Raw genomic sequence first — 71667 nt, 5'->3', positions numbered from 1 at the left:
GCTTTCTTTTTAAGACCACTCCACTTAAAATCACCGTTCCTTTCTTAACAAATGGAAAACGCTCTTTATAATTTATTGGAAAACAGAATAAGAATTGACACGCATTATTACTACAGACTTGACCCGGTGCTGTTACTGATGATCTGCGACTTTCACGTTTCCCATAAATCAATTTGTTTTCCCATCAAATTTTGCATAAGGATTGTTTTCAATTTCTCTTGGGGCCAGTAATGGTCCCTTGAGAAAACGAAAAGAAAACCTACGCAAAATGTTGTAGGAAAAACAAATTGCATTTTGGGGTACGTGAAAGTCGAAGATACGCAGTAATTTTCAGTAGTCATGCCTCAAACACCGTCATTCCATGGAATTAGATGGCAATTGTACTTAACAAAACATGGTCGGGTTACGCAAGGCAAACGTTTGAAACTTATTCATCTGTTATTCATTAAGCAAAACTTATTCATCTGTCGAGCGCCCAAGCAGTGCAGAATCTACTGCAAAGACGAATGTCACACGCTCCATCGTGTTCGGAAAAATAGTCTTAGGAATACTGCAATAATTTTTTTTGACTCGGTATTTAACACACGTTAGCAGTCTCAAACCCAAGAAAAAAGTCGAAACCCAACTGCTTTTAATTTATCTCCCGCCATCATAAGGCGAACGCAAGCGAACGTCGCGTCGCGTCAGTAACGAAGTCACGAACTGTCCTTTTTGATAGAAACGATGATCAGCGGGGGTTAATTTATCATGACCTAGGGGTCGGCGAAATTGTAGGAGCTGTGGGTAGGTGATCTGGGGAAGCCAGGTAAAGGGGTTATTATTTACTTTTTAGGAAGGCTCACTGGGTTGAATAAATTATGAGTGAAACCAAAGGGTGAGGTGTAAATTTTCGCAACTACCCTTCCTGGCACATAATAAATTAAAACCACCTTAACTGTTTGGCTCAAAGACCACAGAATGAAGAGTCATTATCGCCACATTACGTCAGGGATGAATCAAATCCTATCCCACCGAAAAGACGCCGGAGTTATCCTTGTTCCTTTGTTTCCGTTGTGAATTTTGTACGCATGCGCTTCATACTATACAGCCGCTGTCTCCGCCGCTACCCACCCGGGTCATCATGAGCATTTGCTCTAGTTCACAAATCCTGGCGTACAAAACACGCTGCTCGTCTTCAGCCTTTGCTCGCCACCACTTTTCCACCTCTTGGATCTGTCTCTGGTGTTGAACCTGTTGAAACGAAAATTAGTTCCAAGAGTGTTCAAATAGTAACTTCCCGTATGTCCTCGAATAAGCGCCCAGGAACATATGTAAGATCTCGGCTAAAGGGAGGGGGGCTTATTAGAAGGGGTGGGAGCGCTTATTACCTTTTCCTTTAAGAGAAATATAACTTTACTTTGGCTATATCTTTGATGGAAAAACAAAAACTACAGCTACTCTGAAGATGACTACTCCACAGGTTGTCGAAACATCAGTCAGTGTAAACAACAGTCATATTCAGGACTACGATCAGCCGGACGATCATGCTAAACCTACTTAAGAAATGACTCCTGGGTTCAAAGCTCTCACAAAAACTACAACATTATCCACGTAAACGTTAAGTCAATATTAATGTCTTTCATTGATTAAAACAGTGGTTGGTAATTAATCGTACGGTAGTTCCACTGTATCGGTATTGTATTGTTCCATGTATTGGCTCTCTCCTTCGCAGAGGCTCCCGTGGGTACCCCAGTAAAAACAGTAGTAAGCGCGGGGAGGACGATGGGAAGAGAGAAAAGGTTTCCCCATCCCATCATTCCCTGAGCGCTTTTGTTTTTTTCCTCTCCCCAGTCTCCCTGCGACACAAAGAGGCCTCTGCGGAGGAGAGAGGTGTATCGGTATGCATATTTATAACAAAAGGTAATCATATCATCGTCGAGTTCATCTTCGTCAATGATTAGCAGATCGTCGCATTCCGTAATCTAAACCATTCCTTTCAAAACTCACTTGTTGCCAACACAAAAAAGGCACAGGCTAAACGCAGGCTAAAATTGGCGTCGAGACTCATTCCGTCTACTGCAACTATGTCAACATAAACTCTAATCAAATGCTCTAACCCGAAGGTTTATTTTCACCATCAGACATGCAACGGCTTCTTTCAGTGCACAGTTCCCTATAAAGTGTCTGTATTAGCGGGCTTAACTTTCCATGTGAATCTAGCTGTTAATCGGACAAAAAAGTGTCCGTCGTCAAAATGAGCCATTTTCGAGTTCGGAAAACCCTCACTTTCAAAACGAAACTAAGCGAAACCTTTCCTGTGATAATGAGGCCATTTGCATGAGAATAAAAATTCATTTTAATATCAGCGGCTTCGCACTTACCCTCGCTTTGAAACAGAGGCTGGTGGCAACTCGGAAATGGCGTATTAACAGCTGTCTGTATTAATCCCTCAGGTAAGCATTAAGCGAGTTAAATTTAAAGAAAATGCAAGAGCTTTCCCCTAGCAAATAAAAAACCTGTATGTGGCCGCAAAACGGGGCTAGACACTGAAGGAGCTGTGAAATAACCGAAAAGAAATTGAAAACCGTGATCAATTGAGGTTTCTGGCTAAGTGACCACCTACCCCTCCCCCAAGTCACAATTTGCCCTAACTGAGAAGTAAGCGTTACTGTTGACTTAGGAGAGGGGTAGGTGGTTCCGAAAACCGTACCTGCGCGGCGGCATAAGTGTCCTTCACATTGTAAACGCTCTCTTCCACTACCGGCTGAGCCTCCAATATTGTTTCCGGTACTTTAAGGGCTTCTTCCTCAGACACAGGACGAGCTTCTATGACTGTTTCCATTGAGCCCGTATCACTTGCGAGGGCATGAGAACTAACGCGAGAACTGACGAGGGAATCAGTTCCACTTGTCAATGAACGGCTAACACTAAGCGGGGTGTTTAGAGCTGTGCAGAAAAATAAAACACAATTATTATCTAACATAGAAATACAAACTGGAATGAGGGTGCAAAACATCACTGTCATAATCATCAATGCCCATAAGGTAAGGATCGTCTTCCACCCCTTTTCGTCAATAGGTCTTAACAAACGAAAAACAACAAAGACAAAAAACAAAGCCAAAAATCTAGACAAATAGAAAAGCCAGTTACGGTTAACAGAAAAGTTAAAAATTAACTTCTTTTGTTTCAAAAAGTTAAATATTGATTAACCTGTCTTTTTTGCATCTTTAAATCAAAATAAAGGTCTTAGGATCATCTCGGGATGAGACAAGCTATTCTTTTGAAAAATTTTAAGATTTGATAGATCATACTTTTTATAAAGTATTTCACTTCTAATATTATTTTACACATAGAAATGTCAATAGTCAAATTAAAAATAATCTTTGTGAGAAAGCAAAAGCGGACACGCGAAGGCCCAACTCAAGGCCGAGGCGCGACATTCATTATAACCTATGGCCGTTTTCACACTAGAGACGGATTCGTGTGAGACGGGTTATCCGTTTGATGATTCGTGTCAGATAGTTAATACTTCTTAATTTGAAAATGGAATAATTTTAATTTTGAATGAACAATCCGTCTGACTTTATCCGTCAATTATTTCGACGGACAGTTTGATGACGGGATTATCCGTTCCAGCTAGCCTGTGTACAGCCGCCCCCTCCCCTCAGAAAAAAATCGGAGAAGGGGTGTCTGTGAGGGGGGGGGGGGGGGGGGGCGCGACTGTACACGGGCTAGCCTCAGACGGATAATCCATTTCTAGCTCTAGCGTGAAAACGGTTAATAACAAAATTCCCGTGTCCAGTGTTTTTAATGATTGCGAAGGACTGTACGGAACGACTGTCTCCCGTTGCCTTGTCCGTAGGCCTCATTATTCCGCGCAGCTAATGCTTTTCGGGTCACGTGGTCCTAATGAGTTCGCCACCGAAATGCCTTGACCGAAATTGCGTGGGAAGACGCCTTACAGGGACTAGGCATAGCAATGTCTACCGTAGCGTCAGAGGAAAACAGGGAAATGTTGTTTATGGGCAACGTGTTTTACAAATACTGTAGTGACATCTCTACACTAGTGTTTTGAGGGCACGACGTCCTGAAAATCGCAAATATCAATCCCCAGCAAGAAGCCACACTTTCGCCATGGAAAAAATTAGTTCCCCGAGAGACTGCGGAAATGGAGCCCAGGTTTTGGTCTGCACCTAAAACGCGTTTCGCCTAACGTGCGTACGGAGTCACACTAGCCTAGAAATAAAAAACGCAACCATAAGTGAGTTTAGTACCGGCTTAAAAGTAGCAAATCTTGGGAACAGTTTCTTTTACGGTTAACTCTTTTTTACTCTATTTACGGCTAACGGTTAAAATTTTTCAATTTTTACGGCTATCGACTAAATTTTTGGCCGTTTTACGCCTATCGGTTAACCCCATTGAGACCCTCTGTAAATAGCGACTGGGTACGAGTCTGGTGGATATCCATATCAACGAGTATCGTATTTATTCGATTAAACGCCGCGGCGTTTATTAAATTTTTAGCGTTTCCGATGCGGCGTTTATTTCTAACATGCGAAAATTGTTGCCGAGCGTTGCAAAAAGAACTCCTTCTAAAAATGCTACAACAAAACTTCGGAGGGAGGCAAGTCTTTTTGGACGAGGAATCGTATTCCGCTACGTCGCTGAAATGTCCTGCTGACCAGGAGTAAGTTAAGGTTTTAAAGCTTTATGTGTTTGCGCTGTATTTAGACGTTGTTGAGTTTTATATATAGTTTCCTTATTTCTTGCCAGGTAGTGAATTAATGACTGTACCATTTTTGTAACGGGGGGGGGGGGGGGGGGGGGGGCCATTATCGCGAGTGCCAAAGACACGACCCTTGTAGGGGATCTGGGGATATCCTTTCCCAGAAAATTTTAAATTTGGAGGCTCCGAAACGTTACTTTCAGCGCTTGTCATCAGATATGTCTCTGAAAAATGGACCTTGAATATGAAAATGGCGAACAATTGCAAGTAACTATAGCGAAAATAACTGAGTCTAAAGAAAACAAATCCAGTCACAGATTTCTCTGGCTCATCAGGTCCAGGGGGGGAGAGGCTGCCCCCCTTGCCCCCCCCCCCCCCCCCCCCCCCCCCCCCCGCTAGCTACGTCTCTGTGTACTGCCTCTCAACGACGGTAACGTTTAGTTCTTCATACAGGTTTGGTAACATATTAAAGAAAGAATATTAAGGCCCACATTGGCCGGGTGGTGGGTTGCTTAAGACTGGTAAAAATGATACGATAAAAACTTATATTGATTGAAGAAAGAAATAGCTTCTGTATGAATTTGTAATGATTGGTTTTGTGGTGGGTATTCCTCATAAGATGCAACAAGTATCTAAAAATTATGTTCCTCTTCTTCAGAAATCAGATATTTACCAGTCTTAAAATTTTAATTTGCAATAAAAATAAACAAATTAGAGACGCCATGATCATTTGAATTGCAGTCTGTGCCATTTTTTGCATGGTACAAATTATGCTTCATCACATTACCTAAAAGAGCATGTTGCAAATAAGCAGCTGAACATAGTGCACTTTTGCTGAAGAAGCCTTGATGATAAGTGTCTAAGCTCTGGGACAAAACTTCTTTTTAGTCTCTGGTTATATTTCCTCTGTACTCTCTACAATTATTGTTGTGAACACTATTTTGCTGATGCTTGAAGTTTTAAAAAAACACATAGATTGTGACATTGTCTGTTTTGACACAAGATGCTGATATTTTACTCAAGACATATTTTAATGGAGAAATATCAGCGTTTTAAATAGGACAATCACATGACTGTTGGGGGGCATATAGTTTATTTGTGGCCTGAGTAGCACCCTCGCTCCGCTCCGCTCGGGCGCAAATGATGCTACTGGGGCCAATAATAGAGGATAGATATTATTATGCAGGATTTAAGTCAAGTGTGTTGTAAATGTCCCAATCTACTTGTAAGAGGAAAATTTGGCAGCTGGCACCTCATTATGGTTGTGCTGTTTCTTTAAGTCCTGGGAGCTACTCAACAGTGTTTTGAAAGGAAAGGGTCCGCCCCATAAGTATCCTTACTTCTTACCTCTTACATATACCATTGTTGAAAAGAAAGGTATCCCTTTTCTCTCCCTTCCCCAACCAGGTTCAGGCAAACTATTTGAAAATTCTTTGCCAAAACAATTTTCTGGACACTTGATGAATGAAATGATATATCCACTTAAAAAATAAATACACCATTATGCAGCTTTTACGTCACAGTGACTAGTTCATTTAAGAATATTTGAGGCCATTATAAAACAAACTTCAGCCTGCCAGTTTTAAACCGTTAGCTTTAAGTAATGGCCCAGATAAGAAGGAAAGCACCCACCGCAATGAGCATGTCGGAATCTGATTGGTTTAAACATTAAATTTTACGAAATCTTCGCAAAGCAGCTTGTATATTGATCCAACTTCCTCACCTTGTAAAAAAATCTTGTCTGAGTCCAAATAGCACAGAAATCCTATGTGGGAAACACGTAAAATCGCAAACTTTTCTCCGCTATTGTTTGCAATTCTTATGATTGGTCGAAGTCTTTTAAACCCAAAAACCCTCTTTAAAAATGTAGTTGAAATACATTTTATTTCGTACACTGCCTTTTTGTAGGTTGATGCTTTCTTTGTGTGAAAATGAAAAGATTTCTAAGTGAGCAAAGAGTTTTGAGCTATAAAAAAGAAATTGCTTTCCGCCTTACACGGATCATTACTTAATATCCTCGAGTAACGACAGTGGCACTTTGATATATTAGGACAAAACACTAAAACAAAAAATTCTGATAGAATCACTTGGAAGAAACATGGCTAGTTAAACTGACCAGAAAACCTCACAGAATGTAACGTATAAAATACAGGGGCGTAGCCAGCTTTTTCCCTGACTAGTTGTAGGCCTGGCTGACTTTTTTTCGTCATATCCAGACCTGAAATTTGTACCCATGACTAGTGCTTAGTGACCTCACCAACACTTTGAGCTCTGAAGCTTTTTAGCTAACCCCAACAACGCACAATTTATAACAAGTGGTAGAGTGATCAAACCAAAAATTTGTAGGCCCCAGCCTACAGGTACATAAGCAGCTGGCTACGCCTCTGGAATAATATAATTAAACTGGGGGTTGAAACCAACCGAAAGGATGCAAAAATAAAATAACGTAAAGACACAAAAACCGAATTTCCGTCTACGTGCTGTATCCTTCATCCGGGAGTTTGATAAGAAAACCGAACATGTCATCGACGAGATTCTAGACTAATAAGTACTACAACGTACTTTAACCCCTTTCAGAAATTTTCAGTTATAGGTTTCAACTTTGACACGATAAATTAAGTATTCAAAGAGATACATCATTTCTGGTTTGACTTTATGGAAAGTATTTGGATAATCTGAGCAGCATTCGGGTCCAATTTTATAGGGAAGAGGAAAGCTGTATTTCAAGAGGAACTCATGTGGTGGACTGCCTGGAGTCAATTGAAGTGCTCTTTGAAAAAAGGTTTCTCTTTCGCTTGAATCCCTCGTATTCACGGGCTTCACACCCTTAGATTTAAGACATTTTGCTACAAATATATCTTCACCACCTCCTGGTGGGCAGCCACCCTCGTCCAGCGCTTTCTTGAATATTCTTAACGTTTCGCGGCTGAAAACGTAGCCGGCCCCTCCAGTGTTGTACCCGCCATCTTTAGTATACATCCTTCCGATATAATGAGGATCCGAGGGATTCAACTTGGACAGAAAATAGCGGAGATTTTCCATGATCACGTAAGTGTCGTCATCTGCCTTCAAAAACCAATCAGCGTCGTTTATGTGGCGTTGATAAATATATTCCAACGATAAACGGGTTTTTTTGAACAGTCTACCTCTTCCTTCTTCGACATTTAACCCGATTGCGGGAAAGCTGGAATCCGCTTTCGAACTGAAGAACAAAAGCATATCACAGCGTTTTCCCCATGTATCCTTCACTGATTTTGCTCTGTCTGCGAGGTTGGTTGGAGAGGTTGGTACCCAGCATAAGATTCGAGGTCGTTTAGTTTCATTTCTGTTGAAACCATTTTGGTGAAGATGCCTGTCTGCATTAGCATTGTATTGGGGACGTTTGCTTGCCGCTATTTCGAAGCGTTTATGCCAATACTGCATATAATTATTATGTTCAAAGAAGAACATTGTCACCATACCAAGAACTAGAATGGAGGCAAATTGAAAAATAATAATAGGCAAACTTGTCGCACCATATCGTACCATGCTTGGTTTGATTACAATCTGCTGGGTGTATTTTCTTCTAGCTGGGCTCTAAAAGGTTCAGGTTCTCGAATACCTTTCTATTCAAAAGCATCTAGAAAGAAAAAAGAACAAGAGAAAGCAAATGAAAGCTTGTTGTCCGCTTTCGTGATTATTCATTCAAGTGACCCCCCTGGTTTCAATTCTTTAGAAACAGCGTATGTTTTTATGTTAAAATTACAAAAGTGTACTTTTTCTTCTATAGAAATCTCACAAATGGCCATTTAATCATACTTTGGCTTGATCATAGATTATAACGCTTCCGTTAGTACCTTCCGTATTACTTTCACGCAGTTGTTTTTACCATTTCATTTTCTCTCCTTTACTCTATGAATTATCAAACGGGTTGATTCTTCTTTTTATTTCTTTCTTATTGCCTTTGAGTATAATTGCGGCCCGCACAGGACAACTCCTTATTTTTGTCTTTTTTGTCAATTAAGCGGGCGGACATCCTCTATTAAGCAGACACTAAGCAGGGGGGTGGTTAAGCGAGAAATCAAACCCAAATCCAATGGAAGACATGTAACGTCGTCGATTGGACTTCCTGGGTACTTTTACTAACTTCCTGGTTTTTTTTTTAGTTAAATTTTTTTTCCGAACTGAAATATAATCTTGAATTCTTTCACGCAGAAACGAAATACAAAATAAAAATAAGAAATTTAGCCTGATGGGAATTACTCATAGACAGCGAAAAGCGACACAATTAACACAACAACGTTAGTTCAAGCAACTTTGGTAGAGATTCAAAATGGAAAAAGTAAAATGCTCGCTGCGAACAGCAAACAGTGTTGCCGACAGCCGCAGACGTTTGGTTTTAGAATGCCGACCCATTTTTAGTTCCATCGAAAAATTATTTTAACGACACGTGACAATTAACCTACACTTATTTTTGCTCAAATTCCTGAGTTAAGCCCGGGCTTAATGACTTAAAGGCAGCTACGTAACTGAGAGTGACAGTAAGTTCGGTATAGATTTATTAAGATAGTACACATGTATCAGCTTTGTACCTTGTTATGAATTGTAAGTGAATAACATATGTCATTTTAGTCGATTTACGTGTAACCACACATTTATTCATTCAAAATATTGCCTAATTCTGATTGGCTAAAAGCACACGCATAATTCACCATAACCAGTTACTGATGACCAAATTTGGAAGAATTTTGTGTTTAACGAGGAAATGACGTCAAAAATGCAGCCTTCTACAGGTTAATGTACCGTTAACCGAGAAGACCTGGGGACGAGATTGAGTTGTTTTCGTTGTAAAAACTAAAATGGCGGACACTTCACTCGTTTTAAGAGTAAGAACTACAGCTGGAAATAGGCGAAATAATGGCTAAAAACATAGCAAAAACAGCAAGAAGACAACTCGGAGGGCGACATCTGCTATTTAGAGAATATTTGCGGAGCTGGACAAACCTAAACGTAAACTATCGAAGATAAACTTAACATCGATGCAGGTAAGCTTGTTTTAGCTATGTTTTTAAACTAGGAATCAGTTTGAATGAATAATAAAACAATTATTGAATTCGGCTTTCGTATCATATGAAGATTTATGGAGATCTCGGAGGGTGTTATCCGCCTCGGCCTACGGCTTCGACGGATAACACCCTCCTCGATCTCCATATTTCTTCATAATATATTTAGCCTCATTCATTAACTGTTAATATATAAAATGTCAGCAAGTCCACAGCAACAGATCAATGAGTGGTGCCGGATCTCCCAGTTGTACACCTGGATCAGTACAATTTAAAAACTTGTAGAAAAATATGAAACGGGAAACTGATCCTTACGGCAGGGCGATGAAGAAGTAAACAAAAGAAAAAAACAAAAGAGGTAATATATACACCTTATTCGATGGTTTAGCATGTAATACGTGCGGATATTTTGCGAGTTGCGTAGTATTTTTCCGAGCCCCGCAGGGGCGAGGAAAAATACGAGTAATGAACAAAATGGTATTTTGGCTTCTATTTTCTAATAAGAGTATCCAAAACATCCTGATTCTGTCAGCCATGGTTGCTCCTTTTGCATCCGCCGGTATTCGCCCTGTTGTAAACCGGTTAAACCAGAACACTACAGTGTATTACGGCCTCGTATTTTAGTTGTTCTCTTGACCTTATATGGTAAAATGACATAATAGTGGAATAATAATAACAGTTATTAATGTGCTCAGTACTGGGTCATCAGCGTGACAGAAAAATGTCAGAAAATAGCATTTCTGTTTGCAAGACTTTGTTGCTTTCATTAACGTTCATTTAATATCACTTGACTGTTAACTTTTCATTTATCAGTTAACTACTAATTTTTTTGGCCAATTATCAGTTAACTACTGGTTTTACCCAAATATCAGTTAACTGTTAACTTCATTCCACCCCCTTATTACAGCTGATTTCATTGCTATGTATACACCCGGATTTTCAGACATGATTCGACGGTCATGATTCGACCTGTCATGATTCGACACTAATCACGTGACGTATCGCTTCGCGGTACGTAACGTACGGTTGCAAAAATAATTGAGAGTTCTGCCGTGGGATCCGAAACAGTGAGAGAAAAATCTGGTTGGCAACGAAAGCTTAGCACGAAAGGACATAAGTGAAACGAAGCCAGAATCCCGACAAATGCGTTTTACTTGAAGAGGAAAGCTTTGTTGCCTGGAAAGCAGCGACGTGATACAGAAATTATGATCACATGTGATACCTTGAGTTCTATTGCCGCGTTCGAATGTAATTTCTGTATGCCATTTCATAATGGACAAAATATTATCAGTACGGCGAAAAGCGAAATAGTCCGATGGTTTATCGTTTAGTCTTCTTCCGTATGACAAGGTTTCGGTATTTTGCCGTTGGTGAATACCACCCGCAATTTACGTGTAACAGTGATGCAAATTTAGTCAACCGGGAGGCAAATTTGTATTTCTTCAAGTTGGTACTTTTTCGTCCTTACTTAGCTTCTGCATGGTTTAAATGACAGGAAAACTTGACGTTTTGCAGAAGAAATCAACAGATAAATTGATCAGTCTGCCGTTATGAAAGAATTTGCTGGAGAGTTTGAAAGTTTTGTTTTGTCGACCATTGAAAAATATCACAATGTTCGGTCCTCGACCTATGACCCTAGTGAGCACAAATAGAGAAAACCATACATAAAAGAAAGCAACATTTGTTTTTATTGAAAAAGGGTAAAATATAATATTTCCTTAAAGATCAGGGTAGAAGCTTAAAAAAAGTTGAGAAAAGAGCCGAAAAACTTATTGATCGAGACGTCCACACGCCCGTTAAAATGTATTGCGATTAGATTGCGTGACTTGTATGAGAGGCTGTTGTCTGAAAAGGAGAACAAATTATGGATCATGCTCCTCTTTTTCTGAATTACAAGAGAAACATTCAAGCTATCATTAAAGTAACTTTCAGATTGTGTGCTTTGATTCCTGTAGGATATTCAAGGTAAAATACTGTACTACTTGGTAACCTCTCGGTCGAATCATGACGGTCGAATCATGACCGTCGAATCATGTCTAAAAATCAGGGTGTATACACAGCACTGAAATCAGCTGTAAGATAGTACACATGTATCAGCTTTGTGTCATGAATTGTAAGTGAATTATATGTCATTTTAGTAGATTTAACCACACTGTTGACTCTGAAGATGATTACCGCACAGGTTGTCGAAACGTCAGTCACTGTCAACAACAACAGTCCTATTCAGGACTACGTTCACCCGGACGATGAAACTCAACCTACTTTTGAACTGTTATTCTTCTCGCTTTACAATACATTAGTTAAACGAGATGCCTATTATTCTTGACTCTGTCTACGTCAGTGTTGTAAATAAGAGTGAAAATATTTTGTTCTCGTTTCACTGCAGAGTGAAAACAGAGTCATTAGGACTCTTTTGAGCTGAACTGACACTTTTTAAGACTTCTAAGGATGTAAGTATATAGCTGTTCATATACTCCATACGAATCAAACTTAATAAAACATGATAATTCTTTAGTTGGAACATAGTTATTATTCCGCTCTATTAACTGTGGTTTGAATTTTGATGGCGTCACGTTTTAAGTTTCAATTCAAATTTTTTCAGAACAGCCGTCACGCGGAAAATTATCCGACATTAGATTCTCGTACAAACCGACTGTAATTTCTCACGCGGTTGCCTTCTCGTCAAGATGGCTTCCGAAACCTTAACAAGGTCTATAGGCCGATCACTACATTCAGAGATCCTTAATGAAGACAGGATGAAGCTCAAAACGTCTTCACGGTGGCCACCTCACTTTCTGTTTAATATTCAAAAGTGTATTCATGATTATCAAAGTATATATCGAAATGTAATTTCAGTGATTAGTGAATTCCCATTTGGTTTTTGTTCTTTGTTTTTGCTTTTTCGTTTGACAACGGTATTGTAGGTAGCGATTCAGTTATAAAAGTTCGGGCGTGAATAACGGGTCATTATCTTGAACAGATTTATTGAATAATACCCGATGTAAACACGCAATGCTTAAACCAAACTTTTGACGAGGATTGTCATAAAACTTCAAAGGCGCTATTAGGCGTCCTGCTTCAAACCGAGATGAGGAAGTTTGAAGCCTTGCTAGGTCAAGGCTTGCAAACCGAACAACACTTATAATAACTCTCTTATTCTAAATGGAAAAGAACGAAATTAAAGTGTCAAGTTAGATTAGATAACAGAAAGGCGTTGGCTTCCTTGAATACGGTAACCAGAGAGTTTTGGAAACCAAACTGATTACGACGCTCGGAGGAGACACATATCGTACAATGGACAATAAACACACGACACACACATGCACTAATATCTTCCTGGGGCAAAAAGGAATTAAAACAAATCAAGCTTATACCTTCGCACTTGCGAAGTGGAACTTCCGAATGATGTACTCGATGTAGGGTTTCTTGCAAAAACAAAACAAAAACGTACCTAAATTGAAATCACGTTTCACCTGACCTGCTTGCTTGCGGAACTACACATTCACACACTGAATCAAAGTTCTGCCCATAGTTAGTACTACTAACTATGTTCTGCCCTAACCCATGCATGACATATATGCATCTTCTACAAGCATGTAATTATTTTGGAGACAAAAGGGCGTTGAAATGGACGCGACAAGCAGCCTGAAGGTATTCTCGGCTTGCACTGTCACACAATGAAAAATAAAAATGCAAACCATTCAATACAGAAGGACTAGAATCTAGGAAATGAAAACAGATAAAAATACAAAAACCCTTGCCAAGAATTAGGTCTGTGAAATATTTCAAATGCGAGATATCGGGAAAAACGGTTTACCTAAATTTATAAAGCTTTGTATGGAAACGCCATGTTGGTGTCCCTTTCAGGAACACCAATATGGCCGCCGGATACTAACAGAAACATCTGTTTTCGAGATTTCCTACTAATACGTGAATTCTTCACTTTAGGAACTCATAAAGATTACAGTAATATTTATTCTGAGACAAGGAATGTTTAGATTGCAAAATCTCCTAAAATCGGTAATGTTTTTAACCCACGTAAGAGCTTTCCCGGCCGCCAGCTAAATGCAGCGTCACGCAAAAGCCTGGAAATTCAAGCGTCCTCTCTCGCAAAACGAAGAACCCTTTCGAACCAAAAAGTTGTTTATGTAAAGGTGTTTAGGTACTGTAATACCTCGTGAAAGTAGAAACTCAGAAGAATCGATAGTTTCTTAGTTTGATTTTTGGTGACGTCACGTGCAACCCAAGAATTGTGGGTAGTTTAGTGGGCGAAAACAATCTTTATTTTGGTGTTTCTTGATGTTACGGAAACTATTGGCCCTGAGGCTCAACCCCTTACTTTTAAAAAACCATTTTTAACAGACAAGGAACCCCTTTCGTATGAATTTTCATTAACAAATGGTGACCCTTTCACATACTTAGTTTAGAGCTTTCCATCCCTTTTAACTGCTATAAATGCACGTAGGGCATACCCTGCGGGGTTGAATTTTTCCTGTTAGGTTTTACCTTTGACACTGTAAATTAAGTATTCAAGTAGATACATTATTTCTTGTGTGACTTTATGGAAAGTACTTGGGTAATCTGAGCAGAAAGCGGGTCTATTTTCATAAGGAAGAGGAAAGCTGTAATTGAAGAGGAACTCATGCGGTGGACGACCGGGTATCAATTGTGGTGTAGTCAATCCCTCGTACTCACGGGTTTCGCACCCCGAGATTTAAGACATTTTCCTATAAATGTGCCTTCACCACCTCCTCGTGGGCATCCACCCTCGTCCAGCACTTTCTTGAATATTCTTAACGTCTCGCGGCTGAAAACGTAGCCGGCCCCTCCCGTGTTGAGATCCGCCATAAGTAGTAAACATCCTTCCGATATAATGAGGATCCGAGGGATTTAACTTGGACAGAAAATAGCGGAGATTTTCCGTGATCTAAAACCACTCAGCGTCGTGCATATGGTGTTGATAAATGTACTGCGCGGGTTTTGTTAACCAGAGCTTTTTTTTTCCTTCTTCAACATTTAACCCGATTGCAGGAAATCTGGAATCCACTTTCGAACTGAAGAACAAGAGCACATCACAGCGTTTTCCCCATGTATTCACTGATTTTGCTCTTTCAGTGAGGCTGATTGGAGAGGTTGCTATCCAGCAAAAGATTCGAGATCGCTTAATTTCCATTCCCCAGTGTTGAAACCATTTATGCACCTAGCTGCATTGTGTTGGCTACGTTTGTTTGTTTGTTATTTAGAGGTGTCCATACTGTATATGTAAATATAATGTCTAAGCAAGAACATAGTCATCATACCAAAAACTATAATGCAGGCAAATTGAAAAATAATACCACGCAAACTTGTCGCACCATGTCGCACCATGTTTGGTCGCAGTCTGCCGGGTGTAAACTCTCCTAGCAAACATGAGTGAAAGTTCAACTTTTCGGAAACTTTGTTATTCGAAAATATCTAGAAAGAAAAACACGAGAAGGCAAATGAAAGCTTGTTGCCTACTTACGCTGACCATGGGGTCATATTAAAAACTGCACAATAAAACAGTCGCGATTATTGATTTAATTGGCCCCATGGCTGGCTTCAATTCTTCATAACCAGCTAAGGTTAAAATTACATAAGTTTCTTCTTCTTTTTCTTCCTTTCTTGTTCCCTTTCAGTAAAGTGTGTTGAAATTTTTGTAAAATTGCGACAAACATCCTTAAAAAACAGAAATAAAAAGCCAATCAAATCATCCTTCTTTTTTGGCAATCATCTAAAGCTCATCCCCCTGATCTTTCGCACACGTTTTAAACTTCAGGAGGTTGAAACTACTATGAGGTGAAATTGCATTTCAAAACCTCTTCACTTTCGAAAGATAACGGCCAAACATTAAGATTGTCCAGGTTTAACTCTGTTACGAACAATAAAAAATTCATCTAAAAATATCTCGAATTTTGCTGAAACTTCACGAATACTGAGGCAGGTATTGGAGGGAAATTGCTGCCGTGAGACGGATTATGGTAAAAAAACTCCTAGTGATGAGAAATACGAATGCAAGTAAATCATAGATAATGGCGTCATATTATCGTTACCTATGACGACTTCGAGACAAATCATTGCTCATAACAAATTTTCATATTTGTCTGATCACTTGTGGTAATCGTGCAAAGGGATTTTCGGTGACGCGCGATGGGTCCCAAATTATCAGCGTGATGCGTGATCGGGACAAAATTAGCCGCGTAAGGCGTGATTGGGCTTAGCTGGGTGGTGCGTGATTTACTATTTTCATAACGGGTGTTGCGTGATTTTCCTTTTAGATGCCCATGATTGGTGAATATGACTTGAAACTAGAAACAGAAACTAAAAACAGATAGTCTGACGTCATTTTCAAGTCATTTTTCTTGTTCCTCAAGCTCGCCTAATCTCCTGTCAAAATCGCACTGTGACCTCTATTCGCTGTATTCTTAGCCTTTTCCAGGCGTTCAGATAATAGAATGCAAGCTAAAAACTGACGACGAAAAAAAAATTAAACGAAGGGAGACTGGAGAGGGAAAAGGGGAGGGAACCCTCGCTCTTGCCCTAGTCTACCCTCGTTTTCCCCACGTATGATTTAACTCGCTCCCCACATCTGAATTCCGCGCTCTACTATCTGAACGCCTGGAATCGCCTTTGTAAAATTAAGGTCATTCAATTAACTGTCAACACTTGATCCTACCAAAAAATGACACCGAAAACTATTTACTGGACCTGATTCATTCAGCGGGTGAGATATTATCTTGTTAACTTAATGCAACTGAAACTCATTCCCGCGCACTTTTACGCTCTTTTTTCGAATTTAAAGATTGTTGTTGTTGCCGTTTGTTTGTTGTTGATTAAGAGGGAATCAATAGTTTTGTATAGAGATTAAGGATGGTAACCACAAGGAGGGTATAAGGGCATGTTTGTGATGGTTATCATTCCGGCAAAGATTAAGATTATAACACTTTTTTTTGTTCCCACGGATTGAGTTAGTCATACTACTCTCCTAGCTGATGGTCGACTAACTCCTGGGTGAAGTTTGACCAGCGTGTTCACTGGATTCACGGTTGGGGTACCGTGGGCGTGGCCCCCTGGCGGGCAGCAGTTCCTTTATTTACGGGGAAAACTTAAAATGTGAGTGAAGCATTGCTATTTTTCTTGTTCCGTTGAAAATCAATCGAAATGACTGGTCTAGAAGACTTTAAAAGACAATTTGAATTAACGTGAGAAGGTTTCATCGGATCGCACGCAAAACTTTGTGATCTGAATGAATGCTTGGATGGCTTGCCATCCAGCGAGCCGCTGCTAAGTACTATATCCTAGCATGTGACTAAGTTCTGCAAAGGACTAATCGTGTTCAATTGTATGACAGTAATGGCGGCATGTAAGATATTTTAGTCCTTTTATAATCAATATATTTAGTTGTTCAATGATTTACTATTGTAGCGCACGGCTCTCCGGGAGAACACTTTTTAGTGAAGAGGACGATACGGATAAATACAATTTTTGTTGTTGTTGTTTGTCTGAAACTGTGTATCCTGTTTAAGACTATGTGCATACATATATATGAACAGCAACTTCCCGGGTCGTCACAAGTGTTGACACACATCAGACATCGTGCCTGCGCGGATGGCCGAGAGGATTTGATGCACTAAATTCCAGTCCTCACTCCTGAATTCGAACTTCGAGAAGTCACTCGTTAGGTGACGGCGTGTTCCCCACCGTCGCCGTCATGGTATCAAATATTTTACCAAATATTTTATACTCTTTGTAACATGACGAATATTATAGATCTCCTGACATCTTTCTCAACATTTATTTTTCATTTCATATTCATTAGAGTAAAAACTGTACAAACACTTCATTAAATATGCTCTCCACTCTTAGATACCTATCCTTTCGCCTGCTTTTTACAAAGCAGCCGTAAAAGGCTGATAACAACCGGTTTTTGAATCGATTTGCAGAACAATAATATTTGACTGTAAATCATGATCAAATTTTGAACGTTCTTGACGGTAACAAAATAATATCTAACATCTTGGCTTCTTCACATAAAGTTTTTTTTCATATATATTTGTAAATATAGAGTCTATGTAAAAACCTGAAATTCTCGTAAGTAGTAACTACTTTCTCATTCTATAAATATCCTGTAACAAAACTGAAGCAAAAATATCCTGGCAGACTTAGCCTGCGAGCGAGCTCCCTGGGGCACTCTGGCGGCGGGGCGGGAAAAGGAAGGAGAGCTTGCAACTACGTCTCTGGAATTTGAATATCTACATCGAAAGAGTCGATGCGATGCGAAATGCTGATTGGTGGAGATAGCATAAGTAATGACGTCAATACCCTTGGCACGTGCTGTCATGTGTTGTTTAATGTTTGTTTACATTCCCGCTCGTTTCCGCTTCGCGGTGATTGGCGGAAATCTGACAGCTCAGTCGACAGGGAGCTACAGGGGAATTGGAGGCAACATTCAAATTCCAGATAGGCCGTTGCAAGCTCTCCTTCCTTTTCGCGCCCCGCCGCTAGAGCGGCCCGGAGAGCTCGCTCGCAGGCTAAGCAGACTAGTCTTTATCGGTCAAATTTTTCAGCAGGTCGCAATTTCGTCTGGTACTGTCGTGTAAACGTAACCTTAGTACAACTTTTACCAGTGTATTTTTAGCGTCAGTAAAACGCGGGGTCGGGGCCGGGGCCGGGGCCGGGGCCAGGGTCTATCTTGTTTTTTTTTTTTAAAGAATGCTGTTTTAGGGTTAGGGTGAGGAATCCTAACCCTAACCCCCGGGCCCGCGTTTTACTGAAGTTTGGACCCCAAAACAACAGCTAAATTACAATAATGTAAGAGTTTTATTAAATTGACACCAGATGCTTTGATTTTTGAATATAGAGCGCTTTCCACCTGTATAAAAAAACTAGTGAACAATTTCCACAAATGAAACAGTACCACTCTTTCCCAGTACACCGGTACTGTAAACATGGCTGCCCTCCTTTCAGTCTGGAACGTTTAGTTGTTACTTCTGCGACGAAAGCAAATGGTCCTGTGATTTTTCGTTATTCCGGTAAAAAAAAAGGAAAAAAACGAGGAAAGTGTAATACCTCTGGTGTTTCTTGCTTTCTTTTTAAGACCACTCCACTTAAAATCACCGTTCCTTTCTTAACAAATGGAAAACGCTCTTTATAATTTATTGGAAAACAGAATAAGAATTGACACGCATTATTACTACAGACTTGACCCGGTGCTGTTACTGATGATCTGCGACTTTCACGTTTCCCATAAATCAATTTGTTTTCCCATCAAATTTTGCATAAGGATTGTTTTCAATTTCTCTTGGGGCCAGTAATGGTCCCTTGAGAAAACGAAAAGAAAACCTACGCAAAATGTTGTAGGAAAAACAAATTGCATTTTGGGGTACGTGAAAGTCGAAGATACGCAGTAATTTTCAGTAGTCATGCCTCAAACACCGTCATTCCATGGAATTAGATGGCAATTGTACTTAACAAAACATGGTCGGGTTACGCAAGGCAAACGTTTGAAACTTATTCATCTGTTATTCATTAAGCAAAACTTATTCATCTGTCGAGCGCCCAAGCAGTGCAGAATCTACTGCAAAGACGAATGTCACACGCTCCATCGTGTTCGGAAAAATAGTCTTAGGAATACTGCAATAATTTTTTTTGACTCGGTATTTAACACACGTTAGCAGTCTCAAACCCAAGAAAAAAGTCGAAACCCAACTGCTTTTAATTTATCTCCCGCCATCATAAGGCGAACGCAAGCGAACGTCGCGTCGCGTCAGTAACGAAGTCACGAACTGTCCTTTTTGATAGAAACGATGATCAGCGGGGGTTAATTTATCATGACCTAGGGGTCGGCGAAATTGTAGGAGCTGTGGGTAGGTGATCTGGGGAAGCCAGGTAAAGGGGTTATTATTTACTTTTTAGGAAGGCTCACTGGGTTGAATAAATTATGAGTGAAACCAAAGGGTGAGGTGTAAATTTTCGCAACTACCCTTCCTGGCACATAATAAATTAAAACCACCTTAACTGTTTGGCTCAAAGACCACAGAATGAAGAGTCATTATCGCCACATTACGTCAGGGATGAATCAAATCCTATCCCACCGAAAAGACGCCGGAGTTATCCTTGTTCCTTTGTTTCCGTTGTGAATTTTGTACGCATGCGCTTCATACTATACAGCCGCTGTCTCCGCCGCTACCCACCCGGGTCATCATGAGCATTTGCTCTAGTTCACAAATCCTGGCGTACAAAACACGCTGCTCGTCTTCAGCCTTTGCTCGCCACCACTTTTCCACCTCTTGGATCTGTCTCTGGTGTTGAACCTGTTGAAACGAAAATTAGTTCCAAGAGTGTTCAAATAGTAACTTCCCGTATGTCCTCGAATAAGCGCCCAGGAACATATGTAAGATCTCGGCTAAAGGGAGGGGGGCTTATTAGAAGGGGTGGGAGCGCTTATTACCTTTTCCTTTAAGAGAAATATAACTTTACTTTGGCTATATCTTTGATGGAAAAACAAAAACTACAGCTACTCTGAAGATGACTACTCCACAGGTTGTCGAAACATCAGTCAGTGTAAACAACAGTCATATTCAGGACTACGATCAGCCGGACGATCATGCTAAACCTACTTAAGAAATGACTCCTGGGTTCAAAGCTCTCACAAAAACTACAACATTATCCACGTAAACGTTAAGTCAATATTAATGTCTTTCATTGATTAAAACAGTGGTTGGTAATTAATCGTACGGTAGTTCCACTGTATCGGTATTGTATTGTTCCATGTATTGGCTCTCTCCTTCGCAGAGGCTCCCGTGGGTACCCCAGTAAAAACAGTAGTAAGCGCGGGGAGGACGATGGGAAGAGAGAAAAGGTTTCCCCATCCCATCATTCCCTGAGCGCTTTTGTTTTTTTCCTCTCCCCAGTCTCCCTGCGACACAAAGAGGCCTCTGCGGAGGAGAGAGGTGTATCGGTATGCATATTTATAACAAAAGGTAATCATATCATCGTCGAGTTCATCTTCGTCAATGATTAGCAGATCGTCGCATTCCGTAATCTAAACCATTCCTTTCAAAACTCACTTGTTGCCAACACAAAAAAGGCACAGGCTAAACGCAGGCTAAAATTGGCGTCGAGACTCATTCCGTCTACTGCAACTATGTCAACATAAACTCTAATCAAATGCTCTAATCCGAAGGTTTATTTTCACCATCAGACATGCAACGGCTTCTTTCAGTGCACAGTTCCCTATAAAGTGTCTGTATTAGCGGGCTTAACTTTCCATGTGAATCTAGCTGTTAATCGGACAAAAAAGTGTCCGTCGTCAAAATGAGCCATTTTCGAGTTCGGAAAACCCTCACTTTCAAAACGAAACTAAGCGAAACCTTTCTTGTGATAATGAGGCCATTTGCATGAGAATAAAAATTCATTTTAATATCAGCGGCTTCGCACTTACCCTCGCTTTGAAACAGAGGCTGGTGGCAACTCGGAAATGGCGTATTAACAGCTGTCTGTATTAATCCCTCAGGTAAGCATTAAGCGAGTTAAATTTAAAGAAAATGCAAGAGCTTTCCCCTAGCAAATAAAAAACCTGTATGTGGCCGCAAAACGGGGCTAGACACTGAAGGAGCTGTGAAATAACCGAAAAGAAATTGAAAACCGTGATCAATTGAGGTTTCTGGCTAAGTGACCACCTACCCCTCCCCCAAGTCACAATTTGCCCTAACTGAGAAGTAAGCGTTACTGTTGACTTAGGAGAGGGGTAGGTGGTTCCGAAAACCGTACCTGCGCGGCGGCATAAGTGTCCTTCACATTGTAAACGCTCTCTTCCACTACCGGCTGAGCCTCCAATATTGTTTCCGGTACTTTAAGGGCTTCTTCCTCAGACACAGGACGAGCTTCTATGACTGTTTCCATTGAGCCCGTATCACTTGCAAGGGCATGAGAACTAACGCGAGAACTGACGAGGGAATCAGTTCCACTTGTCAATGAACGGCTAACACTAAGCGGGGTGTTTAGAGCTGTGCAGAAAAATAAAACACAATTATTATCTAACATAGAAATACAAACTGGAATGAGGGTGCAAAACATCACTGTCATAATCATCAATGCCCATAAGGTAAGGATCGTCTTCCACCCCTTTTCGTCAACAGGTCTTAATAAACGAAAAACAACAAAGACAAAAAACAAAGACAAAAAACTAGACAAATAGAAAAGCCGGGAATATACCTGACCTGAGATCAGGCGTTCTTTTTCCCTGCTCAAAGAAGCCGGAACGCTTGATCACATGTTCTGATCGGGAAATTACACTATTACATGGGGCGCCGCGGTTAAAACGTAACAAATGTTAGATGATAAAAGGAACACCCTCTAATATTGTACGCTTTGGCTTATAATTGGTCAGCCCTCAAATCCCTTAAGTACTAGTAATAATTTCTCCCCAAAATACCACTGCTTAAATAAACATGAAGGTCATGAGAATAGGGAAAATGAGCAGAGAGAGAGAGAAAGAGAGGGGATAGCCTGTTCACAGACCCTCTATTTTCTCTTCAAAGTCCGTCGAGCGCGTGTGATCAAAAATATAACGAAAAGAAAAATGAAACAACGTCAGTAAACAGGCTAGAGAGGGAAAGTCTGTCTCCCCTTTTCGCTACTCTCCCCTCCTTTCCCCCCTACCATTCCCCTCCCCCGGGAACGCCTGATACTCGGGCTATTCTGGAGCGGAATGTGCAAACAAACGAATAATAAACTTTGTGGATGCGTTTATCTCCGCAACTCATCACTCAACGATATTCCGATCCCAACAATCTAGCCCTTCTTTGCATAAGAAATCAGATCAGAGAGGCATCTAGTATCTGAACCAATTACAAATAACTACTACATACGAGAAACTCCCATTCTCTGATCCACGACGCTTGCGCAGTCCGCACAAGGCGCCCTTCCCAGGTGGGGAGAACTTCTACTGCGCACTGCACGCCGGGAAGCAGTACAGTTCCGTCCCAACTCAGGGTTGCACCGGTCTTTAAAGTCCATGAACGGTATATTATATCCTGTGGATATTTGTCCAAGTCTAAGCTCGAGCTTGCTCAAGCCACCTTTAATAAGTCCGCGGATTTCTTCTTTCACGTCTCCAGTGGAGTCTTTCACGCTTTTGTTTACTACGCGGCACTCATCCGTGACGCGATCAACCACGCGATCGTACTCTTTTTCCCTAATTTCTTTGTCCCGTGACTGTCTCTCGTCCGACCGCTGATGTTCCAGCTTCTTTTCCAGTCTCTGAAGTCTGTGTTCCAGTCTGCGGCGAGCAGATTCGATTTCTGCCGTGCAACGTTCCTGCCAAGCCTCCAGTCGGCTGAGAGACGCTTTGCAGGTGCTGCAGTGATCGGGGTTACAAGGAATGGATCGCAATTCCTCCTTAAAGCAAAAAAACATTTTTCAATTAATACCACAGGTGAAAAAAATACCTCTTGATTTTGGGTGAAATTTCAGCGTTAATTTATAATCTCACATGTCAGTGAAATGACAAAATTGCTATGGCAACGTTCTGTTTGTCTTAGTGCCAAGATGAGGTCAAGGTTTTAAAATTGCCAGGGCTTCAAAAGACGCTTTAGAAAACCTGAACGCCCGAAAAAGCATATCAAAAATGATTCTAACAGGTATTTTTGTTGAAAATTTCAGAAAAATGTGAGCTTAGGTCAAAATTTATGCCCTTAACTTTTCACCCGCAGTATGTGGAGTCCTCAATACGATAGACAAGGTCAAAAAACCTACGATTGTGAGCGTAATTCGTCATCCATGATATTAATAGGTAATCAAATGGTTTACTCGTGAAATTAGGGAATAATTTCACTTGCGTTTTGTCCAAATTCTAATTATTTCCACACTTACTTATCTTACCTTACTTATCACGAATGTATTTTTATTTGAGTTTAAAGGGTGTTGGAGAAGGAGGAGGAGGAGCAGCAACAGTAGCAGCAGCAGTAGTAGTAGTGATAGTGGTAGTGGTAGTGGTAGTGGTAGTGGTAGTGGCAGTAATAGTAGTAGTAGTAGTGGTGGTGGTGGTGGTGGTGGTGGTGGTAGTAGTAGTAGTAGTAGTTGTAGTAGTAGTAGTAGTTGTAGTGGTAGTAGTAGCAGTAGCAGTAGCAGCAGCACCAGCAGTAGCAGTAGCAGTACTAGTACTACTACTAGTAGTAGTACAACTTTGGTTTTCTCTCTTGACACGAACTAGGATAAACTGCTACCATTCGCCACTTTAGAAACGTGAAGGGAACTGGGGCCGAAATGCGCCCCGCAATTGTTTCTGGGATCGTTACTGGGAGAGCGCCGGTCAGCTATTGGCCAACTTTCCTCCAGTAACAGTCCCAGAAGTCTTTGCGAAAGTTCACTCAGCTCAGTTTCCTTGTCTGTCTAAAGTGACAGATTGGCGAAAAGCACGTCATTGCTTGAACGAATAAGTCAGTCAATTCAGAAGAGTGACATAAGAACTAAAATTTGCCACGCTGCCTTCCAAGCTCTCACATGCGACATTAGATGGAAATGACCATTAACCAGTGTATTTAAGGCCCAAAGCATTCTCCTCCCCAGACCAGCGCCAAGGATCGACAGCTCTGGCTAAGGCCAAAGCAGGAAGTCCGCAAAACACGGACTTTTGGCTTTCTGCGCAGCCTCAGAAATTTGAAATAGTAGCCGTTACCAACGGTTACAAAAATGAGAACTACTGCGCTTGTACGCATGCGTTATCCTGGTCCCAGCAGGAGCTCTTGATCCTTGGCGCTGACACAAGGATAAAGGCTTCAGGGAGGAGAATCCATCCAGAGCTTCCCGTGTCTGAGCAGCTGTTATTTAGCAGTAGCTCAACAGGTGTGGCGTGACGTGACGTCAGTGGCGACCAAAATATATCTACCGTGCGATGGTACAACGGAAAGGATGCTTGTAGCTGCTTACCTCCTCATTTCTTCTTTTGTGATGTTTATTATGGTGTCTTTCATGGTGTTTACTATGATGCTTATCCTTCTTGGGTTTATCTTTCTCTTTTTCTCGATCATAATGGTGTTTTTTTCTCTTGAACTCCTTATCTTCATCAGTTGATCGTTGATCACTATACTTTATATCCGGGTTATCGTATTCTTTAACTCGTTTATGTTCAGACCTAGAACGGACGTGTTCTTTGTCTCTATGTCTTGATTCTTTAGAATGAGACTTCTCCCGAGATTTTCTTAATTTCTCCTGGCAGACACTGCAATCGGCTTCACTTCCTTCCTTTTCATCGCGTCGAGAATGCTTCTTCTCCTTGTCCCTTCCTTTTCCCTTTTCCTTTTCACTCTTTCTCTCCTTCTTTTCCCATTTATCCTTGTCATCTCTTTCTTTCTTACTTGACTTATCTCTCTTCTCTGTTCTATGTTCGCTCCTTTCCCTTTCCTTTCTCTCCCTTCTATTCTCTTTCGTTTCTTCGATTTCCCCCTTTTCGTTGAACGCCTCCTCTGGTATTCTATGGTGCACCCCATTCGCCATGAGTTGTTTGGAGTTAGGAAATTTCTCCTTATGCTTTTTTCCAACTACGGTTCCGTTTTTCATCTCACTAGTCAAGTCTGGGTCACTTGAACTTCTAAAAATTGCGAATAAGCCTTTGTCTTTCTTGTTTTTCTTGGGCGCAAGAGCAATTTCCAAATCATCTCTGCTTTGAGCACTGAGGACAAACAACAATTTATTACCTTCAGCACGGACTTTTACTTCAATATATTAATATGATTGCCACAAATAAGAGGTTTTTGAAATTCCCTGACTTTTCCCTGACGAATGTGAAATTTCCCTGACCAAATGAATTTAACAATTTCACAAATTTGTCCTGATAATGGACGGAACCGTTTCCTAATAGCCATGCATCCTCTCCACCCATTTAGTTATGCTTTCAGCAAGTCAATTGTCATAAAAAAGTTTTAAAAGTTTTCAGGGAGCTGGTTAGCTTCTGCCTCGCTATAATGACAACGAGACCACTTCTTAGTCTACATACTAACTTAACATTGATTTATTCCGTGGACAGCGCTTTACACCTTTGAACAACCGAAGACTCGACTCACTCACTCACGTCAAGTTGTACAAAACCATAACTGCTACATTACGAGCGTGCATACGCTGCAAATCACGTACTATATTCATACAACATCCGCTAATCATTACCTTCGATTTTCCTAGACGGGAAGATCGAAGGTTCACTGCTCGCAGGGTTCTCAGTAAGGCCCTGTCAACACGTATCCTGGGATTTTTTTTGAAAACGGATATTTTTTCTGTTTTCAAAAAATACGCATTTAGACGTAGGGTATTTGAATCGTTTTCGCCCGTCCACATGAAAACGCTAAAACGATGAAAAAACGAGAACATCCCTTACAGAGCATGCGTAATTCTAGTAGCATATAACGTATGAAATCAACGGTTTCGAAAACCTCCGTTTTCGTCCGTCCACACGTACACGACAAGCCGGCGTCATTCCCATCGTTAATCTCTTAACAATCAAGCTTATTAAAATATTCACTATGAAACTATAGCAATGTAAACGAGACTTCACATCAAGTGATGAGATAAAGAAAATGTTTAATCCTTTATCGACCATTACTCATAAACTGAATGCAATTACATTTGTTTATTTAAAGCGTTTTATCAAGACCACGTTCAATATCCTCAATGACGCAGAAACACAGCCTCCGTTTTATAAATAGCAACATTTTCTCTTAGAGAAAGAGATTCCAAGATTACGCTAGAAGCGTGAAACAATCAGACAGACATATAGTCCAAATTTTTGAGTAAGAAGTTTTCAGCGATACAGATCATCAAATAACGCAAATTTTGCCGTCAAGATCACTGAACTAACTTACGAGCAACGTGTTCAAGAGTGCGTTAAGAGCACTCATGGTTTAAAAAGCATTTCAAGTGACTCTTAAAGTATTCGTAGTTATCTAAATGACAAAAAAAACAACGTAACTTTCTAAAAATATAAAGCAATAATTGCAAAAAAACAAACAAGCAAATACAGAAAACCTGGTTTAGTTTGGTTGAAATCCCGCTTTTTTTCCTTGGACCGTACGCGTGCAACAAATTAATCAAAATTCTTCTCAAATACAATCAAGAGAGGATACAATGTAACTCATAAAATTCTGATGTAAATCGAGTTCTCGCAAAGTTGCTCGTTCATCGAATGGTTTAAATGAAACGAAACATATACAAGCCGTTCACTAAAAACTAACAAGAAAATGAAAAAAAAATTTAACGAATTCTATTTTTGTTTTTCCATCAGCATAGTTGTCATAGAGCACAGTGTTAGACATCTGAAGCGATATCGCATAAATATGCCACTCTTCTCAGTTAGAGTTCAAATAACGGCAAACGTACGGTTTGGATTTAGAAAATGCCCATAATCAGCAAATAAGACTACAGACAAGTATTTTAACTTTACATTTCATTCTTGGCACCTCGTTACATGCGAGTACATAGACAATAATATACTTATAATCGAATCCTACTTGAACAAAATCTCACCAAAATGATACGTACGAACACTTTTATAATTTACACGCTTCTAAAATATACACACCTTTGAAACAGAGAAACTTATTAATAACGAAACGGTAAAATACAGTTGTAAAGAAAGAAGTATTATTTTTAATCCTTCGCCGGATGTGTTCGCCTAAATGAAACGAAGCGGCATGTCTGTTTCTTCACTATCGGTTTCAAAGCCGTTTAAGCGAACGAAGTTGCGAAATATCGGTTTAGAACACAGATGACAAGTAAACCGTAACAAAAAGAGGCAATAATTCAGAAAAAAAAAGAGAGACGGACAGAGCGAAGGTTGATAGTAAACATATAAACATCTCACTCTTTTCGCCGAAGGGGGCAAATTAGGCCTTACAGACCCCCTCTAAAACATGGCCACACAGACAGTCCCGCATACGAAAACTTTCAGTGGTAAAACTACACGAAAGAACTTGAATTCAGGGATAAAACCTCGATTATAAGCGATAAAAATTCAGACACCAGAGGTCAAAAGGGGGTAAGTAAACCACATCGTTGTTCGATGACTAACTGTTTATACTGACCTGCTCATAGTGCAGACCCATGGATTCACAGCCTTTCTCGACATTCCGAAGACGTCGATTATCAAACTCCGTACTAAGAAAAGCTTGACTGTCGTTAAGATAACGTTGCATAGGCCTTCAGCTATAAGATAAACTACTTCTCGCGCGCCAGTGACGCACTGACGCGAGGGTTATCTGTGTAGTACATCTTCTCGTGCGAATGCAAATTTGGCCTGTTCATAGTCCATAGAACAATCACAATACATTACACAAAGGACCGCCCATAAAGCTCTTAGCAAATATACTCACAAAAGCTTTCATGCTAGACTCTAACTGCAAGCTGAATAACATGAAAATGGGGCTCTCCAGCTGACTAAAACAGCCCTAAATACTTTGGCTCGGACATGCTCATTTACTGTTCGTTCTTTCTAATGGCTGGCCAAAATTTTAATTCAAGTAACATCTCATTTTTTGGTGAAAAAAAGGAAAAGCAAACAGTGGGATAGGAAAGTGCTATTCCAACACTCTGAAGGATTTCATCCACCATGCAACTCGAAAGTTATTGTAGTGGACGAGTGTTATACGACTCAAGTTTTCCAAGGTGCCAGCTTGTTTAACGGGAAAACTAAATTCACATGGTTACATGTCTGAACGTGTTGTCAGCGTCAGTGGTTTTGGTAAAAAAAAGCTAGAAAAAAGCATTTTTGAGGGATTTAATTCAATTCAGTTCTATTTAATTTGATGAAAACCACAAGATTGTCTATGGTTCATAGATCCTACAATTATGTAACCTTGAGGGACTTTTGTTTGTGGCAGTCGAGAAAAGGAAAAAACAAAGCTCTTGAATTGACAGGAACTCCAATAAGAATTTGCATTTAGGAAAACAAAAGGTGTGCTTTCACAAATGATTTCACAGCATATTAAGATCGGAAGCGATTAAAAATCATTCATGAACGTGTTGAAAAGTTAATCTCTTGTAAATTGTAGAGCAAATACTTCACGACTTCAAAAATGACTTTGTCGCGTAGTATCACGCTATGAGGCGTTACTGCTAATTAATCACTTGCTCAAGTTGTTTTATATTTTCAGGGGAGGATCTAGGGGGAGGGTGCAGGGGGTGCGCACCCCCCCCCCCCCCCCCTGAGATGACCTGCGGTTTTCTAATACAACTGGTATTCTGCAAAAACTATGTGGTTTATTGGTGTTGATGCAGAGCAAGATACGAGTGCACCCCCTCCTAAAAAAAATCCTGGATCCGCCCCTGATTTTGCTACAATCGAGTTATTCTACTTTGGTTTACTAGCGTTCTTTTTCAAAAGCCGACCCCTATGGCATACTGCGGTATCTTCAAAGATCTTAATCACACTTACAAACAAGTTTTTTAAGCGATATCGATCAAGCAATAACTATTCATTTCCTGTCCCTTCATACACCTATTGTTTTTGGCATCACCGACACGGTGGAGGTATGTTTTTAACCGAGTGGAATACAAACTGAAAATACCAGTTAACTTCGTTCAGTACAACACATGAAAGGTAGGGACTGGATTATATGAGTCAATGAAAAAATCACGAGCACGTGGAGGTATAGAACGAATAATCTAAACTGAGATGAACAACTGCCGGATGAATTTTTGTCTTGTGTTTACATGTTGCCATTTAAATGATTTGGAGAAAAAACTTAGTGAAGTACAATGGAAAGTCGCCTCAAGCTTTGCAAAACAGTGCAACGAAAGTTATCCACAACGTTTGACAACATTAAATGAAATATTTACGTGAAGGCATTCTATTCCAAGTTTCCCCGCTGTGCTTCTTGGTCATTCGGAAGCAGGAAGCAGACCACGCACGTCTGAAGTTGCTTCACCACCTCCCTTAAACCTCGATATAACGAAGGACCACGGGACTGGCAAAATTGGTTCGCTATACCGAGGTTTCGTTATATCGAGGTTCTCTTTCATATATTTTACTATTACTGGGGTATGAAAAAATCGTTCGTTTTATCGACAACTTCGTTACATAGAGGTTCGTTATATCGAGGTTCCACTGTAGTCGTCCTCGTTGTTCCGATTATATCACGACCTACAGCACAGTAATCTGAAGACAGGGAAAATTAATGCGATTACGAGACAATCGTTCGTGCTGGTTTTTTGGTAATAAAATTTAAGGAATATTTCAGGAGTATCCATTCGAAGCACCAACAACTGAGTTTCCAAGGACAGTTCAAACTACAGCAAGTTTGTCCACATTTTATTTACTGTACTGTTTCAGAAAATCTGTCTTCCATTTTCAAATTTGGGCTCAATCACTGACATAGTTTGATCAGATATAATCGGCCTTTTTCACAAAGTCAGAGCATGGCGCTATGTATTTTTAAAAGCCTCTACCTCAGCAACAATCCAGAACCTAATTACGGTGTAATTATTTCCTCGCCTAGTCTTCCCAGGCCTTCCCAGTCAATGCATTTCGTTGACGTAGCCAAGACTAACGACAGCTCGGACCACGTGACCCGAAACGCATACGCCGCGCAGAATAATGAGGCATAAGGACTAGGGAAATTTTTTCCTATTTCTTTAACAGGCTACCACATCGTATGGTCTCCATTCTTTAACTCATTCAGCCGCAACATATTGGAAATTCCTCCCCAATAATTTAAGGGCAATTGTAGATTTTAAAGGAATTTAGACAAAAGCTATTATCACACATTTTTTAAACTCGATGATAATGCGTCATTTTTAACAGCCTTTAATGGTCTTACTTTATTCCATGTTCCTTAATTGATTGTGCTCGGAGATAATAAACTCAGCAGCATCCCTAAAATTCGAGTTGAAATAAAGCTTTTATGTACTATGTATGCCACTTTTGCTAAGCTTAATGGTTGTGGCGGACTGAAGTTACCGTCTGGTGATTACCGTAAACTAGTGCTTGTAAGCCCTGGGTTTATACATCTTCGTAAGGGGCTTAGAAGGGCTCAGAAGAAGAGAAGCTTATAACCGGAATATTAGGAAAAAAATGCTTCGAAACAAGCTATAGCATGCCGTGCTGATCAAAAAACGTTTTGCATTTACTGGCTTCAAACAAAGCTACAAAAACGTCATAATAAATCGAATTCAAGAAAAGACAAGTTTGAGGGGGTGGGGGGCTAATAATCGAATGCACTTTTTTGTTTACAGGCAGATGGGCTTATAACTGGGGGATATAAAGCTACGTACAAACAACTCTGAACATTGTTGACCCAACAATGTTGGAGGTTGTTGCGTCCGTTTGCATGTAGCTTTGACCGGTTTCAAACTTTGCGCAACAACTCCTCCTAACAACACGCAACAACTTGCAACAGGGTGTGCAAACGGAGACGCAACATGTAACATCTAACAATGTTGGGAGTTGTTGACCAACAATAGGGAGTTTAAGCAACGACGACGGCGACGTCAACGAGGACGGCAAAAAAGCAGTTGGTTTAGATTGGCAAAACAACAAATTTGCACGTGCATCACGCTTTTTTGTACATTTCTTTGCAGTCACAGCACCACAACGATGTGAAAATGCCTAATTTCACGTTTTGTGGCGAACGTGAACACAAGACATCGACTTTGTTTTTCTTTTCCTTATTTAAACTTTGATACAGTCCTTTAGAATTCAACCCCAGAAAAATTGCCAACATTTGACGGATTAAACGAGATGGAATGAGCGCCATTAAGTTTGAAGCAGCCCGATATCACATTTTAACTGACGTTTTCGTACCCGTCGCTGTTGTTGTGTCTTAAGCTCCCTAATGTTGCGTCCGTTTGTACGGGGCTTAGAGTGGTTTTCGTTTGAGTGTCGTAAAACCAAAACCAAAGTAATTACTCTGGCCAATCACATAGGACACAGACAATACATTGAACCAATCAAAACTCGAAGTAATTACATGTGGCTGACGCAAAGCGCGGGAAAATGCATGCGAGCGCGTCACAATTGGCTTTGGTTTTACTTCTGATTGGATGAAAAGGTGGCGCGAATCTTTTAAGCCAATCGCATCGTGTAGAAAGTGCAAAACCAATTACTTTTCGACACTCAAATGAAAACCGCTCTAAGCGGCAGCTTTTGGTAGTTTACAAAAACTACTCCGCTTTTATTGAACTGCAGAAAGATTTCCGGCAATATAAAGGAGTTCCTTGAATGTTTTTTTTTCCATTGGTCATCAAAAGATACAAAGGGAAATCGAATGTTCAGAACGGTAGTTTTCGGATCTGCAAAAGTTTTTATCCTTTAATTTACCTTACTGTTTTCTTTTTGCTTTCTCTGACATGACGTGCATGAGAACTCTTCGATTCCACATAAAAGCCAGGATCAGAACGGCGCATTTCGTCCTGAAAGGAAGAAAGTAAAAGTAGGAGATATGCTGCAGTTACGAATTGCTAAACATTGCTCTCATTGTTTTAATACTAGACAACTCCTGACTACCTGTGACTTCAAAGTGCTTCTTGAATGGCTCTTGTCGCTCTTATAAGATCGTCTCAGTGTTGACTGTTTTTTCTTCAGAAAAGCGCTGTATTCTCTCTCAATCGAACACATCTCATTTGGCTTGATGGTCAGCACCTTGTATTGTAATTTCCCTTCACCTTTCTTTTTTCCCCGACCTTCAAGCTGGCTGTCGGCTTCTCGTTTCGGCGGCAATTTCTAAAACAGGACATGGTAACGTTAATGTAAGTTTGTACAGCTCCACGTTGGCCAAAGCGAAAAATACCATAATATTCTTCAAGTTCCCGTTTGGGTAGTGCTTCACATAAATATGACTTCTGCAATATCTTTTGCACGATTTGCATGTGGAATACCAGCTTCCTGTAAATTTGTATACACTGTACGTGCAGTTCATGCAAAGAATAAAAGATAACACAAAAGTCAGGTTTTCATGAAGCACTACACAGACAGCAGTTTAAAGAATATTATGGTTTTTCCGCTTTGCCAATGAAATTTAATTACGCAAGAGCGACAGCGAGGTAACCCATCCGTGGTGGGGATCGAGGTCTATTAACCTTCTGTTTACTCACCTTGGGGTCATGGTCCAGGGACATTGGTTTGGGTATCCATAACTGAGTTGCAGTTGTAGCTTGTGTGGAGTCTAAAGACTCGACATACATACTGGACACCTCAACACTACGAGGCCTCTCCTTTCTTCCCTTTCTGAAAAACTACGAAACGAAACCTATATGAATATGATTTAGTATCCACGTAACGAGCTATTTATACCAATGGCCGTGTTTACACTAGAGACAGATTATATGTCTGAGACGGATAATCCATCTTCAAAATCCGTCAAAATTGACGAAAAAACGGATGGATAAAGTCAGGTGGATTGTCCCTCCAAAATTGAGACCATTCCATTTCCAAACTAAGACGCGAATTATCCAACGGATAACCAGTCTCAGTTGGACCGTCTCTGGTGCAAATGCGGCCAATACCAGCTCAGATGGTTCTAAAGCGCTACAAATTTACATATTGTAATGGCACCATCAAGAACCCTGGGGATGCTGCGTTTTTAAGGCAGGCTCGGAAAAAAAGTACCCTCTAAGAAAAGCAGCCATTTAAAAAAATAATAAAAAGTTAGACTTCACCACAAAGCAAAATGCTGACGACTGCGAGTAATCTTGAACTGAATCCAACATCTTGACAATCCTAAGTGCGCTTCTACGTTGGCGTTGGGAGCCCTGTGTGTGTCAGTCTAATCCGCGTTATGTATGGTTCTCTGCCCATACGCGTTGAAGTGAAAAGCCCGCTATAGCAATGGACACTGGTAACATGTACTGTGTTACCAACTCGAAATATTTGCAAGGTTTACTAGGTTATGTAGCTTACCTTCCATGATTCACCACTGGCTGGAGTTAACAACTTTGCAGTCTTTTTAAAACCATTCTGTATGGCTATATCCGTAGCAGTGTCGCCAATCTAGTAGAAATATAAAAATATATACTTGGCTAGTCAGGGCTGTTAAAACGTTTTTAAGTAGCAGGCTGATAATGAATAGTAGGCGGCTCTGGAACTCACACAAGTTCTTGAGGGCCGAGGCATCTAGGGACATTTTGAAAATTAGAGTCTCGGTAATGGCGTTTCCAAGGGTTTTCAAGAGGTGTTTCCGACCGCGGATGCTATGTTGTTTCGTTAGAAGTCTTAGATTACACGCAAGCCTGGGAACAATGCCGTCAACATGTCCCTGGCATTAAGATGCGTAAAAAGACTGCAAATATGCTTATGACATGGAAATTTCAGGACACGTTTATTCGCGCGCGAAGTTCGCAATTTAAAAAAATCGCGAAATTATAATAGTGACAAGGACAATAAGTGTTGCGAACATAACATGGCGCTAAAATTAAGTGACTCAGAAAATGTCAATAATCAAGACAGGATGAGTTTATTACTAAGATCAAGATATTCACACAAATAACGAAGTAAAAGTCAGGGGCGTAGCGTGAGATTTTAAAGGTGTACGCAAACGAGGAAAAAACAGTTGTAGCGCAAAATCGGCCCATCCTAGGGGGTCTGGGGTATGCTCCCCAGAAAAGTTTTCCATTTAGGGTCTCGGAAATGCCATTTCCAGCGCTTTCCGCAGGGATTTTCACTAATTAATACGCAGGAAAATGCAGTAGTTAGTTTATTTTACCCATCTCTGGTGTTGTAGGTAAGGTACTGTTTTTACGGAAAAGGCCAGTGATCCAGAATATGGAATAATAAAAGAAATATCAACAACACAAAGACACCAACATAGTGCAAAAAATGTTTCAGTTATCCCGATTTAATTATTAAAAAAGGCTTTTTCAGGAAATAAAAAATAAATAATTTTTTCTATATTTCAGCTGTACATGTACGCCCCGGCTATGTGCGTAAATGGACGCTACGCTCCTGAAACTGTCGCGGAATTTCATGTAATAAGGTTTACAATAAACTTACATTATTTCTCGTTGTAACAGAACATCCAGCCTTCATCAACATTTCAACGATTTTCTCGTGTCTCATCCCCGCGGCTATGTGAAGTGCAGTGTTCCCATCCTAAGTAAATTTTTTTAAAACATAAATTCACAGCGAAAACAACTCTCAGCCACTTAGAATATTTTGTAAAAGAAACAGATTCAAGGTTGTGTCTTGGTTGCATTCATGGAAACTGTGGTATCAGGTAAATTTGGATTTACCAACAAGCGTCACTAGAATTTCTGTAAAAATTCTCTCCGTGAAAAGTCGCCGCAAAAGTATTGAGTTAGGAAACAATGCGAGCCGGTGAGCCATGCGAAATTTTTTTAAAAAAAATCGAAACACGAAAAACATTAACTGAAAGCTAATAAGCGTTTAGCCCTTAACAGCGCTTAACCGTAATCCATAAAATGAATGCTCAATTGTAGTCCATGAAAACCGACCAATACTGCGTAAGTCTACAAATATTCCAGAAGCAAAACCTCACGTACCCACGTACCCATAGTATAGAGAACTAGACAGGAAACCTTTTTCTATGTATTTGCAATTTTATTCTTTTCCCATCGCTTGCACGAATTGCATGGCTCGCTGGCTTGCTGGTTGTGTGGCCCCCGAAATATTGAATTTAACTTGGCTATTGGGTAGTTAGGAAGAGGTAATTAAGTAAAACTTACGTTGTTTTGTTCAGAGAGGTTGATCTCCGGAGTTTCCAGTAGAATTTTACAAGCGTCTTTGTGGCCATATCGAGCTGCAATATGCAGTGAAGTGTCGCCATACTATTCAGCGAGATAAAAATGAAACAGTTTAAGATGATGTTAAACGACATTGTTGCAACACAGCGATGCAATGTTGCAACCATTCGAAACAAAGTCGCAACAATGTTGTACCGCGCGATTAAAAAATCGTCGTTGCGAATCGTTCCGTGTAACATCACCTTTAAACACAAACAGCATGGCCTTCATGGTTAATTTATTACACCTGCGTAAAACCAACAAATAAGATCTGATAAAAGAGAAATTAAACTTGTAAAACAGACATACATTATTCTTTGCTACTGGATTAGCTCCGCCTTTTAACAACAGTTCCAAAGATTTGCAGTGACAGTTTTGTGCAGCAAGATGAAGACTCGTGTAACCTGTCTGGAAGGAAAATTAGATTCAGTTGATATCAGTTAAACGTTTACAAGCTCAAGACTGAGGAAAAACACACCCAATAAAATTTTGAAGTGCAAATCTAAGCCTTATAACTGCTCATAACTCTACTCTTTCGCAGACGAAAATTTCTTGAAATGATAGCTATTTTACAAGCATAAGAACAGAAAGATGAATACATTGGCTGAATATGAAAAGGAATGGTTTTGAACCCTTTAAGCCCTAAGAGTGATCGGCATCAAATTTCTCCTTGTAATATCAATGATTCGTAAAGCAGGGTGGTCATGAGGATTACGGACATGACCACACAAGATGTGATTGATATTTTATCAACTTCTCCCCACTACTTCTGTAGAAAATGAATAGGGGCAACAAATGAGAATTCAAATTTTGATCTTAGGGTTTAAAGGGTTAAAACACATATAATAATGGTAGTCTGTATGTTTATTTGTTTGCTTCTTAACCAAAGAGGCATGGAAAAGGTGTAAAAATTATTCAGAGATAGTATAGAAAAACAGTTCAACTAAATAACCATTTCGCTAAATATCATAACATTTGTGTAATTTCTGTGATGTCCCCTCATCAACAAAAAGTGGATTAAACTAATGAATGCTTCTATTTGCAAGTGCAGCTTGAGTTTTCTACAATCCATAAAATTCAACAACATTCGCTACCCTCATGTTTGATATGTATAAAGTGTCCTTAGCCTGATCCTGAAAAGTTTGGGACCACTGGGGATGGGAGGGGAGGGGAGGGGGTCAATGGGCAAGCTGCCTTGCCACCCCACCCCCCCCCCCCCCCCCGGCCTTATCTCAAGGTCTGGATCCGGCACTGTCTGAACACCATAAACTGATGAGTCCCTTAAAATTAACAAGGTCAATAAATTCGGTGTCTGAAAGTGTCTCTCTCGGACTTACTACTCAATTACTTTGTACAGCCTTTTTTATTTACTAAATACTGTGTTAACTGAAGCTATCTTACCCGATTATGAAGGTTCACATTACATTTTGCATTCACCAAAAGTGTGACACATTTACTGTAACCATTCCAAGCAGCCTCATGAAGAGGTGTGTTTCCATTCTGAGGAAGAAAAAAAAGAAAATACATAGATTTACTGAGTCTAGCCTGCTGTCCACAATGGCCACTTTAGTTTCCCTCGCAGCCTTCCTCACTGTAATAAATTGTCACACAAAGGAGGAGTATGCATGAGGACACTAAATCAGTGTGTTCATTAGGCACCAGAGATCGCAGAATTCTTTCTTTACTACACAGAATTCTCTGACTAACGATTGGTAGCTTTTATGACTATTTTTTATTCAGACATGGAGCCTCTTTCAAAATATTCTCCTGTAACGTTACACCTATCTCCTGCCACTAGGATTTTTAATGAAAACCCTGCTAAATACAGCTACAAGAGAGATGACTGCTCTGAAAGGGGATAGGACAGAGCTATGTAGAATGTAGTAAAGTAAAGAAAGTGTGACGCTTAGCACTAGTTTACCTTAACATGATATGTTAGTTCTAAATCGATAAACAGTTGATTTGTTACAATCTGGAAAGATGACAATTTATTGTTGTGTTCTTAAAAGCAAGCATGCTAGATCTGCTCCTGCTTTCAGTCACCACTTTAGAAACGAGAACAAAAAAGGGCCGATTTAACTTTCCCAAAGATTTTTTGGACTGTTACTGGGGACACTGCAAACAAATTGGCCAATAGCTGGCTGGCCTGTCCCCAGTAACGATTGATCCCATAAGTCTTTGTGAAGACTTATGCCTTTGTTTTACTCAACCCAGTTTCTTTCTCGTTTTTAAAGTGGTGAATAGAGAGGTCATCTTGGCTGCACATTGTCCGTTCACCAGCCACTTTTTTTAGCCATGTTGAGTAGACATTAAATTAGAATAAGAAAACTTCTACAAAGAAACTAATTCTCTGTTCATGCAGTGTTGCAACACACTATAAAAATAAACTGTATCCAACATCTCCACCCCTGCTGGGGTCTTTAGCCACAGTCTACATGATTACCTCATCTTTCTTGTCCATGGAACAACCACCGTCCAACAAAGCACGAGCCACATCTGCATGGCCATCAATTGCAGCCCGATGAAGAGCTGTCACTCCATTCTGCATATAAAATTAATTACAGAAAACTATTAACTATATTTTTGATTAACTGTTGCTATACTTTCGTACAATATCAATTCATAAATTATTAAAATAAATTAACAAATTACAGAATTACTAAAATGCTGTTTAAAAAGTTGAAAACTGTTATAACTCCTGCATCCATTTTCTGGTAAATTAACCAATGTTTTTATTAACTGTCACCACAATATTCAAAACTGCCTAATAAATCTCTTTACTCAAATTTTAAATGGTACTCATTTCCAGCAAAATGGTATAAATGAGAGAATGCTCCATCGTCCACGGACTAAAGAGCAACACCCTAATCACATATAAGGGTCCTCGATATAGTTGACTGTATCGCACTTATAAGTACGATCAGTCTAATTTATACCTCATCTGTTAGGTCCAAGTCAGCTCCTGCTTCTATTAGAGCCTTCACAGAAGCCAGCAGACCTTTGTAAGCTGCATAGTGAATAGCTGTCTTGCCATTCTGCAGGATGAAAAGGAAATAAACAATATCTTTTCTCTGATTCAATATACCAACGAACTGATAGCTTAGAACAAAATTAGCCATAAATAAGGGTTGAGCAGTGCACCTGGTGCTAGTTGCATAAAATGAGATGTTAGATGTAACTAATAACGTCAAGGTTGCTCAAAGTTTTCTTGAGTCTGAAACAGTTGTAAATGTCTAACAAGCCCCCTCTTTAGCAAACATTAAGTAAACTTTTTCTTGCAAAATGTTGTTTGCCTGTTGGACACCTAGTTGAAATTAAAAGATCATACATGTTAAAGCCCTATGAGTCATTCCACTAGCCCCACAGGCTATCACACAGCGCTAACTTGTCACACCTGAACATCTAGTGTTCAAAATAATGAGTATATGACTGGACTTAACTCCTCCAATCTGTGCCTAGCTGAGACAGACCCAAATACCCCCAGCAACCAGCAGTCACTATGAAAGACCGGACTTCATTTATTCAAGGTAACTAGAATGACTTCATGACCAGACTTTTGGTGATTTCATTTGTCTGAGGACATAATAAAACTATATAAACCTCCTTTGTTGCTGAGTGAGCACACACAGGACATGTATATGCATTATTGGTAGGCAAGGGGTTAACATCAGACAAGCATTTATGTCAGACTTTAAGATTTATGCAACTGGCGGGCCCTGCACAGAAACCTGTCCAACAAAGTGCACTCTCTAAGTTAATGGGGTTGGGGGCAGATTAACCCACCTTATCTATCCGTGAGTTCACATTGACACCAAGAGCAACCAGCCGAGAAATTTCAGAGACTTTGTTGAGCTTGATGGCAAGGAGAAGCTGATCCCCTGCATTACTCTTTTTGAACATTCGCTCCAATGTTCTTCAGTGTCATGCAATCTCAGTCATTTGCTTCATGTTAAAGAATTCAGTCGCTCAGCGAGGATTATACAGGAGCTTGGTGTTTTCTCTAAAACAAGTAAAATATTACCAAAATCTAGTAAGAGTTCATGTATTATCTATTAATAATATATCAACAACAAACGAGGTGTTATAAAATGTAACATCTGCCATTATAAGGTATGAACCTTTTTTCTGATTGTCCAAGAATTAGTATATTAATTAAGGGAAAAGGGCATGACAAATTTGCTTTACCTGAGAAAACCTTGAATGTTCTACCTCTCAGAAAATAATTCATAAAACCCAAGTCAGCCACACCACTCTTATTCTTTTCCTCCTACCCCTTTGCATGTTACTTATAGTTACTGTATTTTGCCATTTTAAAATTTAAAAAATGGCTTCCCTTCCAACAACCTATTGAAAAGTATTTTTCAAAAGTTTAGCAACATGTTCACCCTAAACAGGGCTCGTAAAAAACTGAAATTCTCGACGGAGGGGACTTTTATCAAGCCCTGCCTTCCCAATAATATATCCTGCTTTCAATTTACATCTAAAGTCTCAAGACTCTTCTCCATTTTCTATTACCCAGCTGTTTTCACGTTATCTGCTTTGATATTTGTCAAAGACTACCATACTGTTACATTCACTGAGGTAAGAGATCTCTTGACTTTGATACATGAATGTGTGCTTTGGTGATGAGCTCTAATTTTCTAGAACTAAGCAAAGCTGTGCTCTAGCAGTGCCCAATGACCCCTGCAGGCACCTTAATTTTGTTCTTGCGGAGTGACTTAAGGACAAGCAAAGCTTAGTTTTTTCACCAAAATCATGCTGCAAACCCTGATTTCACAGGTTCAGGGCACTGGGTTCCCTTTGATTTTTCTTAGCGTACAGTACATACATGTACAGCCTTGACTACTTAGGCTTATCAGATCTGGGCAGAAGACAAATATCTAAGTATTATTTTCCAATTGACCGACTGTAATGAAAAAAAATCACCTTTGAAGATGTGCTATTGTTTAATTGTTAAAACAGTTTTCAATTGAATAACTGCCAAGTAATTATCACCTCATATAAGTAAAATGCTCAGGAAATGTTTCAGGCAAAAGTAAAAAAAGTTTGGTAGGAAAAGGCCGCATGGAAAATTCGAGGCAAGTGGCTCAAATTTCAAAATATGCTGCAGAGATATTTCTCCTTGATCCTTCTAGAGGTCGCCACGATGGCAGGCTGCTTTCGCATTAAGCCAATTAAATAAACAATTACGCTTATGCTCAATGAACAAACGTTAACTGCGAACTTTTAAGATGAACCGGTCACCTGAAGCGAACAGTAACCTTTTAACATTAGAGATCGAAGTAAGAAGTACTGTAAATTAGTTCATTAAAAGCAAGTTAAAGAAGACTGCTTCGCGCTGACAAGTCGAAATCACGATATCCACATTATCCAATGCGATATTTAATAGCTTTGTACTATTTTCATCGAAAGATATTAACGGTACAAGACTCCTAAATGTTTTCATTACAATTAGCTCAGCATGCTAAAGGTGTAAAAATGGCGCTAAATGAGAAGTTTACCCTAAAATCTCAGTTGAATTCGCTTTTGGAAGTCGAAGGACGTTGTCAAAAAGATACGTGAAGAGAATAACAAAGATAGCTTTCACGATTTAAGACTATCAAGCACTTTAAGCTGATATCTCGTATTGTTACTGGTCATGGAGTCAACAGCACATTTGGATTTCTACTTAGCATGATCTTTTTAAACTTTTATCGCTTTTGTATTGCTGAAGAATTGACTTTAGCGCTTTATTTGCCATAACTTCAGAGTAAAGTAAATAAAGCTCGCACGGGAATGGCCTCGATCTGTAGAAAACAACATGTGTTAGAGCATGGCTTTCTTGCTGTGATAAATATGGGCCCAAAAAAAACGATTTCCGCGTTGGAAGTCCCGTTAAACAAACCAATTTCCTGTTAATTTAGCAGAAGAACTTTTAACAAGTTGAACCGTACTTACCAAATTACTGCTGACGAGTACATTCCAGATAGATTTTACTTCTTCCTTGCCTTGCCTCGCATTAATTGTTCGGCGCGCCAAAAAGTTATCTCGATCTCCACCAAAACAAAACACAAGAGGGTTACATAAATGCTACCGTATCATCGAAACACGTATCATAAGGTTATAAAGCTTCTTTGAAAACACAAGTTAGGCCGGCAGACATCTGCGGATAGTTATTACAGACAATTGTAAGTGACCAAAATAGCCCACCCCTACAGCGATAAAACAAACGCTCCGGAAACCGCAAGATCTGTCACGAAATCTGGGCATCGATCGGAGAGTGACAAGAAGCACGTGACAGGCGTCAGCAATTGCGGAAAGTTTCTCCAAAAAAGAAACACATCTAATCTACTATATATAAAAAAAGAAATCGTTTGGTAGGCACCTTACTGCCATATTCTTATTTTAATTGTGTAAGAATGACAATATATTTCCTTGAGGTTAATTTACTAGGGCCACAAGGGAAGTATACATTTCTGGAAAAAAAATTGGACGTTAAAAATTGTGACGTTATATTTTCTGAAAGCTCGAGGCTTCGTCCCTCGCAGACTGTCCAACCATCCCGATCTCGTCGGGATTCTCCCGATTTTTCTTGAAACTCCCGAATCCCGACCAATGTGCGATAGGGATAGGCTTTAATCTATGAAGTAGACTGGAGAGAAGTCAGATAACTGAGAAGTCTCGCTTTTCGGTAAGAAAAAATAAAATAACTTCCAGTTATCTAAGTGATTTCAAAGGACCCATAGTGTCTCACTTCTCTGCTGCATTAAGCTGTGAACAAAGGCCGTTCTTTCTAGTGACCTGCCTTATTTTAGAAACATTATTTTTCTTTGAAGAGTGATGGCTGAAACAAGTCCAAAGATTAATCCGGTAAACCGGCCAAAACGCGAGCATCACCACATGAAACGAATCCCATAGGAATGGTGTAAAAGGATAATAAAAAGTCCAGGCCATTCTAACAAATTCCGTACAACGGTATTTTGCAACACATGAGCCTATAACTGCCAACTTTTCTTAATTTGTAGGCGTGACATTTTTATCCTGAGAGTGCCAGGATTTTCCAAAGGGGTCCGATAATAAACGAAGATGTCCGAAGACATTCAAAAGAGACTTCCGAAGATGTTCTGAACAGTTCCGCTTTACACGAACATGTGAACACGAAGGAAAAGGACCTTGTCTCGAGCACGGTGACTTTCCTTACTAGAACAAGACGCTATGGGAGCGTACACTTCTTCTTTTTTGCGTATCGTGTGGTGTTATTTTTAAAAGCGTATTGAAAAGTACCTTAGCATTATTTCGGCCTGTGGATTTAGAAAAAAAAAACACAAACACGGCAGTACAGTTCGCGTGAAGATTATTATAAGCTTACTTCGGGCCGTAGTACAGAACTGGAAGTCTGATCTATCGGCGGGGGATCGAATTTGACCGGCAAAATAATAAATGTGGGTTTTCCACGGTGTATAACGAATTCCACGCTAGATTCCAGGGGAAAAAGACAAGGTTTCGACGGTAAAAAGCCAAACTGAAACGCACTTTGGAGAAACATGGCGCGACATATCAAAGCAAACTCGTCTGCGAAGTGAGACGCACTGAAAATTATTGCTCTTGTATCTCGTTAAATAAAGCAATGGAACGTGCTCGCGCGTCAACCAATCAGATGTTTTTCGCCGGTGAACCTGTCACTCAGAGGAGGGACGACCGTCTTCCCACGATGCCACGCGATTGCATGTCACGCTGTCAAAGATGGCGCTAGTTTTTGGCGAAAATCGGCCGTGGTTTCAGCTGCCGTTTCTTCCCGTTCCATCAGGTAAAATACAGGTAAATTTAAACTTATTATTCTATAGCGTATAAACTTAAACTCTAGAAAGCAGGCGATTGCTGGACAATAATTACTCATTTTAAACAAACTTGTCTCCAAGGAAACCTTTATGTCTCTACTTTCACTTTTCTATCCGTTTTATCAGTTATCAAGACTCTAATTTCTTTACTAGGTCCTCCTTAAATACGGCCAACGAAGAAAGGAGGTTGATTATAAGACGCTATTGCCTCCGTAAATATGACGAAGGAAAAAGGATTCGTCGTAAAAAACTGATCTCATATGATTGGGTCGTCAGTGAGCGCGCGCAAATTCAATTTTTATGTCACAATCCGAAACACGTTGATTTCACTCAAGAGGAACGCTATTGTATTGGTTATTTATTTTGCCTTACTCATACAAAAAAATATCTGTGGGAAAGAATTTTGTATATAAAATTCAAAATGGGGCAAACGCTCAGCAGGTTTAGATCAGAAAGAGAGGAAAAAGCCCGTCGAAAAAGGTAAGTTTTCACTCACTCTGTATCAATGAAAATGAGCTGGATTCTGATTGGACGGATTGGTGGGGCAAGTGATTGGTTTGAAAACTTTTTGAATTGAATCGTTTTTTCTCAAGTGGCTTTTTTTGCCGGAATACTTTGTCGCAGAGATAAGATTTGCGCCGAAAACGTTTTCGGAAAATCTGGTCGGAAAATAAATGGGTCGTTCTAGCGGAAAATTTCCGGGAGCAACGGAAGTTACCAGTAGGTTATTCCCATTTTATTGCTTAGAGGAATCTGATACCCAATTCTTCGTTTCCATATTTTTACTGTTAACTATTATATGCAAATTCATGTACATCTTTTTATTCACCTTTTTTTATATACTGAAAGGCCCGGTTCAGACGCCGTACTTTTCATGCGCCGAATCTGATACATTGAATTAAGTACATAAAAAGTTCGGCGTCTGAATTGATTAGGAACGGCCTGTTTCAATTTGGAGCGGCTCAGCCGTTCTTTTTGCCGAGCCAGGCCGGGAATTTCGCCTTTGGATCCAGGGCGGATAAAGGTTGGGCGGTGAAACGAGCGCTCCGCTCTTCATTTAATGTGTGATGCGGAGAAGGACTGGCACGAGCGCTCTTTCCGCGCTTCCGGTGCGCTCGAAGGCCGGCGAAATTTTCCTTTTTGCAAACCAGAAATCCTATTTTCTTTCTGTAATTTCAGGCTCCAGTTTTAAATAGATAAATTCGTTTCATAACAATATCAATAAACAGTTTCATATGTTTGTGTCTGTATGCCTATAAGTCAAACTTGTTGGTCGTATAATGCCAAAATTTGAGTTTGATTTGAAAGTGTTGAATACCTCCTCCTTCCACTAAACATCACCTAATCGTCTTTCACCGTTTCGTTTGCAAAAGCTTAACACTTCTTAACCTCAATTTTTACATATGTTAAAGGGGGATAAATTTTATATAACATAACAAAAAATTAGATTGATATATTTTGATATAGTGGCGTTGTACTGCTTCAAACTTTGCTTCTCGGGTGCAACGCGCCATGGCGATTCGCGCAATGCGTCGCAAATCAGGGGCACCCAACGAGGATATAGTTCAAAACCACTTAACATAGCATTGTTGAACGTAGTTTAGTATTCAAACGGTAGATATAGGCATATTTTTATCCCCTAAAAACTTTTCATCTGTTCGGATTTCCTAGCTGAAAGTCTAGTGATCCGAAAATTATAGGGATAAAAACTTACCTTCTCGAAAACTTCAGCCAGGAAAAGGTTCCCGAAAATTCTAGGTGGCCTTTTTTAGGGTCAAAATCCGTTAAAAATGGGTAATTATACCATTTTGTCGATGTTCGAAAATCCTAGGAGAGGCAGGCAAGCAAGAAATTTTACAACAAATGCTCCGAAAATTCTAGATCTCAAATCGTCTTCCGAACAGATATTTTCCCGAAAATTGCCGTTGGGTGCCCCTGGCAAATCCGGCAACCGCATGTAAACAAAATTTATTGAGGTTAGTTGTAAGGTTTTTTCTCCGTTTTCCTTTCTAAAACAAAACAAGCTGAACAGTAAAAACTGAGAGGAAACTAATTTTGAAGTTTCGAAGAAACAGAAAGACGTATGAGGTGTTTTTTTTCAAAATTAAAAGAAGGATGATGGTTATTGAAATTTGCATAATTTCACCTTGCACGAACTGCACGCATTTATAAAATACACGTCATCTAGTTATGAAACACGATCTGCTGTCTTTTAGTTTTGCCATGGATGACATGGATGAGATTTTCCTTCGAGTTTTAGACAGTACTTAGTTGTTTTTGTTTTGGAATAACATCGACATTGGCGGGTAGTAGAACGAAAATATAATTCAGCGGTAAAGTCGTGGAAGTAATAAGGGAAACCCTTTGAAAGAGATGTTTGTCTACTCCAACTAAACCTCCCGCAAAAAATAGCAACATTTGCCTCCCGGAGACAGCGTACCAGCACAAAGGAACGAGTAAGAAGTGCAAGAAAACAAATCACCGCCATAATTCAGTGACAGCGGCAGTGTCTAACGGTCAAACCTCATCGCAAGCCCTGACCAAAGTCGAAAACAAGCGACATTTCTAAGTAGAGTCCCAGTCTACTGCATCACACCTTTTTGCTCGGACGCGCTCGTTTCACCGCCCAACCTTTATCCGCCCTGTTTGGATCCTTTTTGGAACGCCTTTGATTCAGATGCCGAACTTTCCATGTACCGAACCTTTCAATTTGTATTGAAATTTGTATTGAATTTCCATTTGTTATATTTATAATTTGTTTGTAATTTCAACTCACCTCGGTCGTTTCTTGTTATTTCACGCCTTGTGACGTTGTTTCAGGGCCAAAGTCGCTTGTCGCAAATAAGTGGCATTGCGGCAACTTCGATTTTGTTTTTGTTTGTTTGTTTATTTGTTCTTTCATGTTGCTGTTATCGCTAGTTAGTGTAAATCGCCTTCAACCCTTTCTGCCTCCAGTAACAGAGCAATAGAGAACTTAAGCAGCGACGACAGCGAAGTCATGAGCGAACAACAAAAAAGCAAAATAACATCATGAGACCTGCTCAAGCCGCTTCTTGGGCAAAGCAAAGCGAAAACTTTTAGGGGGAGCCGTTGAGAGAATGTATATGAGAACCGCTAAAATAGGCTCCTTGCAGCTAGCCATTCACGTGGTACAAAACTGCCGTGCTGAAGAGCAAAAGTCGCACTGGGACAAGACAAACAAAGAAAATTACCATTTCAAATTATGTTTGTCTTTTGTTTGTCTTGTCCCGGTGCGACTTTTGCTCTCCAACGTGGCGGTTTTGTACCACGTGAATCGCTAGCTGCAAAGGGCCTATTGGGCCTGATATCAAGTTAAAGCAAAATGGTTTGATTGGCAAAACGACACGAGTCGCACGTGCATCACCCTTTTTTGTACATTTCTTTAATTGCCGTCACTACACGACTACGACGTGAAAATGCATAATTTCACGTAATTTGGAGAACATGGACACAAGACAACGACTATCTTTTTCTTTTCCTCAACTTCGATACAGTCTTTTAGAATCAACTCCATGAAAAATTGCCAAGATTTGACGAATTGAACGAGATTAAATGAACGCGATAAAACGGATGAAGTTTGATGCAGCGGCGATTTCTTTTTTTAAGTGACCATTTCGTAGGTGTCGACGTCGTCTTTACTTATAAGCTCTCTAATGTTCAGCCGAAAGTTTCTCCTCACAGAATCTGTTTGACTTCTTGATCAACAGAAGGCTGATAATTCGCTTAGATGAAGCACAGGAATACATCGAATGTCTTCAGGAACGATTCCAGCAGATGGAGAAAGAGTAAGTTTTCTAACTTGTTTATTAAAGCGAGTTAAAATTAGGCTGAATTCTTCCTGGAATTCTTTGTAACGTAGCATAGTTATATTATCGTTAAGCTTAACTCTGATCTCGTTTAAGTCTGCAAATGGCATGTAGAGAATAAACTTCAAATGCACCCCTCTCATCAAATTATTTTAATTTATTGGCCCCTCCTACAGTCTGAATAATGGGACAAGTGAGAAACCCATCATTCGCCACTTCCACATTTACCAAAATGCACCTTGTGTCCCCCCCAACCTTTTGGATAAGCTTTTTAGAGATTACAAGTCACGTTTACGGCGAACTGCAAACGTCAGATTCAAGTTGAGTATTTTTCGAAACAGAAAATAAGCAGACAAAAACTGTCTAGTTTAATTCTTATGGATAAAACTGGCGCGAAACTACTTATTTTCGAGTAGAAGTAATAAAAAGTAAACGACAAACTTGGTCGATCACGTGATACAAATTCACGTTTGCCGTCTAGCGCAAACGTGAAACTTAGTCTCTCGAGCTCTATTGTTTTCAACTTCTCTTGGGACGGCTGTAATACCCACAAGAAATTAAAAACAAATGTTATGTAAAGTTTTAGGCGGCGAACAAGGTGTATTACGGGAGATGTGCCAATAGCGAATGCTAAATAATGACCACTGCACATAAATACCTAGGAGTTCAGACAGATAGATGAAAAACTTAGCTGGGATTTTCATGTCATGTGTAAGAGGCTCGCAGAATAACAGAAAATTTATAACTCACGAACAGGAACGTCCTATAGGTTTCCTTTCAGTTTAACTCATCGTGTCGGAAGAACAGCTGTGACAGGTGAGGAAAGAAGAGCCATAGAGGGAAAACAACATGCTAGGGATGAAAGATATACTGAAACACTACGCAGAGATTTAAGGTAGAAAATTGATTCTATAATGTAATACAGGGCAAAACAAATTTATAAGCGAGGGTAAACAACCACTACAATAAAAACGGTTGCGCTCTTTCAAAATTTATTGCATTTATTTAGCTTCTTTCAATTTGCCAAATGTACTTGAACATTTATGTTTAGTTGAATTGTTTTAAAAGGACTCTATCTAGCTATCTGAATTCACAAATAGAAAGGAGATTTTTTGGCTGGGGGGTAATCAACAAAGTTTTATAAGGAGTCGAGATCCAACACCTTACCCTTTTATATACCATTTTTGACCGAAAGTACCCCTTTCGTATACCTTTATTGATCATGACAAATAGTAACTATGTAAAAAAGTCATCATTTGACCTAGTTCATGTTACAAATCAGTTCATTAATTAGACGTCTCCTAAAAACTTAGTATTTATGACTTCACTTAAGTCTTTGCTTAAATTATTCCATACTTATACATCACAGTAATAAAAAGCGCGTTGGCCAGCATTGATTCTACAAGGTGGAATATTGAGGCTCAGGTTCTATATCTTGTCTGTCAGTGGCGGATCTAGGGGGAGGATACAGGGGGTGCGCACCCCCCCCCCCCCCCCTGAGATGACCTGCGGTTTTCTAATACAACTGGTATTCTGCAAAAAAAAAAATTGTGGTTTATTGGTGTTGAAGTAGGGCAAGAGACGAGTGCACCCCCTCCTAAAAAAAACCCTGGATCCGCCCCTGTCTGTCTATCATGGACAACAGCTTGAGTTGAAAATTTATTTGACTTTTGACTGCTGTAACTGCACTCTTTAGTTTACATATGAATGAATCACAAAACCGGGAAATGTTTCGACTTTTTCATTGCTATAAAAGCCTTCTGTTAACCCTTTTCGGTCCTTTTACAAACCAAAGTGACAGATATGATTTGTCTACATTTTCATTTACTTCAACTAGTTAAATAACTACCCTTTAATATAGCTGAAGCGTAAAAATGGTACCGCTTTCGGGCGGAACCTCCCCTTATAGGCCATTATAGGCTTGACTCCCCGGATTTGTTGTGGTGTGTTCACGTTCTCCATGTATTAGGAAGTTTCACTCTATAATCGTCCAGTGGACGTCAATGAAACTGTATCAAAAAATATGATGCAAGTGCAGAGCTCTTGCTTTTTTTTCTTCATGAGAAAGAATTCTTTTTTATTATTATTATTTTCACATGTTTCACATGTTCTAGGAAATATAGAGTCCTCCCAGGAGCATTTGAAAACAATAGCTTATACAAAATCTGGGGGGCAAACAGCGTGTATCATGGGGGATTCGAAAATAGAGAACTGATTATTGTTATTGTTGTAACCTCCAATAAGCTCTTCCTTTTATAGACACGCTTTGGTTGCCTCTCCCTTTCACTAGGGTCCTTATCATCATCATCATCATCATCACTATCATCATCATGAAAAAAGTGAATGCAAACGAAGGGTGAGACCTACAGCACTTTTAAAGCCTGCTCTGACAGAAATGAGAATTGAAAGAAGCTTGAATTTATTTAGCTTGCCTGTGTAACTGACGGTGCTTTAGACAGGCTTCATTCCGCGGGTGCTCTGCAAAGCAGCGAGGAAAATGGGGCTGGATGAGTCGCCAAACAGCACTCTTACACGCTTATCCCGCCAACATACAAAAAGAGTTCGTATACCCGGCTAAATAAAAATGACTTTAGTACTTTTTTCTTTACAGCAATCTTGAAAGGAGGAAGAATGAAATTCAACGAAAAAGTTCCGAAGAACGACGTAAGCTAGAAAAATTAAAAGACTTAAAGCAAAAAGTTTTAATGAATCAGCTCCTACAGCGGATCCAGCTGCTTCCGAAGAAACAACCGCTGGACACCAAGACTGTTTGCTCACTTCCTGATGTTCGCTTCGCAAGTTGCGCTTTTAGTGATGTGACACCTTAAAATAAACAAACAGTTATTAATAATTATTTACTTATTATCTACCTTGCAAACAGAATTACTAACTTTTTGCGAGAGCAAAGAATACGTTTTCTTTTCTGATTCATTATTAAACGTGAACAAGTGAAGAGCAATTTTTGTTTTGTTCAAGTTTCTTTAAAATCCTGAGTTAAGATGTAGTACCTGTAAACACTTGTCTTGATATCTTCATTTTCGTAGTGGAAAGCAAAACAAATAAGCCTCTTCTAGGAAACCTTCAACGTCAGCCTCGTACCCAGTCGTCCTCGGCGATTTCGGATGTGACGTCACCTGTCAAGCTTATCGGGAAAGTTCGCCGAGGACGCCTCGCGCTATCGCACTCGGTTCCAAGCCTCCTCTGGTAACTCGGAAAGCGCGAACTGGCCTGGGTACGAGGCTGCTTGAACGTGTGTTCCAGATAGAGTTATTTGAATCAGGCCAATTTTTACCTTTTGAGAAACCAGTTTGAGAATTTAGGGTACCAGAGAGTCTTTTTCTCAACTAATTGTTGAAAGGTCGAGTTTAAACCGTGACTACGGTCCATCTAATCCTACGTATCGAAAACGGACCTCTGGAGCCAGAACTGAGAAATTGTTCCTCGGAGAAAGAAAGCCAACTAGTAGAAACAACAACTTAGGTGAGAACAGCTTGCCTGCTTTGCGGCTGGGCTCCAGTGAACAAAGTATATGGGTAAATTGTTTGTTCAAATCAAAGCTGTCCGTTTATGTTGATTCGAATTCGCATCACTTAACCCTGTGCCTTTGTGGAAGCTGATAAAAGCCGAACAGCGTTTGCTTTTTTTTTTTAATTATCAAGCAAAAAACCCTGAGTACGAGAGAGTTTTTTTCTCACATGCGTCGGGATGCTTCAGTGTCGACCGTTCTTCGGACGAAACCACTGAGTACATGCGCATCGAAGACACTCGCGGTATTTAAAGAATCAAGGTTTTTATAGTTCTATCAATTCTTGCCAGCAGCAACCCATATTCCTACTATGGCTTCTTCATTTGTCATACAATCTCTCGATCTTCTTGAGGAGATCAATGAATTTGTTGAATTATTGAAGTTTAGGCTGTACCCTCCTTCGTGGTTGCGGTAACCCTGCAATTTGTGGCGTATATCATTGTTCGCTATAACTTTATACAACCCCGCCATACGACCACCCCGTTATTACGACCATTTTTTTGTGGCTCGAACAAAAGCCCACTCATTTTCTTATCTGAAAAACCCGTTAATCCGACCACCCCGTTATTATGACCAACGACCACCTTTGGGAGTCCTGAGTCGTTATTTTCTTTCTAAAATTACCCCCTGAATCAAAACAGACACAATCTGACAAACAATAACGCATTACTAATATTTTATTGAATATTTTTAGGCAAAGGTGTTAGTGGTTAGCATGACATCCGGTAAATTGCAGTGTTCAGTAAAAAGGATGCATGAATATACAATACAAAAGATCTGAAAGACTTCACTTTGCAGCATTTCAAGGCTCTCAAAGTTATTTTGCCTTCTTGTTTCTGCTGCCTTCCACTGTGGCTTTTCTCTTCAAGTCCATTTCCTGCTCTTTTCTCATAGATCGGTTATTTGAAATGTCTGATAATTTGTTAAGCATATCAACGTTTCTTGGCTGTCCAGTAAACTTGTAAACGCATGGGATTTCCATCCCGTATCCTCCCCCACATTTCACAAGCCCCTTCCTTTCATAACAAGGAACTGAAAGAAGTTAGCCTGCAGTGCAGGCGTTTTCTTTGAGCGCGCAATTTGCCTGCAAAAGCGGCATGTTGAAACTAAGGGTTACTATTTCTACTTTCCCCAATCTTCCACCGTCATAAAATCAAAGATGGCGGCTACAACAATATTACGAACACGAACAGGCCACACGAACAAGGTTTCACCCACCCAAAATACGCCTGCACTGCAGGCTAGAAAGAAGTCAGTGTTTTTTCTCAGTACTCGGTTTCGTTTAGTGTTACATTGTTCAGTTGCATTGAATTGCGGTTGTAAGGTTGTTAATTAACTGCAAAAAGGTTGATTTATAGCGGATTAAAGGTATACATGTAGTAGAATGTAGTTTAAAAGCATTTTGCACCATAACTTGACCCTACCCCGTTGATACGACCACCCCGTTAATACGACCAAATTTCCATGGTCCGAAGGAGGTCGTATTAACGGGGTTCCACTGTAGTGAGGAGCCCCGCCACAAGGCAGGGCGATGAAAAATTAGTCTTACAGACTCATTCAGTTGTTCTCCTCCACGGAAATCTTTAGTAAAAGGCAAAAGATTTTTGCGAGTTGAAGGAAAACCAGAGCAAGCGATTAATGATCAGACAGGGAAGTCTTTCAATGTGAGGCGGCGAGCCATATGGGATCAAATAGAACCTCCCTTAAGTATCAGTCAGAATACATGCGCATCTGGCACACTTACACGTTTTCACGGAATCAAGGTTTTTACAGTTCTATGTTGAATTGTATTTGACCATAGGCTCTAGAAACTGGTGAAAAAATTAAAATCGAAAGGCATGTGAAAAGAAAAAAAACTCCTTCGGTTTGTTTTGTAGTATTTATTCTTTGTATGAAGGCTACCAGGTTGGAATTTCCTATTTCTCTCCTTTTACTGGAAGTTTTTTCGTGCCTTCACTGGTAAACGTATGGCAGCCTTTGTATTAAATTAAAATAGTGAATACAAGTGAAGGGTGAGACCCACCGCACTTTTTAAATCCTGCTCTGACATAAATGAGAATTGAAAGAAGCTTGAATGCATCTAGCTTGCCTGCGTAGCTGACGGTAAAGCAGGAAGACTTCATTACGCGGGTGCTCTGAAAAGCCGCGAGAAAAACGGAGCTAGATGAGTCGCCAAACTGCATCCTTGTACGCTTATCCCGCCAAAATTGATTTTACTACTTTTTTTTCATTACAGAGTTTAGTGAAGGCAGAGAAAAACTTCTAGTAATCGGAGAGAAATCTCAGGAAATTCCAGCCTGGTAACCTTCATACAAAGAATCCAGCCCGGTTCTACCATCAAACTAAACGAGATTGTTTTTCACGTGTCTTTCAATTTTAATTTATTGCACCAGTTTCTAGAGCACATGGTCAAGTAGAATTCAACATGATGATTCAGTGAAAACTTTACGTGTCCGATGCGCATGCACTCTCATTGATATTTAAATTGTCCCATTCGATCCCACATGGCTCAAAGCCTCACATTGAACTAACTTCCTGTCTGAACAATTGAAGTCAGCTCTGATTTTCCTTCAGTGCGCACAAATCTTTCGCCTTTTACTAAAGATTTCCGTGGAGGAGAACAACTGAATGAGTGTTTACGACTAATTTTTCATCGCCCTGCCTTGTAGCTGGGCTCCTCACAATAAAGATGCAGCGAAGAATCATATCAAACTACAGGGTTAACGCAACCAGAAAGGAAAGGACATCAACAAAAACTTCAATAATTCAACAAATTCAATGATCTCTGCAAGAGGATCGAGAGATTGACAAATGAAGAAGCCAGAGTACGACTAAAGCTTTATGTTGGCAATAATTCAAATGATAGAACTATATAAACCTTGATTCCTTAAATACTGCGAGCGAGTGTCTTCGATGCGCATGTACTCTCATTAATTTATGTTTTTAAAATATGGTTCTATTTCTTCAATTCCCACATGGCTTGCCGCCTCACATTGAACAAGATCCCTGTCTGAACTATTTGTCGTCTGCTCTGGTTTTCCTTCATCACGTAAAAATCTTTCGCCTTTTACTAAAAACTGAATGAGTCTTAAGGAGTAATTTTTCATCACCCTGCTTGAGGCAAGGATCCTGAACAAAGCATTAAAGTATCGATCATATCAAAGTATCGATCATATAAACAGGCTACGCAACCATGAAGGCGACAGCAACGAAAAGTTGAAGCCCTGTCCACACTAATACTTTTTCAAAAGTGTACGCTTTCGTTGTCATCGAAAACGCAATGATCGACTCACGTCTACACTACCTTCTTAATGCGTTTTCGCCTGTCCACATTAAAAAGTTCCAAAATGATAGAATTACACGATGTGACGTGCTCTGTTGAACTCTAAGCGCATGCTATAAACACACGCGCCTCCGATTTTCATTTTGATGCGTTTCGACCCTTTTCTAGCGTCCACACTAATAATAATAACAAACCAATATATAATTATCCAGTCAAAGTTACACACACTGGTTTCCTCTTTTATCGAATCGTACTTTGCCTTTAATTTCTACACATTCTTTGTCTTCAACCCAACCTGACTCGCACGTGATTTAAAGTTGCAGCCAATAAAAACGCACAATTTTCGGGACGGGCACGGCATACGGGAAATTTAAAAAAACATGCCAATTTGTGACAACGATGAAAACGATATTCGAGCGAATTTTTGACGCTGGCTGACAACGTCATCCCGTGTAAAAAAACGGATCGAGTACCATTAGAAAAGACAAGCTAGTAATGACCAGTCACTAGCAATCTCGCATGCGTGAACACGTAACACCACCTGCGTCTTCCAAAGTCACTCCAATGACCCCATATGAATCCTTCGGACATAGGCCCGGATTGTAATTGTTTCGATCCAAGTAACCTGCCTTATAACAGGCTTTCGTTTCTTTCTAAATTATGATCCAAGCCAATTTTAGAAGGATTTGTAAAGAATCTAAAAATTGAGAGCATAAAGGTGCTTACATCTCCCCGCCAATTTGCACTAAAAGGCTGATTTTTGGCAAATGAACATTTTTTTAAATTTTGTTTTGTTCTTTCTGAATATGCCACTCAATCCCATAATTTCACAAATTGGAATTTTTGTGACGTCACACTTCTCTTCTCTATTTACGCTTTTCTTCACCACGCTTATATATCTTTTCGTTTTTCTACTTAAGACTTGAATCCGTCTTTAGGGGTTTTTGATGCGCATGCACTCTCATTAATGATTTAAATTGGTTCTTTTTCATACCACATGGTTCGCCGCCTCAGACTGAACAAGCTCCATGTCTGAATATACTATTTGTTAACTCTGGTTTTCCTTCAACAAGCATAAATCTTTCGCCTTTTACTAAAGATTTCCATGGAGGAGAACAAATGAATGGGTCTAAGAACTAATTTTTCGTCGCCCTGCCTTGAGGCAGGGCTCCTTATAAATAATAAAGAGGTTCTAAATCATTTTCTGGTGATTCTGATATGATCGATGGACCACTATCAAAATCAAATCATAGGTTTAGAGAGGTTTAATATTTCTTAAGGACTGTCAAATTTGATCTTACATACATATAAACATTCAAAATAACCTCCGATTTCACAGAAAGCCATGAAAGCGCTTTTTAGGTTAGTACATTGTGTACAGAAGAGACAATTACGAAGAAAGATTGCCTTGTCGTCTTTTGAGCAATTTTCGCTTGTAGATCTCTCCGCGACTTAAGTCCACTTAAATAAGGATGATACTGCGCCCTTCTTTAATCGTTTTTTTTTCTTTTTTCAGCATAAATGATGGCTAAGCCTGGGGTTTGAAATTGACCCCGCGATGCTCCAGTAATGCAAACCGAATGAGGCTCAGTTCAGACGTCGTGCTTCTGCCGTGCCGAACTAAATTCAGGAATTAAGTTCGACAAAGCACGGCAGAAGCACGGCGTCTGAATCAAACTTTTGAATAAAGTTCGGCAAGCAATTAAGTTCGACAAGCGCTGCCGTGCTACACGGCTCTGGCACGGCAGCGATTCAAACGTCGTGCTTCCTGCCGCGCTAAACAAAATTCAAAAATTATATTAATGTATTTTGGCGAGATTGCGTTCCCAAGGGGAGTTGGGAGAAGAATTGTTACGAGGCATCAGTGAATCCTGAATTTGGTTCGACTCTGGCACGACGTCTGAATCAAAGTTGTTTTCCTGCAGTGCTACAGTCGAACCAAATTACAATTAAGTTCGGCACGGCAGAAGCACGACGTCTGAACTGGTCCTGAATGACTTTCTCCGATCCGCCGTCATTAGTTGAGGTTCAATTTAAACGCCTACCTTGAAATAGCCCTTTTCACAGTTCCCGGTGTCATCTCGGAACAGTAACCACGCAAACACCATATCGAGGCTCCTTTATCACGACGGATATCTACAACCCAATTTTTTCGTTGCTGATTGTCGATGGGAAATTTATGAAATGACATATTTTTTCTTCAGGATTAGAACTGCTGGCACTGTTACAAAGACGAACACTACAATGTGAATCAGATTGTCATCTTTATCAGTTGTAGCCATTTTCTTTTATTTATGCATCCGAGCTTCGTTTTTGTGTGAGGCACCATTTTGCGAAAATCAGCCCAAAATGGAGAGGCTGGAAAAAATGTGGTTTTTTCCTCTACCAAAATTCCGAATTCCAATGATTAAGTTAGTCCATCATTTTACCTTTTGCCTTTCAAAATCATTAGCCTGGTTTTAGGGCTAATTTTGTCTCTAAAAAACCTTTAGAAATTTACAATGCATTTCAACGAAAATAGAAGAATTCAACATAGAAATGCAAAAAACTTGATTCCTTGAATACTTAAGCCTAGTTTTCACTAGCGACAGAATCGGCGTCGGAGTCGTAATCAGAAGCATAGAACTTTACGATCTAGTGAAAATAGCGTCCTGATTCTTCTGCCTCCACTTAGGACTCCGTCGTCGGAGTCGCAAGCAGAAGCGGAAAAACTACAGCTGTCCAATCCCCAAGTTAACCCTCGTACTCATCTGAAAGACTCCTGCGTGTCTTAAATTTGGTAAGACCTCTAACTGTGCTGGAGAAAATTTGCTACAAAGAAAACTCTGAGTCTGGGCAGCGAACGATGCGAACTTCCCAGTGTTTTTATTTGACTTGTTCGTGGCGCAATGCACTCTGGTTAAATCCAATGCATTGTGGTAAAAAGTGTGGTTAAATGCAATGCATTGTGGAAAAAAGTGATGAATTCGAGAATTCGTCGCCCCTCATATATTTCCCTAAAATCCTGATTACGTTGCTGCTCGCTCCCTACGGTCGCTCCGCAGCAATAACATTTCAGTAAAAACTAGGAATTGCATAAAGAAAAAGGCATAGTTTTTTGTTTACGATCCGTCTCCTGTTAAATTCCAAAAGTTTTTGCCGGCTGTCAATCACACTAAATTAAGGATCCCTATGTTATCTATGTTTACTACTGAGCTGATGGAGAAAAGCACCTGCACTCTTGTATGAAAGACGAAAGTTTGTAAATTAGGTCTCCTTTTCTTTCCCTGGGTTTGAATGGTATTTCAAGTGACACAAGATTTTTTTTAGCATTACCCAGGGCTGTTGCTAAGTTTTTTGTAACGGGGGGTATTATCGCGAGTGCCGAAGGCACGAGCCTTGTAGAGAGGGGTCTGAGGTTATCCTCCTCCAGAAAATTTTCAAATTAGGAGGCTCCAAAATGCTATTTTCAGCACTTGTCATGAGATATGTCTCCGAAAAATAGACCTCGAAGATGAAAATGGCAAACAATTGCAAATCACTATAATCAAAATAACTGAGTCTAAAGAAAACAAATCCACCCACAGACTTGATTTGTCTGGCTCAACAAGTCCGGAGGGGGGGCAGCTGCCCTACGGCTCTGTTACCACGTTGAACTGACTAGGTTGATCTTCCGGCATACACATAGGTTTAAAGCTTCTGATTGAGGGTGTTGTGGTCTCAATTACTCTCCAGCGATTTCTGCAACAAGATTTTGCCTTTCGAACACCTCGTCTTCTTGCAGCAGATCTCTATGGTTAAGTTCAATTTATATTCAAGTTCATATTACATTGGTCATTTCGTCCATTACTTTATTGTAATTACACTTAGGACTATGTTTAAGTGTTGACTCAAACGGGCCTAGAGTCCAACATGGACTGGCAATAGGTGAGCACAAAATTGGAACGGGAGTCGGGGAACTCCCTATGATGGCCTATACGGGGAGGCTCCGCCCGAAAGGGGTATCTTTTTCAGGCTTAAGGTATATGAAAGGGTAGGCATTTCACTAGAGGAAGTATATGAAAGGGCGAGTGCGCGTATTGCAGCCTAATTAGCAGCATCTTTGGCTATTCTTAAAGAAAAAAAAACTAAGTTTAAGAATTTAAGGAAAAAGTAGAAGGACTTAATTTTTCAGAATTTAATATACACAGGAGATTTCACCCCTTTAAGTATAAATGCTTGTAAAAGTAGAGGTGGAACCGGGGGGAGAGAGGGTGGATGGTAAAATAGGTTAAAAATAGAGAGATGAGAGGAGCACTTTGATGGAGCACATTGTTCAAGAGGGTATAAATACAAAAAAAACCTGCAATCTGGAGGCATTTTTGAAGACTTAATGTAAACGTTATCAAAACAAGAAAAACAGAGAAATCTTGTCCAATAAACCTCTCCGGCAAAGGTGTTGACAGGGTTGCTGACTGCTCAATCGTACTCTTCTCGACCCTTTGGCGTCAAGTTTTTTTACGTTTCTTACGACAGGAGGAGCAAATCGGCTATATAAAGTTGAACTGAACATTCTGGTACTTTTAAGTGTCACTAATTTTTACAAAACCAGAGACATGTTTTAAACACTGTTTAAGTTAAAAAAATTATTTTTATTGCAAGAATGAAATACTTTTCATACACGTCCCCAGGACATTCCTCTTAGAAAATGGCAAGGGGGGGAGCCCTGGGAACGAGGTTGAATCCTGACTCCGTGTAGAAAGTTCTTTCTTTTTTTTCATCAGAAAACTATCTTTTACAACACACGGATTAACCTTTATGTATAGTATTTTAAAGGTAAGAATTTATTAGGGCAAGATTTCCGATTTCGATTTCCGCCGTCTCCCGGTCCCTTGGGGGCTCATTTTCCAGCACAGCGGCTTACAATCGAACCTAACAAGACCTTGGCGTTCGCAAAAACCTGCCAAGAAGGTGTCTGTGCCTTGGGCAGATTGTCATTTTAGTGTTAGCCTGTGTACACACCACCCCCCACCCCTTCGGAGAAGGGGCCCCTTCTCCGATTTTTCCTAAGGGGAGGGGGGTCTGTACACAGGCTATTTAGTGTCTGTGCATTGGGCAGATTGTCATTTCAGTTCCAAATAGCTACCAAACCTCTACTCTCGCTAATATGAGTTCATTCAGTCATTGACTTTGCTACACTTAGACAAGTGACAGCTGGCTAAGTGCGACGTAATATCATTCATGCACTCTGCGACCAACACATTTCCCTCCACACCCCTACTGTGACCACACTCTGTCTTGACGATCTCGCGGAAAGAACAGCTTGATGAAATAGCCGAATAAGCCATTTTTCACAATTGATCTCCTCGGCGATTTCAATGACATAATCATATTTGGAACTGGCACCTGTTGCATTATAATTCAATTAGATTGAAACCAAAACAAGATTATCTTGGGAATACGGATGTTATACCCTAACAAAAACTAAAAACTGAGATAATCCCTTTTACGTGTATTCACTGAAAAAAGAAACTATTTTTCCCGTTTCATTCTGCTTCCGATAAACGCTTTAAAGATCTTTGAATGAAACTGAAATTTACCGCTAATTTGCCTTTTGCAAAGCTATACATGGATTTTCTCTTTAAAAAAACTTTTTAAGATAGAAAAAGTGTGGGCCATTTTTTTATTTTATTTTTATTTTTTTTATCAGAGTACCGCGTACAAAGATCTGATAAGCAAAAAAGAGTGTCCACAAATTTTATTGTGCTGACAAGAGGACTTACCTTGCAGGTTAACTCTTATTTTTTATTATTATCAATAACTATCATTTAAAAAAAGATGAGAATACAATAAAATTGATCGATACAAGTCAAAACGCTATTGTTTTCTAATCGACCGCCCCTCTTTAGGAATGCGTGACAAGTCGCAGTAATTGAATTATTTTAAGCCACGCAAACATATATCATGATATATTATTCAGCTGACTCTTCCTCGTCAAAAAAAACCAAAACAAAACAGACCTTAGATAACTTTATTTAAACACGGTTAAAATTCCTTCAGCATGTACTAAAAATCTAAGATCTATTATACCTAACTAAACTAACTCTGATTAAAAATATATTCTTAAAATTTTAACCACCTCGCTATTTACAAATAAAAGCTGCTTTTCAAGGACGTCGTGTAAAACTGTATTAATGTATGATCTCATTCAAAACTGTTGCGACACAGTTTGCGTTTAAAATCATGTAAAGAATCTGCAGATCTTAAATCATGGGATAGGCTGTTCCATAGCTTAGCTCCGCTATAGGAGAAACTTTACTTTAAATAATTGGTACGGGGCAGTGGAAGGACTAATTTATTTTCAGTATTCCTCAATCGATAAGAAGTTATTTCGTCACGAGATACAAATTTAGATGTTATATAGTCGGGAGTCATCCCATGTACGGTTTTATACATCATAATAGAAGTCGATACTTGTCTCTGGTTAAGCTTACGCCAACCCAGTGCCAGGAACAAATCGTCCACATTACAATCAGAATTAGCGGACATTAGAATACGGGCTGCACGATTTTGGAGCCTATGCAGCTTATCGGAAAGACCAATGCCGCAGTTGCTCCATACGACATTACAGTAATCAAAATGCGGTTGAATTAAACTGTCGTAAACATTAATTAATACATTAAAAGGAATAAGATGTCGTATTCTTTTAATTGCACCCAAAGCAGAAGCAATCTTTTCACAAATACTCTGTATGTGGCATTCCCAGCTTAAGTTTTGGTCAATATGCACTCCAAGAGATTTTGCCGTTGACACTTGAGGGGATTCTAAGTGATGGTTAGTGCTTTTCTGTGGAAAAGAGAGTTATTTTTCCCCTTAGAAATGTGAAATGTAAGGATTATGTTTCACTGTAAAACAGAGTGAGATCTGGGTACGAGATTACTATGAGTCCACTATCATTTCCGATGTTCCTTTCGGCGAATCCAAAAACGGATTTTTGATCCTAGATTTGCCAGATTTCGCGGTCGAAAGGAACGTGAAATCCGAAATTGGATTTGTAACCTTGGTAACCTTTCGCCAACGCGTGCAATATGCACGACAGCCTCTCAAAAAATGACGTGTTTTATGCGATTATACCGTGCAGAATTTAGTGGTCGGCAGTTCGAATAGCGACGATGGAACATATAAAACAGACAAATAAAGAAGCGCATTAAAATTAAAAATTATTTAAAGAATGTCGGCCAGTTTGATCCAGTTCCATAGCTCGGGTTTTTTTATGTAACACGATCGAGTGCCCGTCGCGTCTACAAGCGAGTTTGTAGCTAGATAGCAGTTCATTTGTTACTTTTACTTGTTTCTGATTTCAAGCAATCTTTGGAGACAAATGGTTAGTATATGGATATTTTAATGTACCAGGAACAATCTTATAATGTTTTCAGATGTTTTGCGGCAAATGACAGCAACGGGGAAACTCTACGGCCTCTTTGGGAATACTTCAACTGGAAATACCTCTGGATCATCTGACTAATTTCGGATCCCCTGACTGTGAATGGAACAGCGTAGATCACTAATCCGTTAATCTGGATTTGGATTCTTCGGATTTCAAATTCAATGAATCCTTAAAGGATTCACCAGATCAAAAATCCGGATTTGGATTTGCCGAAAGGAACGCGAAATCCGTTCTTAGATCTAAAATCCGATTTTGGATTCACCGAAAGGAACACACCCCTAGTCTAGAACTGAAGTCTCTCTTGCATTGTGCTGCGATTAACGATTTCCGATTTCTTCGTCCGGTAGATAATATGCTGAGTGCAGAGCACATCTATCACGAAGTTCAACATACTTCAACTCATTCCGGCAGGCAGCTTCCATTATCGATTCCTTGAAAGAAAACTCTCTGACAACCCTATGTATTTTAATCCCAACCTATTTCCAACGCATTTTTATTCCTTCAAGGATTTTGGCTGATGTCACATTCTTGGCTCGGCGCCGTCATTTTGGATTTCCTGTTATTTGCCAGGCGTCCTCGATTTTCTCGACAAGCTTGACAGGTGATGTCACTTCCGATATGGCTGAGGACGACTAGGAAAAAGGTAGCCTGCGAAGCGCAGACGCATTTCCGGTCGTCGCTTCTCTCCCTCCGAAAAATAGCGTCTGCGAACCCGAGCGACAAAACGATTTCCGTGACGTAAAACATTTTTAGCCAATCGCGGTTTAGCTCTTAAAATCAAGGAACTAACTCGCGAGACTTCTCGCAGGATCGTGCGCGATGGATATGTTTTCAAGTCGAAATTGAAAGGACGACGTGGCTTGTGTATAGCCGTCCTTTTTTCTCAGAACGACGCGTTTACGAAAGTTAATTTGCCAGGATTGTGGGACTGATTGACGAAATAAGTATCAAGAGGATTCATATCGAAGAAAAGATTAGAGGACATTTTTCATCTATTTGCCTACGGAGTCAATGATTTATCAGACGTAGTTGTTTTGATCATATTCGAAACGATAACTGTCCTAATGACAGTAGACGCATCATGCCGTTTGTTGCTTCTGTTCCTTTCTGGTTCCTGGCAGGAAAGTATGCCTTGGAGAACTCTTCGATAGTTTGTCGTGTGCCGTTTTAGATATTTTTTAGTAGATATCCTTTATCTTTGAAAGGTAGGACATGTGGTAATTGATTTCCCATGCGTGGTTGCTTCTTGGTTCAGATAGAACTTTGATCAGATCGAAAGCATTTTATATTTGCTCCGGTATATTTCTTTAAATACATGTTCTTTTCAAGGTTCTCATTTCCATAGTTTTTTGTGAGATGAGTAGAAGCGTCGTAGCTGAAATGGCATTTTGACTATGATCTATTTACTGCTGTAACTATTTATTTCACGCTGGGTCTGGCCCAGGTTTATAATATTTCAGATCATTGTGTTGTGGCGATACTAGAATTATTAACGAGCGATTGTTAGAGATTTCTGAATCAGTCAAGGATGTGTCTGTGTAATTGATTCACCACCTTTTGTCAGCGCTGGTTAAATTGAAATAAATAAGTCTGAGCGCGATGTCATTAAGCTATGTTGCTTTCCTTTCGCTGTAGCGATTATTTTGTCCAGGTTTTGTTTATGTCACGTACTACCGTATTTTATAAAGCGAAACCAAAGGCCCACATCACATACATAGCTTAAGAAGCAGTTGCTTCATAAAGAAGTCAGCATTCAACGTCGCAGGAAACCTTGTTATGGTCGTGAAATTCACGTTCCAAAGCATATTTGGTAATTCTCTCCAAAATCCAAGACACTTCAGCGCGCGAGGTCGCGAGGAGTCACTCGAGCTGTATTCTATCCTTTGATCTGATTGGCCTACATCAAAACAAAAGGTTTTACGTCACGGAAATCGTTTTGTCGCTCGGGTTCGCAGACGCTATTTTTCGGAGGGAGAGAAGCGACGACCGGAAATGCGTCTGCGCTTCGCAGGCTAGGAAAAAGGGTGCCAAAAGGGCAAATTGTATACAGACGTTTAAAAGAGCCGCCATGCTGGCGCTATGAGTATTTACAATCATCATTATTATTTATTACTTATAATTATTATTGAAAAATTCCGCATTGCTCAGTAGTACGTCACACGACCACTTGAGAGCAAACAGGAACTGAGTTGAACTCGAAATTGCTGTTGAGCTAGAATACAGGAAGAAGTGAAGCGGCGTCGTAATGGCAAATAATCGTGGCACAATGTTTTCCAGACGCAATCCTCCGCCTGCTAACAACCAAGAGTTAATGGCACCTTGGTTCAAACATCGCTTCCTGGTGTATCTTCAACGAATTCAGCAGGGAGGTGCTCCAATTGGTGGTTTATGTTCCTGTACACTGGGAATTCAACAAAATGTTTACACGCAGTTACCACCGGCTCAACAAGCCCAAGTAGCCGAAATATTTCGCGCTGCCGAAGGAGCTTGGGCTGGAAATGGTCCACAAGGTGGATTTTCCGCGCCTCAGACAGGAGGCGGTGGAAGGCCTGTCTTTCCAGTTTTCTTGGCTGAAACACCCCACCAAGGCGACCGTATCATCAAAGTATTTGCTTGGAGTGATACACGCGGTACGTTTTGTTTGTCTACAGGTGGAAATAGGCGTTTGGTTGCTAAGCCATATGCTACTGCACAGTTCTACTCTGGGCATACACCGGATAACCAGGGAGTTGAAATGTGGCCAATCTTTCTAGTGTTCGCTGACATTGCCGACGCTCATTAAATAGACAAGGTTGTCTCGCGTGACTTAGCATAAACTTGCTGTTGTGTATAACATAAGCACTTTTTAAAAAGGGCGCATGATTGTGAACGTTCTTTTTCGTTTTTTAGGCGAACGGACTGTTAGTTAACACATCGTGTTTCATGAAAGACATTTTATATTTCTTAATTTGGGCTTTTGTGTGTTGAAGTCTGTACGATAATGCGATAAACAAGTTATATTCACATACACCTACTGTACTAAGCAATAAATATAGTGTTTGCGTGCTAAAAAAGTGTCATTCGTTTACCTCTGGAAATATTTAAAGATCCAGTAAGGGAAGAACCAATTGGGCAAAATTGTACACAGACGTTTAAAAGAGCCACCATGCTGGGGCTTTGATGATTATAATCATCATCATTATTATTTATTAATTGCGCGACTACACGACTGCAACGTGAAACCTCCAAATGCGACTTTTCATGGAGGTCTTGAACATATTTCGACAAATTTTCTTTTCACTTTTTGAGCCTGGATAAAGTCGTTTTAAAAGAATTCATCTTCAGGAATAATCGCCAGCATTTTAGGAATTTAGCGGGTCCAAATAGGCGAGACAAATTTTCAAAGGACGCTCATTCATTTTTAGCGACGCTTTTACTGTCGTCGTTTTCGACGTTGCTGAAGCTCCTTAATATTTGCTTCAACGCGAATTAGGTCGTTGTTTCCGCGGTTTTGATTCATTACTACCCTACGGACACAGCGCGCAAAGCGCGAATGAAAACACAACGACATGTATGGAGTGACTCATGCTGGATGCCTAATGGACTCAATGGTCCAGCGCGTGATTTAATGACAAGATATCTTAGCAATACTGTTCAACGAACATTTAAGAGCGGATGTCTCCAAAACAAACTACAAGAGAAAAGACGTTATTTGCATTTCGCGGTTTGATAGACAAGCTCGGGAATCACAAGCCTGCGATCGGTAAAACTGCATCGTAAAAAAAAATTGAGACTGTCTTCTGTTTTTTTTCACGCAAATCAGAAATAATCGCTGTATGCCATGTTTACGTGACGCAATCGAGTCCTAAACGACTCTTTCACGTGATACGTGCATGTCGAGCCAGCGGGAATTTCGCAGTGGTTTGTCTCAGTTTCATTTCAGAAATGAAGTCAAACAAGGACACAAGGTACAAAAAATAAATTGTAGACCTGATTATATAATAGAGAGGATAGATAGTTGGTGTAGATTTTGAAAACTTCAGGGGCACCCAATGGATCTGTTCCTCAAAGTATCTCTTCTTCAGGCACATTGTTGCTGGCTGGGAGATGTGAAAGAAATAATAGTCCTTGGAAGGAAAGTGTTGCTGGGAAAAAGATAATTCAGGGTGTCAGAGGGGATTTGAAGTCTAGAATAGCTGCTACGGGTTATTTGTATGGGTTACTTACCACTCAAGATCTGAATTGTGCCCTATGAAACTTCCCAGTAAGTCAGGTTGCAGGTTGTAAGGTTGCTCGCTGGGAACTCTTCCATCAGTCTTGCTGGGAGTGAGGAACAGATAATTTTTTTCCAGCAATCTCCCAAAATGCTTAAAATAGTCTCAGAAAACTTTATTCACGCTTTGTTGTTGTTTTTAGGTCTTTTTCTCAAAATTTCCCGTTGGGTGCCCCTGAAACTTCGCTGTTTCGTGATCGGAACTTGACCCAAATGTTGATATTGGCGAGGCGAGTTCAAATAATGCACCTGAAGGCCACAGACCTGCCAACTCTCACGGTTCTGCCGTGAGTCTTACGATTTTTTGTCATTTCTCACGGTCTCACGACAAGGCTCCTCAATCTCACGGGTTTTGGGAAAAATCATTCTGAAATGATTTAAGTTGTTGAATCAGAATAAAAATGGGAAATTAATTTCGAGGAATGCTTGTGCCATAAAGTGAGAAACTAATAAAGAAGAACACTGTTCTTACTTTTTTGTACCCAGCTGTGATTTTCGCTTGTGTTCAATAAACTTAATCGTTTTTCTTCGTGTCTGTCCGCCATTTTGAAAGATGAGTAGGCCCTGGGAACGAGGTCTAATTCCCAGGCGTCTCCCATGTTGAGTTTCCCAGTAGTCTTTGTAAGTTCAATAAAACATTTAAATAAACTGTTAATGACTTTCCTCGATGGAAAAGGGGTTTGTTTAATCTTGATCGGGAAAAAAATAGAATCTCACTATTTTTTATAGAATCTCCAGATTTTTTTTCATGGGTCTCCAGATTTTCCTTTATCAGGGGTTGGCACGTCTGAGGCCGGAATAAGAGTTCTTCATTCACAGCTGACAAAATGGTATGAAACGTTCCACCTAATGCATATGAAGCATCTATGTATCACTGTGAGACTTGATTTTGGCTGAAGCATTTGTTGGGGGATTGATTTGTGTGGCGCCGAACCTCTTATCTATCTGTCAAGTCAGAAAAGTCAAATTACACTTAAATGCTCCGTGAACTTTGCGTTCCCAAAAATTCATTTCATATCGTTGCCCAGAGTTTTGAAAGCATATTTTGAAAGCTTAGAGATTGCTTTTTAACGTGCAATATCTTTTTCTGTTTGAAATCATGTATCGGATATGATTTTAGGCCTTTGAAATTTGACAATCAGTTATTTTGCTTGCGTAAAATCCTTAAAATTTTGTAAATACTTAAAAATTGATCAAATATTCCAGTTACAATCAATTCGAGAACATAACCACTCAGTATGTGTATTAAAACCCGTTTAATACGATAAGAAACTTTTTGGGTTGAATGATTTTTGAATTCGATTCAAATCGTGTCTTTTCGTAGCCCGGTCTAAAGGCCCGCAAATAGCTAGCGGAGGCCGTCAATCGCCCGAAATTGGCATTCGCTGTATCGCCAAAATATTTATCCAATGAAACTAAAATTTATATTTTCACAACTAGAATACCTAGAGTAGCCTACATTATTTTTTGGGGATTTTCCAAAAATTTTATTTTTCCCACCTCTGGTCGATATTTACAGACATCCGCCCTTAAATCATATGGAACGCGACAGAAAGTAGAATCAAAGGAATGATGCACTACCCTGTACGAAAACCCGGAACAAAAAACCCATTGGGACAAAAAAACCGGGCACGTACTCCTCGATCGAATGAATTGTATCGAGCTCCGAGGATTAGAGCTTTAGACTAACTTAGGAACTAATAATAAGTTTGGTCACCGACAAGACAACGGCTGTCCTAAAGGCGAGATAGCCAAAAACGCGTCTACGTCGATATTCATACAAATATTCATAGCGTATAATCAAATGTCAGAAATGTAGTTACGAAACCTCTATTAGAAGACTGAGTAATTAAGAACAAAAGGTTGACACAAATGTGAAAAGAATGCGACGAACCGTAATGAAACAGCTTTTCAACGGTTGTTACGTTGAAAAGCATTTATTCCCTCATCTATACGAATACGCTACTGCAATTTACATCATTTGCTAATGTTTGTTAAATTTTAGTTTTCTTTCACTCTTCTTCGAAAACTTCCTGTATGTTGACCCAACACGCAGTCGTAAGCCTCCATTTCGAACCAAACGATGCCAAAATCTAAATAACATTTAGCTTCTTTTACTCTAGAATAGCTATAATCGTTGTAATCAACATCAAAATATTGATTTTAATGCCTGCATCAAGATGGGAAACAAGCGCCAGCAAAGTTCAAGCCAGAAAGTTTGTGTTTCCCATTTTGAATACGCCTTTTTTTTTTACATTCGTGCGCTCAGTGGCCTGGCCTTTAAATAGAAGCAAGGCTGGGGCTGGGTGTGACCATGTTATGCAACAAACATTCTTGGAGCTTCCTTATAAACTATTTGGATAATGTATCTGGGCCCAGTTGTTCGAAAGGTGTATAACGCTATCCACTGGATAAGGCAATTAGTTTCTCTTATATTTATCTCGTGGATAGCGCTATCCAGCCTTTGAACAACCGGAGGTTGATGTCTTAGGGGAACTGCTGGTGTGTCAAAAGTTTCAGGTGACTTTTTCGTCTCATCTGAAACAGTTTGCTACCCTGATGGGTACGGTCGAAGTTCGAGGACATGGAGTAGCCGAACTTTGTAAGAAAATCATAGTGGACGTTTTTCTTATCAAGGAGAAGTCCTTCTACAACCTTAGGTCAAATGATGAACTGATACTTGCTCCACCGACGTTCAAGTCTAAAAAGACCTTAGGCGACAGGGCTTTCCAAGTGCCTGCACCGACTCTATGGAACAAACATCCCAAGTGCATTAAGGATGGAAACAAGCTTGAAGCCTTTTAAAGCCAAACTAAAAACTTAACTTTCTAAAGAAGCCTATGATTTAAAGTTTTACGACTCATGAGTGACTTGTCGATTAACGTTTTTAATATGATTTCAATTACTTAGTTTCAATACATTTTTTAATCGAATTTTATAATTGCCTTTTTAATAGTATATATAGAGAGATTTATACTAAATTTGTAGGGAGTTTTTTTAGGACATTTTACGTATAATTTTATATATTTTTGTAATTTTAATTTTATTTATTTATTTATTTTATTTATTTATTTTTTGTTAGTGCGCATTAGATCATATATTTGAATGCTATTTTGCGCCTAATAAATAATAAATTATTATTAATATTATTATTATTATTGTTATATAGAAATTTTAGGCAGACGTTTTCCCACAATAATCGTAATATCTTGTTAATAGAATTTGAAGAACTCAATCTCCGAAAATCGTTTGTAAGTTATTAAAAAAAAAAACAAACTCCGAATATTTGCTTGCCGTCAATGAATCCCGACCGTTCTTGTTTTACACGCGTTCGACGGTCTTAAAGGCTAGAGAGAATGGAGGGTCGGTGAACAGGCTAGCCTTTCCCAAATTTTAGAGATTTCTAGAAATTATTTGCTCCTTCCAACAAATTTGACAAAAAAAAGGCGTTTGGTGCCCCTGGTATGAAAGTTCCAAACAATATAAACAAAATGCATTATAGTTGGCCGACTAGGCCCGCTGCCTCGCGACACGTCATGCATGTTATATTGAGGGCTATGGTGTTTCTTTCGGGGAATCATACGAGGCTTTATTTCTAAGAATGCAGAGACAGTCCCAGAGCTTTCAATTTCCACTTTCCTTTCTGTTCTTCTCGCGAGACAGATTTCTTGGTGAGTACGTTGATCCAGTCAATTATACTTCCTAGTTTAAGATTCGAATATTCAGTCTTCGTCCTTGACATTTCAGTCAACTAGGAACTTAGAAGAGAGATTTGTTTGTTTCTTTCCTCCTTCTCGGAAAGCGAGACGATTTCTTGTTGATGATCAGGGGCAGGACAAATTAAGATTTTTGGTTGCGATTCCTATATATTGGCAGGCTCTTCACCAACAAAAGATTTTGAGAACTTTCTCTTGATTGCAAGGACAGTGGTTGCTTTAAAGCTTTTCCAACTTTATTCAAAATATTTAGTTCTGCGTCCACCGCGAGTTAAATATTACCTTGTTGTCTCATTGCGATATTTTAAACATGAACTAACAGAAGTGTCGGAAAGGTACAGAAAAACATTTATTTATTCTCACTGAAAGTTTTGAATCTTTCAAGTTCATCAATTTTACAGGTTAAGCAACACTGAAAAATTGACGGGTTTTTTTCCCTCTGTTTAAATTTTATTCATGCATCACCTTTTTTACTTTTTTTGTTTGATTGATTATTTTCATGAGCAAAGGCGAGTTTGTTGATGAGAACTTTGTTCTCCTCTGGCACATTGGTATACATGTAAGCTAGCAGCAATGTACGAAGATCGCTTTCCATGTTAATAGCTAACCAACATTAGTAGTTAACTGAGAATTGGCCACAAAAATAGCAGTTAACTGATATTTGGCCGAAAAATTAGCAGCCAACTGAGAATTGGTTACCCCCATTAGCACCCTCTTGTATGGAGTGTGTGCGAAAATCTTCAATATGAATTGGTATATTTTAAAGATCTACACCGCAACGACCAAGGATACTATTGACCGACAACATACAGAGCGGGGGCAGCTAAAGTGTCAACTATTACTAGCTATCACGTAAAGCCTACATTATTTCAGAAAGCAGGCAATATTTCCAAAAGAGCTTTCAGTTATCACGCAGAATTCAACTATTTTCCGTGACTTAAAATTGAGTATACTTGATACACAGCGAGAACTCGAGCTGGGATTCGAGCCAGTTATAACATGTGTACTTTACTTAGTCATCTGCATCAGACGATTCAGATTCTTCATTTTCAGGAACTACGGATTGACCTCTTGCAAGCCGTCTCTTGTGATTTTCAAGCCAACGCAAGAATTCACCCAAGTCAATCTTCTCTCTTACACTCTTCAGCATATCAGGGAATGAAGGATGAGGCTCATGCATTGGGTCGCATTTGAATGGCCTTAGCAACCTCAGATCCCCCAGCACTATGTCTTCATCTCTATCAGCACTTTTTTTAGTGTGAGCAGTTAACGGTGGCTTGACATTTGAACTCTCATCATAAGCATGCAGAGCTATGCAGGGATTCACTGACTCCAGTGACTGCCATTGAGCTACGAAGCACAGCCTTCTCAGTCTTATTTGCCCCCATTGAAGTTATCAGATTTTTTGTGCTCTTGATGGTTAAAGCTCCATTTCTAAATCATTTGGCATGTTGACTCCAATTTTCCCTTTCTTGTTGGTCCCTCTTCCCCAAATCACACGTTCGGACACCTGGTGGGTCAGCATGCACTTTACTGAAGTTAGGAAGTACATTCCTTCAATTGCATACTTGGACAATTTGTTATTGGCTTTGAAAACCCACAAAAGGTATTTCCAATTAATAACATTTCTATCTCCATCACCTTCATGAATTGTGTCATTCAGTTGCATAAAACTATGAACAGTTCAATCAAAGAGAGGCCATAATTCTGGACTTTGACATCGACTGTCACACCCAAGTGGAAAACATGGTAGTCAACAAACTTCCCAAGTACCTTATCAAAGTGTTCCTTCTTTGCCTCCAAGCTTGCATTTTGTTCGGGCAAATTTTTTGTAGGCTCACTTTTAGTGTTTTCCATACCAAAGAAATCTAGGAAAGCTTCCACTAAGTAAGCCCTTCCAACTGACACAAAGAACTCCTCATATGCATCAGGGTTGTACGTTTTTGACAGTTGTTGGAACATTGTAGCGCATAATACGCTCTCTAAAATACTTCAGTGTACCAATTTCACGTGTTGAATTCTGGTTCATCAGGACATCATTAATGATCTGAAAATTAATACAAAACAATAACAATTATTGTTATTTAAATTATGCATTTTATTTTGCCAAGTAGACTCCAAACTCCACAATTGAAAAGTGGGCTATGAAATGTCCCTCAGCCTTTTTATTCAATGTGTTAAGAACTGTTTTGTATAAAAGAGCTTTTGATTAAACTCTGCTTTGTTTTATATATTTATGTGAAGAAGAGATGATTATTACTATCATTACAATATAGATATAGTATTAGGAAACTTAAAGAATTCAACTATCTTTTCTGATCAAGTGTGTCATAGGCAGCCAGATATAATAAATC

General features: G+C 39.8%; 3 protein-coding genes, 2 long non-coding RNA genes and 3 other non-coding genes across 9 annotated transcripts; 4 read left to right on the top strand and 4 right to left on the bottom strand.

Annotated features, from left to right (window-relative positions):
* Positions 1-1067: 1067 nt before the first annotated feature.
* On the bottom strand, positions 1068-2921 carry LOC140939249 (uncharacterized). Its single transcript, XR_012165620.1, has 2 exons — positions 2690-2921; positions 1068-1230 (listed from the first exon to the last, which is right to left on the bottom strand). It is a non-coding gene; the product is annotated as an uncharacterized lncRNA (long non-coding RNA).
* Positions 2922-5577: 2656 nt separating this feature from the next.
* On the bottom strand, positions 5578-8233 carry LOC140931314 (glycoprotein-N-acetylgalactosamine 3-beta-galactosyltransferase 1-like). The gene has a single exon (XM_073381101.1). The coding sequence runs from the start codon at positions 8231-8233 to the stop codon at positions 7289-7291; it is 945 nt and encodes a 314-aa protein (XP_073237202.1). The 3' UTR covers positions 5578-7288.
* Positions 8234-19915: 11682 nt separating this feature from the next.
* On the bottom strand, positions 19916-41690 carry LOC140953514 (uncharacterized). Of its 2 annotated transcripts, XM_073402918.1 has the most exons (16): positions 41425-41690; positions 39271-39487; positions 38424-38522; positions 37931-38029; positions 36889-36987; positions 35797-35895; positions 35431-35532; positions 34739-34837; positions 33650-33739; positions 32845-32985; positions 32258-32473; positions 32072-32163; positions 24697-25438; positions 22638-23166; positions 21538-21773; positions 19916-20078 (listed from the first exon to the last, which is right to left on the bottom strand). In XM_073402918.1, exons 2-16 carry the CDS (start codon positions 39385-39387, stop codon positions 19923-19925), a joined length of 2916 nt encoding a protein of 971 aa, XP_073259019.1. In that variant the 5' UTR covers positions 39388-39487; positions 41425-41690; the 3' UTR covers positions 19916-19922. The 2 variants fall into 2 exon arrangements, with proteins under 2 accessions (XP_073259019.1, XP_073259027.1); XM_073402926.1 differs by lacking the exon at positions 35431-35532.
* A 1962-nt stretch (positions 41691-43652) lies between these two features.
* LOC140939243 (uncharacterized) lies at positions 43653-48026 on the top strand. Its single transcript, XR_012165619.1, has 3 exons — positions 43653-43784; positions 47033-47110; positions 47901-48026. It is a non-coding gene; the product is annotated as an uncharacterized lncRNA (long non-coding RNA).
* Positions 48027-52166: 4140 nt separating this feature from the next.
* Positions 52167-52288, bottom strand: LOC140924311 (U5 spliceosomal RNA). The gene has a single exon (XR_012164238.1). It is a non-coding gene; the product is annotated as a U5 spliceosomal RNA (small nuclear RNA).
* Positions 52289-53211: 923 nt separating this feature from the next.
* Positions 53212-53333, top strand: LOC140924351 (U5 spliceosomal RNA). Its single transcript, XR_012164254.1, has one exon. It is a non-coding gene; the product is annotated as a U5 spliceosomal RNA (small nuclear RNA).
* Positions 53334-54989: 1656 nt separating this feature from the next.
* Positions 54990-55110, top strand: LOC140924329 (U5 spliceosomal RNA). The gene has a single exon (XR_012164246.1). It is a non-coding gene; the product is annotated as a U5 spliceosomal RNA (small nuclear RNA).
* An 8333-nt stretch (positions 55111-63443) lies between these two features.
* LOC140939234 (uncharacterized) lies at positions 63444-64386 on the top strand. Its single transcript, XM_073388813.1, has one exon. It carries the CDS (start codon positions 63591-63593, stop codon positions 64125-64127), a length of 537 nt encoding a protein of 178 aa, XP_073244914.1. The 5' UTR covers positions 63444-63590; the 3' UTR covers positions 64128-64386.
* Positions 64387-71667: the final 7281 nt, after the last annotated feature.

This window comes from Porites lutea, chromosome 1, assembly GCF_958299795.1.
Source record: "Porites lutea chromosome 1, jaPorLute2.1, whole genome shotgun sequence".
Taxonomy (NCBI): Eukaryota; Metazoa; Cnidaria; class Anthozoa; order Scleractinia; family Poritidae; genus Porites; species Porites lutea.
The sequence above is the reverse complement of the archived record's forward strand: the minus strand, read 5'-3'. Positions and strand labels throughout refer to the sequence as shown.

Bases quoted from the DNA above. Each gene is read 5' to 3' on its own strand.
- LOC140931314 (XM_073381101.1), bottom strand. From the start codon at position 8,233: ATGGTACGATATGGTGCGACAAGTTTGCCTATTATTATTTTTCAATTT.
- LOC140953514 (XM_073402918.1), bottom strand. From the start codon at position 39,387: ATGTTCAAAAAGAGTAATGCAGGGGATCAGCTTCTCCTTGCCATCAAG. The intron at 23,167-24,696 runs GTAAGCAGCTAC...TTTTGCTTTAAG, and splicing joins ACAAAAGAAGAAATGAGGAG to GAGGAATTGCGATCCATTCC. The intron at 20,079-21,537 runs GTACGGTTTTCG...TCGTTTCAACAG, and splicing joins ACACTTATGCCGCCGCGCAG to GTTCAACACCAGAGACAGAT.
- LOC140939234 (XM_073388813.1), top strand. From the start codon at position 63,591: ATGGCAAATAATCGTGGCACAATGTTTTCCAGACGCAATCCTCCGCCT.